This window comes from Helianthus annuus, chromosome 17 (assembly GCF_002127325.2).
Source record: "Helianthus annuus cultivar XRQ/B chromosome 17, HanXRQr2.0-SUNRISE, whole genome shotgun sequence".
Taxonomy (NCBI): domain Eukaryota; kingdom Viridiplantae; phylum Streptophyta; class Magnoliopsida; order Asterales; family Asteraceae; genus Helianthus; species Helianthus annuus.
Genome location: NC_035449.2, coordinates 117,488,325 through 117,560,413, shown reverse-complemented (window position 1 = coordinate 117,560,413; position 72,089 = coordinate 117,488,325). Strand labels below are relative to the sequence as shown.

Below are 72,089 nucleotides of genomic sequence, written 5' to 3'. Positions count from 1 at the left end.
GCTCAATCAAAGACATTCTGATTGTTTCAATAAAGAACAGAAAGAACAGTGGCTGATCGAAAATCACAGCAGAGGCTGTGATGATGTCGGCTATAGAGAGACTAGGGTTTTCCTAGCTCTGATACCATAAAGATTGGTATCAATTGTATATTGATTGTAATTGTAATTGTGTGAATGATACAATGTAGGACAAGATATATATAGATATTCTAGACCTAATCTAATTAAGGTAATACAATTAGCGCCAGCTGTATTAATATTCAGTCTAATAAACCTGATGAGTTAGATAGTGATCGGGATGGTTGACTAAAAAGAAATGCTCCACGGCCTCACTGACGGATTCATCAGCATCCGGTGGCACATTCTTCACAAGAACCTGTAAAAAAAATCAATTTCAATCATCTTTGGTGTTGAAAAACGATGTGCTTTTTGTTTGATGGTTCCGCTTACTGTAAATTGATCGGGCCGGCGTTTTTCTGATTGAAGAAAGTGTAACCTCATATTTGCAACCGTCTCGTATTCCTTCTTTAAAGTGAAGCATGTCCAAAATGTAACAGCGTATGCCATTACCACATGAGCATAAAACCTGCCATCGTAAATATGTTTTGCACGAAATCATTATCCCATACACCCAAGAGAAACAAGAAACTTTTGGATAGGTTTTAGCAGGTCCAAGTTAGGGACTAAATGCATCACAAAGTGCAAACCACAGGGGCCATCCTTGTACTTTTGGCAAAAGTTGGGGACTAAATGCATTATAAAGTACAAACCATAGGGACCATCCGTCTACTTTTGATCAACCACAGGGACCATCCGTGTACTACTCTTAGATATACTTATGACTTATGAGAACCACATAGCACAGATATAATAGGAGTTAGAAAAAGAGTGGGATAAGTGGTTAAATAACCACCACCACCTTAAGCAAAGGATACAAGTGCATTATGTGATTCTCGCAGTTCTGTACTAAAAATTGGTTGTGTATTGAAGGACCCTATATTTATGTATCTATGCATATGCATGTATTAGTTTTCATGCCTGTTGGAGCCTTGTGGAATGTTTGATATAGAAAGCTTATCGATGTCACTGAAAGTTGTACCCGTGCGCTCAAGCCACTTGTTTGTCCAGTTAACCGGCACCAAGATAGCCCATGTAAAAACGAGTATGGGTACAAATATTTTTAACCTGCATAAATTGAAACCATATATGAAAAAAAAATTAAATAATATGATATGTTAACAAAATAAACTATTACTTAGCAGTTAGCAGACAATCGCTTAAAACACATAGTCGTCGAAGGCAGGATGCGCGCAAAGGGTTTTCCGTTTCTAGATAGTTAAAACTTAAAAGACTAACATTATGTTATAAGTTTATACATACCCTAGCAAGTAAATCCGCAAATAGACGGCAGAATCCAATCCAGCATGATCAATGAGTTCAGGCTCGGGCATTTTTAGAGCATCCGGCATCCATTTCAAGAACCGTATATATGATCGATAATCCAAATTGATAAACTTATTTACAAATGCACCAGATGTTGCAGGACTTGCCCTTAAACCCCTAAGATACCATTTCGGGAAATATACTCTGTCATTAAAAGGTTGAAGTCTTAAAATAGCAAAAGCTAGCAAGAAAATGAAAGCTGTGATGATATTAAGGGCTGCGGCAAGCCCGATATCGGACAGTGTAGCCATCTGCCTTCAGATCTTCCTGTTCAACAACATCATAAATCAACAAATTCTTCATTAAACTGTTCATAAATCATATAGAAATAATATAAAAATATTAACTAAATTAAATATCTTTGAAGAATACATGTTAATAACAATCAAAGATGCCATTTAAAAATATGCTGTTCTTCATGTTTAAGAAGAGCATCAATTAACAGATTATTTATTTAAAAAAAATTCTCCGGGCATATGAAGAAGTTTGTAATGCTAGATAAATTGTTCCTAAAAAATATTAATTAATAATCTTTAAACAATGTATGTTAATAAAATCAAGGATTTCAAGAAATTGTGTCAATATTAAAAAAAGGAAACATAATTCTTGAAACTTTGCTGATCATTTCTTATTTCAGATTCTTGAGAACACTAAACCCTTTTCAGTTCAATATGTATGACAATAACAGTTATAATAATAAATATCAACAAAAATCCTACCTTTTTACCCAGTAAACTGCAAACTGATTCAAGATTCCACAGAAAGCAACAATTCTAGAAAAATAATAAAAAATACTAATTAATTGAAAATCTTTAAAGATTATATGGTAATTATAACAAAAAGCAAAAATTCTAGAAAAATAATAAAAATACTAATTTAATTGAAGATCTTTGAAGATTATATGTTATAACAAAAAGCAACAATTCTAAAAATAAAAAAAAAAATACCAAGTAAATTGAAGATCTTTGAAGATTATATGGTAATTATAAAATCAAATATTGCAAGAAATTGTGTCAATATTTAAAAAAAAAAAAAAGGAAACCTAATTCTCTAAACAAACTTTGATCATCATTTCCTATTCCAAATTCTTGAAAACACTAATCCCTTTTCAGTTCACTCTGTATGACTATAACCCCACAAAATGTTATACATATCAAAGAGTCAGTAGAGACAATGGTAAGAAAAAAATATAAAAAAAATAAAACAAAAGACTAATGATGATAAATATTAACAAAAATCCAATCTTTTTCCCAGTAAACAGCAAGATCACCAAAAAGCTGCAACTTTTGAAAAATCACAAAGAATTCAAATAGAAACTAATTAAAAGGGGTCTCCTAATATTGCATCTTATACACATATTCAAACATATTTCAACAACAACTTCAGCATTTTATTTTAATCTAAAACACAAGAGATTTCAAGAAAGCATTTACCCTGGCCTTTTAGATGGATGAACAAAATGTAACTCAAAAATGAAGTTTGATGGATGAAGAAAAAGAAGAATATTGTGAGCAGGGAAACGGCATGAATGCGTGTTTAAAGCAAGCAAAATAAATGAAAATTGGTTATTTATTGACACTCTTATTTTCAACTAAAAAGATTTTTTGGATGGATTGAAAAGGACGAGAAGGAAATGGATGGAGAAAATGGGTATCAGGCTTACGTTTACTTCGTCTATCTACAGTGAAATAAAGACGAATGATGTGATTTGTCCCTTGATATTATTATTCGTATTAAAATCACGATTAAAGAAATAAATATGCTTGTTGTCCTTGTTTCCTTGTTGTTTGGGATAGTATTGTTTCGTAAATTATAGAAAAATTACTATATGTGGATATATTCTTATATAAATAAATTAATAATGATTAATTCAGTTTTCGTTCAAAAATGTTTGTAACTAAAATGTATAAACATGACCTAACTTTTTAAAAATAAAGTGTAAAGAGAAAAATAGACATTCAATATGTAAAATGTATAAACATGACCTAACTTTTATAAAAAAAGTGTAAAGAGAGAAATAGACGTTCAATGAAAATCCTCTGCAAAAAGGAAAAAATACTCCTTTCATGACTTTTCTATCATATGCATAAAAGGTACTCGGGTATTCGAATCGGTTAGTTTTCGTTTTTATTAATTAACTAGCGGTAATACCCGTGTACAAACACGAGTCGTTTTTATAAAAATTCATGTATACCCCATTGGTTTCCATGATCAATTTTGCGTATTCATCAGATTGTTTCTAAGTATTTAAACCTCTGTTGACTTACCAAACATCTGTTCAGGCTTAAACAGATGTTTGGCCTTAAACAAATGTTTGGCCTTCTCTATCAGATGTTTGGACTTAAACAGATGTTTGACCTTAAACAGATGTTTGGCCTTAAACCTCTGTTGACAAACCGGAGGGATTTAAACCTCTGTTGACTTACCAAACATCTGTTCAAGCTTAAACAGATGTTTGGCCTTCTATATCAGTATCTTGTCTCTAACAGGGCTTTGCCTTTTGAACAAACTTTTCTTCTTCTTCTTCAACAGTGCTTTCATGTCTAACAGATGTTTAAACCCGAACAGATGTTTGGCTAAACATCCCCACTTCTCTTATTTCACCTATTTGTATTCTATCTCTTAATTTTAAAAAGTTAACTAAAAACAATAGTAATAAAACATAATATATTCTTAAATCTTCATTATTAACTATTTAATATTTCCTATATTCACCCTTGTAATACACGGATTTCTAACCGGGTTATTTTATATATAAAGATACTAACATTTACATACATCCATTCTACTCAATTTAATCATGTCAGGTTTTCTATATATAAGATACCAATACTAATTTATGCCGAGGGACTTTTTTTGGTGTAAAATGTGAAAATACTTTGGTTTATATGTAGTTTGAACTATAGTTTGTAATTTGTTCTTTTTAACTTTGCAAACTTCATTAAAATCCTACATTGACACATGCATCTGTTGAACTTGGTAAGTGAACCAATCAAGCTTACTTTATTAACTATGATCATATATGTTGGCTCTCTCGCTCATGATCATATCTCGCTCGTCTATCACCACCACTGCCACAAACAATATAATGAACGAATATTGTGTGTATTATAAGAGTAGAAAGTAACATCAAAATGGCTGGATAGTCTCTGCAGATGTATACAATATATAGGTAGTAATTCTGCAAATAGTTTATAGATCTTAACGACAAGCGGTTGGAAACTAAAGTATGTATAATTATCACTTGCATGTATATGGGAAAATAAAATAGCAAGCTCGTTTAAGCAGTCACTTAGCTGGATTTGCAGCATTGTAGCATTCTTAACTGGTGGTTTCCTTTGATACATACGAGTCTCAGTATTCGCAAAAGCTCGAGCCTTCTGCTGTTGTTCCTTAAATTCCTAGATTAAATCGTTAAAGGAGAACACATTAGAAAGCTCACATAAAACAAATATGATGTGTGGCATATATGGGGATGTGGTCATTACCTCATACGAGATCATTGTGAAGGTCGCAGTTGGAGAACCAGCTAGCAAATACTTTATGACTTGAGTAAATACATTTACTTTCTTATGTTCTTTATCTACGCAATCTGGATGAATCTTTAAACTCTTCAAGTTAGTAAACGGAGAAGGTTGACGAGAGACTCTTTCCATATATGAAGAAAGAAGCTACAAAAAAATTATAAAAACGTAAAATCCACAAAATAACTAAATTTGCTTTATTCCAATTTCAAATAGAATTCCATTACTAAATGCAATAAAAATAAAGGACAACAACCATATACCTTAATAAATTTCAAGTTAAGCGTAAGAAATTTGACACTGCAGATCTGTTGAAGCAGAGCGGCAATTCTAGAACCGGTCCACTTTTGTACAGAGTAAATGTGAAAATCCACATTCTCCAAAGAATGCATATCCGTAGAGAACTACAAGAGATAAGAACTACGGAAACACAAGGTAGCAAGGTTGTATCCTTTTCTGTCACACCCCAACCGATGGCGGAATCATCGGGGCGCGGCACTGAGCGAAACAGATTGCCCAGAAGTTTCCATAACAACTATAATTACCAATTATTTAAAGCAACATGTCCCATACCATGTCATAAAAGATAACATAATTATTACAGACAAGATCTAGTCAAATTGTTCTATTCCGATAACTCAGATTTCATAATACATTAAAGTAAAAGTCAATACACATAGTGTAAAGGTGAGCATACAAGTTTAATAGATATAATAGAGTTCGAAATCGTTACGCATAACCAGCACGTACACAGTGTAAAATGAGGCATGTTAGTTATCGACATGAACCTATCGATACCAATGACTGCGGGTTGACTGCCCAAGGCAGCTCGTAATACACACTCACCACTGTGAGCCATGTAACAAATTGTCCTTAACAACCCCTGAGTGAACAGGTGCCGAGTCCAAACAAATAGTACTATCGTTGCTAAGGCAGGTAGACAGCATTCCATGTGTAAACATAACAAACAAGCATTCATTAAGTCACGAATAACATGCGGTAACGGTTAGCATTTAAAGTATTGCGTAGTGTGTTCGATGTGATTTAGAATAAGTAACGTATGTAACACCCAAAAGTGCGTAAAGCAAAAAGGGATCGAGTATACTCACAACGATTGGTGGATTAAAGGGAGTGCTAGAGAGTAAGATTAGCCTGATCAGAACGATAGCATAATGATAAGCAGCGCGTAAAACGAAGCAAAGTGTCAGCTGGTCGGACAGCAATCTGATCGGATGGCAATCTGATCGGGTGGCCGGTCGATCGGGTGACAATCCGCTCGGATGGTCATCCGATCGGGTGACCTTTCGAGTGGATTGTTGCCTTGTTTGAAAAGGATGTGTTTGTGTATGATGGCTTGTCTTTTGAAGTTTTCGTTGTAGCATTTTGAAAACATAGATGTGTCCCTACCTTTCAGGTCGATCGATCGAACGACCGTTCGATCGGACGATAATCCGATTGGTTGGACACTCTAGTGAGAACAAGTTCACAGCAGTTTGTCACTCGATCGGATTGTTGTCCGATCGGGTGGCAATCCGTTTGTATTGAACATGTTGAAAATTGTTTAAGTATGGAAGTCAGCACATCACATGGTCGAGTGGTAATCCGATCGGACGGTATTTCGTTCAATGTTCAACTCCCAAAGTTTGAAAATAAAAGTTGAGTGTGGGTCCCAAGGTGCAACCCGATCGGGTGACAGTCCGGTCGGGTGGCAATCCGATCAGACGACAATCCGTCCCAGATGTCCCAGTTATCTTCTTCCTTGGTCGTTTTGATAGTTTATCATTTTATCGAGATGATTTGATAACGTGCTAAGCAACAGAAACCTCGTCAATACTTGGTAACCTGATCGGACAGGAATCACCAATCCGACCAGTTCGAGACGGTGTTCCATGTTTAACCCGAAATCGCAAATCTCATGGATAGAATCCAGATCTTAAACCAACACAACCACAAGAATGAGTAGAAGGTTAGAACAAGCTCCGATTCTATCGGTTTTGAGTGCATTGAGTGTAAAAGAGTTGAAAGAAAGTTAGAAACCATCTTTCAATCCTTTTTTCACCATGAATATGTTCAGATCTATGAGAGATCTTTGCTTATAGTTATTTGTGTGGAAATCGTTCAGATCTAAGTTGTTTTTGGTGGATTGAAGCCAAAACATGAAGTTCCTAAGAACACCATGATGACATCATCCTAGAACACCTCAAATCTAGTGATTTCACGGTTAAAAGTTAAGATTCAAAAGATAGAAAGGTGTAGGAGTGCGTGTAGATTAAGAAAGTATAAGATGAAGAATCGGGAGAAATCTGAAGAAAAGCGAGCTGGAGCGAGTAGGAGGGAGAGAGGGCTGTCAACATCAAATGATGTTGACATGAGGAGTATTTATAGGCTTTCCATAAAAGGAAAGGGGGGAAAAGGCTGGTCGATCGGGTGGTAACCCAATCGGGTGGCTGCTCGGTCGAGTGGCATCTCGATCGGGTGGCAGCTCGATCGACTGGCAACTCGATTGGAGGGCACGGCGCGATGAGTTTTGCGATTTCGATTCGCGTGCTGAGCGTTGCGATGCGATAGAGTTTCCTATTCAAATTATTTTTAATCCCAACTACTATATCAACATACATTCATCCTTAATTGACTTGCGTTTAGCGTTTGCGATTCGGTTGCGATTGAGTTTCGATTGTGTTTCGATTAATCACCACAACATAAACATAAATAAACATGCACAAGTAACACACAAGGCACACACACATAAAACAATATCCAGAATGCGTAATTTAGGTTGCGAGTGCGATTGCGATAAGCGATAAAACACGCGATAAACATCGAATAAACCTCGATTATTAATAAGATACTCCACATAATACAACTAACGTAAAGCATAAAATAGATTATCAACGAGTCAAAGAAGTCAAAACAGGAATTGAGCAGGGGGAGGCAGATCATAATTAGCAATCTTTTCTCCCTTTGACTTCAATCTTTACTTTGACTTTGACTTTCGAAACACGGGGTGTTACATTTTCAACCTCTTCAGCTTCAAGTTAACTTCTTCGAGCTCGAATTACACAATTCAACACACAATGACGCTTCCGATAACTCAACTTTAAATTTCAGTTTCGAATATTTGCATTTCTGGAACTGCAGTCATACACAGTGTATTCGAAAGCATAACAAAGACAATAAGTACCTATAGATTGCTTTTGAGGCAACTGACTGGAGCTCCTTCGAGTATTATTACAAGCATCTTCCTCACAAGATGCTTCAGATAATTCCAACTCCTCGTCAATGTCAACGTTTGATTTCTCTTACGAAACTGAGCAGTCTGCAAAAGCTAAACTTATAAATTACCATCTGCACTATTATGGCTATCTCTTCGATTTATAACCTCTTTCTGGAAAACTGAACACTCGGATCTCATTGTAACTTCTGACTTTTCGATTGCACTAACAACAACTGAAACTGAAAGTTCATCATCATCATATGAATATCTCAACGCTCCATCGACTTTATGAGTTAACTTCTTCGAGCTCGAATTACACAATTCAACACACGATAACGCTTCCGATAACTCAACTTTAAATTTCAGTTTCGAATATTTGCATTTTTTGGAACTGCAGTCGTACATAGTGTATTCAAAAGCATAACAAAGACAATAAGTACCTGTACATTGCTTTTGAGGCAACTGACTGGAGCTCCCTCGAGTATTATTACAAGCATCTTCCTCACAAGATATCGGGCATACCCATTTATGATTTTACCTGGTTAAAAATCACCCATTGAGAAGCATTTCACATATGATCTAAATACATATTAAACAATTGTATAGGACATTTTTGCTTTTGACCATCCAAACCGACTGCAGTTACCTCCAATGAAATGTCAATGCTACGATGTTCATCTCCGCATGCAACAGCTGTCTGAATCTATCTTCGCTGCTGGGTTGACTTCACTATAACCACTGAAGAACTCTTGGTGGTCAACATCTTGGATGTTAATGAAATGGGTTCACAGAAAGTAAATGAAACCAGATGCTATGCAATTACACGAAGCAACATTAAAATGGCTTACTTGTCCATCTTGCATTCCTCTCTCAGTATCCACAATGATAAATACTGGTAACCCTTGTGAGTAGCTGGTGCACGATCACCGTTTTTCGACCCAACTGTGTGAATCTATCAGGAAAATAATAGGATATTAATGTCAATTAGTTCAACAGTCAAAATATTAATATCAACGATTAAATATTAACAAAAGAATATAAATTCCTACATACACATTTTTATTTATTTTGAACTGCAACATACAGGTATTTCAATTCTTCATTCCAATTGTGACACGCATGTCAATTAGTTCAACAGCACACTCCTTTGACGTATTTGCTATTTCCGAATCAGATTGGGTATTCACAAAGCTAAACAAACCTGCACCAGAAGATCGATCGGTTAGAAGAGTACTGCAAAAAACATTTGTGATAACTGTCTGGAAGCGGTATGGCTGAATAATTCTGTCATTTCCCAAATTGATTCAGTGTATAAAGAAAGTGTTTCGTCGTGTGAATATTTGATAAGGTGTGTATTTACTTCAGACCTGAAAATGAAAAGTTGTCGTCCATAAGTGGGAATGCAACCTAAGTGTTTATGTCACCGAAAAATTGGGTCGTCAAGAAGGACATTTCTGCAAACAAAATGACACATAATTCAGCTTGGAAAGACTTGAATCTGTGTGTGATCTTTACTCAATTTTTAAATCATACATACTGACTTCTTCAATAGTCACTTACAAATGGTGATTCATTCTTAAACATTTCATTATTCAGATCAGTGTTGTAAAGTCAACCGATTCAATTTTACCTAATTGGTAGGCGGTCCAAATGAACCCTAAATCTAACAAAAGCAAAATTCAAACACCTGCTATAAAAATTGGAAAGGAAGCTTGAATAAAATTCGAAATCATCAAACTGTGAACTAAACTAATAATTGCAGTAATAAGAAGGAAGCTTTCACAAAACAAAAGTAGGATAAAGCAACCGGTGGAAGTTGATTGCCGCCGGCAGGAGTGTGAATCGGGGACGTTGGATCTGGGGTTTTGAGGCAGCAAGCGAGCGAGGGGTTTTGAGGCAGCAAGCGAGCGAGGGATTTTGAGGCAGCAAGCGAGTGAGGGTTTGCAGGTTGGGCGGTACTGGTAATAAGGTAATGCAAAGTTAATACTTATATAACTGATACAAAACCAACATATGAACATAGAGATTTGATAACTAAATTAAACGACTCATAATTAAATTAAAAGACAGAACTTGTTAAGGGCTGTAGCCGAAAGCAATATAAGTAAAACCCTAACCTCCATTGATATCCTCAACTCAACCTTCATCTTTCGGTTCACATAATAAACTCACAATCGATCTAGTTTCTACATATTACTGCTCATGAACAAATGTCGCAAATGTCGATGTCTCAATTGTTAGGCTTACTCAGAGTTAATATTTAGCTCGAATCAAACAAAAAATTAGGATTTTTGAGAGTGATGATGATTAATTTGAGAAATGTACCTGGTGACAAAAGCGTAGAGAAGTTTTTAGAGAGAGAAAGTGGTGAATGAATATAAAGAGAGAGTAATTGATTGAAGAAGAGAGTATGTTATATATCTATATTGTTTAAATTTTGAATCTGGAGCCAAAATTTTGAATTTTGAATGTGAGCAGAGGTTTTTTGAATTTTAAATGAAAATCAGTGGTTTTAATTACGAATGAGGGCAGAGCTTTGAAATTAGAGGGTGGGCCAGTGCTTTCAATTACGCATGAGGGCAGAGGTTTGCCCATTTGTTGTGGGCAGACCTTTGAAAAGGTGATTGTGGCCAGTTTTGAAATTTAAAGTCTTTTAATATTAAGATTTATGATGTAAAAATGACATAAGAAAAGCCTTGTTGGACAATCTCTCTAGCTGACACATCAGTTTTTCTTATGTCATTGGGATTTCTCCTTTTATAGAAAGTATAGATTTGGGTATTTTGAGACCAAGTCGGTTAGTTTTCGCTTTTATTAATTAATTTGGGTATTTTGAGATAGATTTGATTTAATTAATTAATTAGTTTTAGTTTTCATTGGTTGGTTGGTGTCTTTTGATTATTTTGAATTGTGCCTAACAGATAACAAATTTTAACACAATATAAAAAAAAACACAATGATACACAAAAAAAGACACAATAACGAAAATAAAGAAAAGATACAATGATCTAAACAAAAATTTTAAAATCTACAAGTTAAAAATAAAGAAGCAAAAACCTAAAATCTAAAATCGTAGAGTTCGACGAGGCGATTTCAATGATACTAGAATGAGTTCAATTAGAGTCCATTTGATACCCTTTCTACAAATTCTTATTTTTAGAAGAGTGTGTATTATACTTTTCCCAAATAATATTAAGTATTTTTATGACTAAAAATGCAAAAACTAATCTCATTATAACCTGTATATATACTAAATCTAATCATTTTTTTTTTATTTTCTCTTAAATCTTACTTCTTGGTATTTTTTTAAAGAAATGATGAAAAGTATAATAATTTGTGTTTCGAAAAGTATATACAAGAGAAACATATATACAAGAGAAACATATATACAAGAGAAACACAAAGGCATGATGAAAAGTTTTGTTAAGCTGTTTGGAAAACATCTTATTAATTTGTTACAGACCAAAAGGTTTTCTACGTCGTATTGTATTTAAGAACATGTTATTGTTCTTTCTAAGTGGCTCAAGATCATCATTGACTTCTATATGATTATACTTGGTATAAGGTCACCAACATTTTCTTTCTAATTAGACTTGGTATGCTTTACAAAGACTTTTTATAATTTGGTAAAGATGACAACTTATAAATACATATAAATGTTTTAATTAAACCTAGAGAAAAATGTTCGGATAGTCTTTGTGCTTTAGTGAAATTTCACCTATCGTCCCCGCCTTTCTAAAATGACAGCCTTCATCCCCAACATTTGTATATTCGTTTATCGGATAGTCCCTAACGTGGATGAGTGTCACTTTTTGAAGTTAGGTGAATATAAAATGTCAAAATTACCCTTCATTATAAAATAAAACATTAATTAATCATTTATAAAAATAAGTGGGGCCACCACTATTTTATTTAAATATAAAAAAGTGGGACCCACCTTCCCCTTCTTCATCTCCTTAACCCCAACTTCTAAAATCACCACCCAGAACCAAACTGTCACACCCTGCTTGAGGCGGAAGCGCGATGTGTGATCACGAATGATTTTCATAGCATTCGATAGTAAACTCTACATGGTTTTAAAAATAAACCAACTATGATAAATGTATATTACTTGAAAAGGAGTTTAGAAAACCAAAGTATTTTTGTTTGCATACACGAATTAACTGCCTCAAGTTTCACAAAATAAATTTAAACAAAATTATAGTAAAAATAAACTAGGCTTTTGCCTATGTTTCATCGCACAAAGGCGACAGATATAAGATAAACCCCTCAAAATGACATCGTTCATGCAATCATTGATCTTGAGTTCCAAACCATGCGACGCCGCTCATTTTTCTGAAATACATGTTAAGTAAAACGTCAACATAATGTCGGTGACTTTACAGGTTTTCCTTGACACAAATGAATCTATAAAAGAAAACATTTCATAAACTTTTGAATAAACCGGTATACATAGTGTCTATGAAATTCGTTGATCAATTAATGTTTTGCAAGGACATTAACGTGTGTGTCAACATAAGCTAGTAACTAAACCTTGACAATGTTCGTTCCACCATACTGAATCACTAAATCCTAGTGACGCGCGACTAGTAGGACACAAAAGCACTCCCACGGGATCTCACGGACCAGGTGGAGCTTGCCGAGACTTGATAGATCTATCCAATTGTTCCGTGGTTCGAGCAGTGATTAATGGATACTATATTGAATAACTACCACTTATGCACACATAATGATCTAGTTGATTTCATTCCCTAACTATCTTACCATTTGAGCAAGATGTATCTCCCCCTAATTTTTTAAACAAAAATATTTAAAAGATGGGTCGTGAAACTCACAACTTGCGTTCAGTGCACTACTAGCGATCAATGTCCAATGTATAGTCTCCGACCTACAAGTGTACTACTCTATAAAGACACCTAGGTTCAATCAAGTCTTTCACCAATTCTTGTTAAGAGTTAATATTGTTTTTCTGTTTCAAAAATCCTTGTTTGTTTCAACATGTTGGTGGGTGATTATCCGAGCGTTCATACATGTATACTATCACATATATACATATATATACTCTTGTTTTGTATTGTATCTAGGGCCTAGCCCCTTGTATGATTTCGTGTCGGTACACACGATGGATTAAATACAAAACGCCAAAATTAGTAATTAAACGCGCCATTCAAAAAAATAAAACGCCATTAAATACAAAACGCCAAAATTAGTGATAAAACGCGTTGGAGATTACAGGAAGAGGAAACAACACAGTAACTGAAATTCAGTTATTAACATTTATTAGAAGAAATTCCCTCCTAAATTACGCGCCAAAAACATCATTATTTAAACGACGTAAAACATCGCTTCCATAATCACTTCAATCTATCATTTCTGCAAAAACATCTTTAACCAAAAACGCCAATTTATCCAAAACGCCAAAAATGGCAACCATCATTTGGTAGAGATACACTCTGGCAATCATGCGATCGTCCTGCGTTTTGACAACAGAAGGAGGGTGTATGTTAGGACGATCAAGGCAATTTTGAAGATGGAAGAAGAGGTACAGAGGGGTATCCTATCTCTTGGCATCGCTCTGGATAATGAATTCCATGAAACACATATGCTTATGAAAGCATTAACAAGGAAATTTGGACCAATCAAAGCATATGTAAAGCCGGACCCTGCCATGACATCATGGCGTTTTGATGATGAAACAGACATGGTGACCGTTATATACGACAGGGGGGAGTAGGAAGACTACTGGCTTGAAAACATCATGACTAAGCAGGGGCTTAGGTTTATGGAAGAATTGCATAACGCCACTTGTTTGAACACAAAAATGGACTAAAAAATGGCGTTAATGCAAGACATGTTCAAATGGAGGCTTTAAAATCTTCAAGAACATGAAGCCGATTAAAGTGGAGGTGATGACATGGATGGAGGTCTAGATGAAGACTCCGAGGAAGAAGATGACGCAAGTGATGGATACTTCTCGGATAAAGTACCTTCTGACGAAGAGTTTTAATTTTTTTGTTAGTTTTCTTCTGTGTAATCTTCGTTTTTTAAGATAATTAAATGATATATTTCTCTATTTATTTGAAAACGCCAAAAAAATTACTACAAAAAGTTATTGCATACAAAACGCCAAAAATAACAAAAAATATTTTTCCTGCTTAATATCTTCTCCGTTATTGTATTTTGTCATCTTGGTCTGCATAACGCCATTTAAGAAAAACGCCAAAATTGGAAGATGGGACGTCTATCACCCTAGAAACTGATAAAGCTGAACAAAACAGTAAATACACACAGTAATTGAAAAGACGGTTACTTTATTACTATCATTTATTATAATATAAAATCCCGCCTAAACTACGCGCCAAAAAACTCTAATAAGAGAGGGGTCTATACACTATGAATTAATCACACCCAGAAAAACAAACTCCATGTTCTCTAGAAACCACTCACTTTAAAACGCCAAAAAAGTTAGTTAAAATAACCACAGATGGCAAAGCTTTCACTGAATGGATTCTTCTCTGAGGGGGTTATCTCTATAATCTTTTGCTGAATGAGATGGACAAATATTCAAGAAAAAGAGACTGATGACAGTGATATGTCATCATGTGAGCTTTGTTCTTGATGAATATATGCATGGCATGAAGGGATCAACACAAGTGTAAAATGCTATTTTGGACTCCATTATTATAAATAGCATTCAAGCAAGAGTTGATCTTTAATGGCATGCCACCAAACAAGAATATCATACCAAAACACAGGATGCCACTAACAAGCTTCGTCTAAAAAAGACAGGGTTTATGTTGGAAAGTTGGCATCTAGCTAAGGTATTTAAAGGTTGAAAATGCCAAAAACAAATTCAAGAAGAAGAGGCTGATGACAGTGAAGATTCGGATGAGAAATTAGTGTCACACCCCAACCGATGGCGGAATCATCGGGGCGCGGCACTGAGCGAAACAGATTGTTCAGAAGTTTCCACAACAACTATCATACAATTCAGTTATATAACACGTCCCATACCGTGTCCCAAATAATAACAAGTTATCATAGAAATCAACTAAACAATATGGGAACTGTTCCGACAACTCAAATTCTTAATTATTACAGACCGAAATAAGTATTGTTTTAAGACTTCTAGACGGCTAACTATAGATCTTACTGACTACAGGTGCCAGTACAAGATCTACAGATAATTATGACCCTGGAGCAGGTATGTGGACACTGTCCTAAGGTCACTGGCTCCTAGAAGCTTATTATTGCCTCGCTTCCCTAGCACGCTAGTAGCTTAAACACCTGTCACATACGTTAAAATAAAAGTCAATACATATAATGTAAAGGTGAGTACACAAGTTTGATATAGCATATAGAGTTCGAAAGTTTACGCATAACCAAGCACGTACACAAGGGCAAACGATGCATGTAAATTATCAACATGGGACCATCGATACCAACGACTTCAAGTTGACTGTCCGAGACAGTTCGCAATACATGATTACCACCGTAATCCATGCAAGTAATTGTCCTTAGCAACCCCCGTGAGAACGGGTGCTGAGTCCAAACTATAGTACTACGTTGCTAAAGCAGGTAGATAGCACTCCACGTGTAAACATAATAAACAGCAATCATTTAGACAAGTAATACATGCAAGTAGGTTAGCGTTCAAATAGTTTGTGTTATTTGTGAATTTGATAGATTACGTATGTAACACCCAAAAGTGCTGAAAGCAAAAAGGGATCGAGTATACTCACAGTGATTGGTTGTGGATTGAAAGGAGCACTGAGAATAGGTTAGCCTGGATAGTTCGATAGCAATACGATGAGTAATGCGGAAAAGTGAACAGTGGAAACTGGATCGGATAGACCAATCGATCGGACAGCTGTTCGATCGAGTGGGCTGTTCGATTGGTTTGAAAGTCCGTTCGAACATCCATTCGATCGGCCGGCTGGCTCGATCGGCTGGTTCCTTCAAGTGGATTGTTCCTTCCTTTGATGTGAAGGATGTGTTTGTGTATGATGGTTTGTACTACCTTTCAGGTTGGCCGGTCGAACAGCTGTTCGATCGGTTAGCCCAACCGATCGGCTAGCACTTCATTGTTTTCAAATATGTCACTCGATCGGTTGGCATGCTCGATCGGGTGACATTCCAATGTTTCGAAAAGTCTAAGTGTTTTGAAGTATAGTATCTCATGATTCGAGCAGTAATGATTACAATCGAGTGGCGTAGTCGATCGAACAGTACCTCGTCAATACTACACTTTATGAGTTTGTGGGACTAAGTGCTAGTCGATCGGTTAGCCTAGTCGATCGGCTGGCATAGTCGTTCGGTTGGGCTGTTCGATCGAACAGCCTAGCCGTTCGGCCAGCTTCTCGATTCGGTTAACCTTTCACTAAACACTTGGTTATTCCCGTTAATTGTTGATGATTTGGAGATAGTTTGACTACGAGTTGAACCACAAAGCTGAAGTCCTACTTAGTCTACTGACTCGAGCAGGAATCACCCAAACTCGGTCAGAGACGGTTTGGAACCCAAGTTTAACGTTTAACCCGAAATCGGTATATCTCTCGGTAGAACCCGAATCTTGAACCATGTGTTTGTTTAGGATGGTTTATAAATCGGTTCAAGTCTCGTTTTCACCTTTTTGAGTGTAAAAGAGTTGAAAGATAGATGAAAACCCATCTTCCAATCCTTTTCCACCGTGAAATGTTAAGATCCTTGGAAGATTTTAGGTTATTTATGTGGAAATCGGTTAGATCTAAGTTATTCATGGTGGAATGATGCCAAAACTTAGTGTTCTTGAAGAACACATGATGACATCACCCAAGAACACCTAGATCTTGGTGATTTCATGGATGAAATTCAAGTTTTGAAAGATAGAAAGATGGAGAATCGATTTATGAACAAAAACGTACAAGGATTAGAGCGAAATACTTACCGGTTTGAGAGAAATCTGAGATTTAGTGAGAAGAAGAGGCTGGTCGGTCAGAGCTTTTCCAAAAGTGGAAAGTTTGACAAGGACAGCCCTATTTATAGGCTTCCAAAAGAGGAAAGGGTCAGCTGATCGAACAGCATCCCTGATCGAGCAGCTGTCCGATCGAACAGCTTGTTCGATCGGCTAGCCTGTTCGATCAGGTTGCCCTGTTCGATCGGCTAGCCTGTTCGATCAGGTTGCCCTGTTCGAACGGCTTGCCTAGTTTTGAGTGTTTCGCGACGATTTGTGATATTTCGAGTTCGATGAACGAGGATTTGAGAATGATAGAATTCCTAATCAAATTACTTTTAGTCTCAACTACTATATCTAATATACAAGCATCCTCACAACCATTTCGGGTTCGATTTCCATTGAGTTTGATTCACCTTTGAGTCTTGATTGATTTGATTGATTCACCACACACTTTAACATAAAAGTAAACATGCACAAGTAACACTTAAGGCACACACACACGTATAAAAGTACTAAAATCCCCACACTTGAGTTTGATGGTTGATTTGATTAGCTTGATTATTGATTGACTAGCTTTATTGCATTGTTACTTCCTATCATTCACAGTCGGTCGTTGATTCACAGTTCGATTATCGGCCGATTAGTTTGATTATACAACACTTACTCCAAATAATATGAAAATCAAAATGAAACTAAAATGAAATTAATCTTTATTGATCTTTAATTCCAATAACAGTCAACACTTGACTTTGACTTTGACTTTTGGAAAACACGGGGTGTTACAATTAGATTACCATTTTTAATTTTTTTTTTCATTTTACATTGTTTTGTTATCAAATTATCTTTTGTTTGTTATCTAATTCTCTACAAATAAAATACAGTATTATATAAAATGCCAAAAACTACAAACACCAAAACGCTAGTAGTATGAAAACTGTGAGAACGGGTGCTAGCGAAGCACCTTGTCAATGTATTAAACGCCAAAAAATTAACTAAATGCCATAAAAACATTTGGTCTTATTGTAATCTTATGAAAATATTAATGACTCGTAGTGAATTATTATACAACGCCATAAAACGTCAAAAAAATTGACCAGAGAAACGCTATAACGCCAAAAAAATATCTGTGTGACACAAAAACAATTAATTCAACACCAATTAGCTAATGAATACGATTAACGCCAAAATAATCTTATACGCTAAAAATGAAGCAGCATAAATTGAGAAAATAAAAGAAGATTGAAAAGACAAAAAAAACCCCTCACGCCCTGATCATATCATGCGCCACGTGTTGGGCCAGGATGCGTTCTCACCGTTCTCACACTTTTGGCGTTTTCTCCTGATCCCGTACCTATATATATGGATTGGGTAAAATGAGAACTATGGTTAGTTGTGAGAACTAAATGAACTAATCCCATCCTTTGATTAAGATGAGATGTATGGTTAGGATTTGATTTATATTATGACATGTGGGGATCATACCTTTTTAATAAAAAAACATTTAAAGTACGTAAAAGAGCAAATATGACATTTTTACTCACCATACTTTTTGTAATAATTATGTTCGTGAGATTGTCCTATCTAAACAAATGAAACCCACAAAATTATTTTTTCACAAACAAATATCAGTCAAAACTACATATTTACATAACTTGTAAAAATATTTTCATACATGTACATATATTTTTTAAAATGCAAAATTGCATTTTATACAACAAAAAAGTCCCCAAATTTCCACTCGCCAACAGATCTACAAATTTATATTGACGTAAAATCACCCAAACATGCCTCGAAAAAAATAAATGCACCCAACTCGCCTTCATTTGTTGTTCGTTATCCTCGTTTTTAACAGAAAAGCCCCCAGACCTGCGAAAATCAAAGAAAAAAATAGAGCGATTACATTTCACAAACGTGAAAACGCTTTTTTAACGTATGTAAAACAAAGCGTTCACATACTCCACTGTATGCAAAAAAAATTTACATTCGTCACCCGTTCGTAAAAATTTTTTACAAACGCATGTAAAATAGACATTTGTTTCAAACGTGTGTAAAAAATATTTACGTGTGACATTTAGAGGAGCTCGGGTGTGCGATAAGGGGCGTAACAAACATTTTTCTACCGGATGTAAAAAATACGTTATAACTTTCTACACCGTGCGCAATTTTTTTTTAACATTCGACCACGAACGTAAAAACATTTTTTAAACGTATGTAAGAACTACAAATTTAAAACGTGAATTTTCAAACATTTTTATAATTTTTTTGGGTGCCGCCAACACGTAAATCTTTTGTTTTACCCACACCCCCGGTTGTAAATTATTTTTATACCCCTGTTGTAAATTTTTTTACGCCCCTGTTAAAACATTTTAAACTTTTTTACACCCCGGTTGTAAACTTTTTTACGCCCCCGGTTGTAAACCTTTTTTACGCCCCAGTTGTAAAACAACGAAACTCTAAAAAATTAAAAATATATCAAACCATATTCATAACTTGAACTGATTTGACATATTTATGATATAAAACATAATCAAAACCAGCTCAATTTTGCATAAACAAAGAATATTACGTAAATAGTTTTTTACAAGCGGTGTCAAGTGTCAAACAAAAAATTTTCGAACAGTGTCGAATGTCAAACTCACACGTAAATAGTTTTTTTACGAGCGGTGCCAAGTGTCAAACATTTTTTTATCATGTTATTCGAGGTCGAATGTCTTTTTACATGTGGTGTCAATGTTTTTTACTTACGGGGTCGAATGCTGAGATTGTTGAAGAGGGGTTTGGAGATTTATTCGAAGAGGCAAATGTGGAAGAGTTGACTGTGGTGGCGGAAGCTCTAAGTGAAAATCTGGAAATGGATAAAATCAACGAAGCTGAGGAAAACAAGAGAAGAGAGAATGAACAAGAGGAAAGCATAAAGAAAGAAGAAAAGAAATATGAAATGAAAGATGAAAGTGATCGGTTTGATTCAAGATCACAACTGAAGAAATGCAACGTTTTGCTGATGAAGTGATGGCAAAAATTAAAGCAGGAAAAGCAGAAAGCTCGGATCAAACTTTCATAGCTAACATCGAGGTAGAATCTAAACCTGCTGATAAAAGATGTGCTGGATGCGTAGATTTTGTTGCTAAGTGTGACAGATATGCACTCCATAACAGTAATTTGATAACTGATCTCCGCTTCGAGCTGCCGTGCTCAAGTCTTGTGGATACAACAGCAATTGCGGGATTACGGTTTGAATTATATACAAACTCCCATCATGGTAGATAATAATTTAGCTATTTCAATAACAAATAACCTAGTACACCCTTCACGCACAAAACATATAGATGTTAGGCATCATTTTATTCGTGATTGTGCCGAAAAAGGTTTAATTGATGTAGTTAGAGTTGACACCTTAGACAACTATGCCGACCTGTTTGACATTCGATCGGACGAGGTTTGAGAACTTAGTCCGAATGACCGGGATGATAAACCATGAATAGGATGGTTGCATATGCCCTCATGGAAACTTTATTTTTCGTTTCTTTGTACAATTTACTGCTTTTCGTAAAACCCAAAAATCCAAAAAGATTTTACTTAGTTGTAGGATATTTTTATAAAAATCCAAAAACATTAGAAAATGAAAAATTGAGGACGCGTTGATTGTGAGAAGAAATGATAGTACATCGACAGGCATATCTTTTATAGGGCATCTTACAAACTTAAAATCTAAACTGTTGACAGCTTCATTATATGTTGTAACGATAGCTTTTATGCGTTAATAAGAACCTATTTTGGTATATAAAGATAACGAGCTGCATAACTTATGTGTAACATCTCTCGAATATATGGTCTTGGTACCGTAATTTCGTTTGAGAGATTACCGAAATTCTGAGATACTAGGTCTTTATATCTAATTATTATCTGGGGTATTATACTTGGTCTTCTGATTTTGCGTCGGCAATGGCCTAGACCTCGTATAATACTTTGCTAAGCGCTTCGTTTGTGCGCAAACCATCCAGGTGGATTTCTTTTCTGCCTAACCATCATCACTGGATGATCTGTTTTAAAAGCTTGTCACCACCGGGTGAACAACTGAAAATATATGTTACCACCAGGTACATAAAACTGAAAAATGCCAAAGTGCAGCAAAAGATACCAAACCGTTGGTACACCACCTAAAGTCGAGCCTTCATCTCTCTGTCGGTGCGGTGGCACTAACCTGAGCTCTCAAGGTTTCACAATTTTAGCCGGATACAGATAATATTTAGATATATTCACATGTAAGATGTAATTTTTGATAGTCTTGATACGGGAGTATATTCTGAGGTGGGGAACACAATTATATGAGTTAATAAGACACTTAAAAGCATATCTCGAAAACAGTGTTCGAACACGTGCGTTAAGTGGACAAGTATATCGTTAAACATCTTGAACTATCATTACCATTCTATGTGCTTAAACTCATTAAATGGATACTAAATGTGATAAATTATGACAGATAAGCCGATATGATCTTCTTGTCCGCATTTTCACTAAAATGATGATGCTTGTGAATATTGTCTTTGCATTTCCATTTCGAATATTGAAAATTATAAAGAGATTTTAAGTGTGTTTTAATATAAAGTTTGAAAAACACAAAAAGATTTTATTTCTCATTTCCATGAGTGGGCTTTATATCTTTAACGATACTCAAAAGGGGTTTTACAATTTTGAAAACAAGTTAAAAACAATCCGGTGAGGTAATTTAAAATAAGTCTTTTTGATAAAAGTTTGGTCCTGCTAAGTTGGTCTAAGTGTGTTGTCTGTGTGGAAACCGTGTTCCAAGTCGGTAGAAGTATTTTAAGTATTTGTTACTTAAAATTTTTGAGCTTTAAAATCTCGACTTTGTTGGTTTTTAAAATTATTTTGGGCCTTAAAAAACTTTAATGTGTTTAAACGACGACGCCGAATTTGACGAAGAAACGTACGTCGTACGAGAGGAGGAACGTCCCTCGGGCTAGGACAAATCAAAAAAGGAAGCGGCTACAAAGAAAAAAATGAAAAGGGGGGCGATTCGAAGATGGAGGCGTTTATGGCCTAATTCAAAGCGTACACGGAGGTCACGACCCAAAAGGCAAAGACGAAGGAACGCGTGATGGAAGAAAAGGTTCGGGTGAATAATGAAAAAAACTAACTAAAAGAATGGGACATAATGGCGGCCGACGTTGAAAATTATCCCGAAGAAAAACGAGCTACTTTAAAAAAATGCAAGAAAGAATCATGAAAAAGTATGAAAGTTCTTAGGATTTTTATTTTTTTCGTTTATTTTTTTAAAACTTATGTAATGTTTGGTTTTTTAATATTAATGAATTTATTTTTATATCTTATTTAATAAATGTTAAAAAAGTAGATGAAGTTAAAAAATAAAGAGTTAAATGCCATTTTAGTCCCTGTGGTTTGGGCTATTTTGTCAGTTTAGTCCAAAGGTTTCATTTTTAACCTGTGGGTCCAAAAAGGTTTCACAGTTGCCCTTTTATTCCACTGGGTTAATTTCATCCATTTTTTATATTAACCAGAAGGCCAATCCGGTCATTTTATATAGCTGAATTGCCCTTTTAGTTAACAGAATTACATACAAAATGACCAAATTGGCCTTCTCGTTAACAGAAAAAATGGATGAAGTTAACCAAGTGGACTAAAATGGCAACTATGAAACCTTTTTTGACCCACATGTTAAAAATGAAACCTTTGGACTAAATTGGCAAAATGACCCAAACCACAAGGACTAAAATGGCATTTAACTCTTATTAAATAAATAAAGTTGGTGGGGTAGGCTCATTCTTCATTTCCAGTGTTTCTACCTTAAAGAGGCATCCTCCAAAAACTATGACGTGACGCCTACATGACGAATCATCCTCCAAGGAATGACCCTCTACCATACCGCATAGCCATAAATTTCAGTAACAAAACATGATTTGGCGTGATCTTGGCTACGTGGAATCATCGATGGAGGTTGGTGATTGCTGAAAGTAAGAGACAAAAATGTTGAATTAATAAATTTGTTTTTAAAAATGTCAACGTTTTAAAAATATATATTTTTTTATTATTTCCCCAAACAAAGGTAAATATATGAGTTAAATGCTTGGTTGGTCCCTGTGGTTTGCAAAAATTGCAGACTTGTTCCTAGTGGTTTACTAATTACATGCGTGGTACCAAAACTTGTCAAAAATGAACTCGGTTGGTCCCCAGCCCTAACATCAGTTAAATATCTCTGTTAAAACACCCCATGTGCTTGGCACATGAGGGTAATTTGGTCATTTCAGCATTGGGCCCACCTTCCTACTCATCTTTTTCACTCAAACCTACCTGCATTCACCATCCATCATCCATCACTGCCACCTCACACCTCACTTCTTCTCCTTCCACTCAAACCACCACCATCATTACCAGGCGAGGATGATGATGAATCAGAGAAGATGATAGATGAAGGTCACGGCGGCGACGAAGGTGATGTATTCTCCAGCGAGGATCATTCTCCGGCGAGGATGATGATGATTTTCGAGGATCATGGTGACTGATGTCGATGATGATGAAGACACAGTGATGATGCTCGACTGTACCGACGACGGCCGACAAAGCCATCCACATCGTTTTTGACTGATGTCGATGTCGATGATGATGAAGTCACTTTAACAAAAATCACACAACGTTGTCGGAATCTAGGCAGACTACTTTTAATTTGTTTGTTGTGTGTGTGAAATTGGGGTTTTATAAGCCTTTTAGGAATTAAATAAACACTTTTTTTACTTGAATAAAGTAAACACTTGCTGATTAACGAGATCCAAGCTTTGAGCGAGGGAATTTGAAGCTGAATCAATGCTAATTTGGTTGTTAATGTGGGCTGGTAATGATGGTGGTGGTTTGAGTGGAAGGAGAAGAATTGAGGTGGGAGGTGGTGGTGGGGATGATGGATGGTGAATGCAGGTGGGTTTGAGTGAAGAAGATGAGCAGGATAGTGGGCCTAATGCTGAAATGATCAAATTACCCTCATATGCCAAGCACATGGGGTGTTTTAACAGAGATATTTAACTGATGTTAGGGCTGGGGACCAACCGAGTTCATTTTTGACAAGTTTTGGTACCACGCGTGTAATTAGTAAACCACTAGAACCAAGTCTGTAATTTTTGCAAACCACAGGGACTAACCAGTACATTTAACTCTAAATATATTGAACTAGGTTAGTTCCCCGTGTGTTACACGGGTTGAACAATTTAAACTATATAATAAATATTTCTTGTAAATGCAAATCAAAGACGGAGACATTTATATATATTTAATAAATAATGAAACTAATAATAATAGTAAAAAAATCTCATACATGTGTACACAGTCGTCTGTAAGAATTCATTTACCCTGTTTGAGCTCGAAAAAATATGTTCTTTCGTAATGTTTTAATATTATAATTTAATTTTAAAATAAAATGGGTATTGGGCTCAGTAAGAGCATGTTTGGTTATGCTTTTTGAAACAACTTATAGACTTATTGGGGTTTTGGAAAAATCAGTATGGAGTGACTTATTGACTTATTGGTTTTTTCCTCTCACATACACTCATATTGTCAAACATCATTTTGTAGATTATGACTTTTCAAAAAGCCAATAAGTCAATAAATTTTTTCAGAAAGCTTAGCCAAACATGCCCTAAAGCTAATGCCAATGGGTATTAGGCTCACTAAGAGCATGTTTGGTATGCTATTTTAAAAAAATTAACATAATATCGGGTTTTTTTTTTATAAAAACACGTGTCCCTCGAAATCACATACCCTGTGCGGTGGTCCTTCCCGCACACCCTTATCACCGCCCATGCATGTGTATACTCATTTAAGTAATCGAGATACATTTGATGATATCCTATATTTTTTTTTGTATTCAATTAACATTTTTCTATTTAGTATTATTTGCAATTATTAACATTTTTCTAAATGTATATATAGAGTATGGATGTTACTGAATTTTTGAAGAATAATTTTTAATTTTGATATATATATATATTCAAACTTATAATTATATAATGTAGTCATGAATTTTAATAAAATCCAAAAAAGCGTGAATCCCTTTTCAAATTTCAAAGGGTTATAATTATCAGATAAACATTTTTCTATTTAATATTATCTACAAATTAGAAGATAAATTATTAGAAAATAAATATGAAAGAAAGGCGGGAAAACCCAAAAATAGGTACATCCAATGAATGACACGTGTCACACATTGGTTTACTTTATTATATGTATAGATTTTATGTGCCAGAATTTTTTTTGTTCATGTTAAATAATAAATAATTATTATCAACTTTTATAATACATAATTAACGTAATAAGGCATAAAGTAAAGAAAAAAATGGACTCATGGCATATTATATTATTTCCATAATAGTTTTCCAAAAGCAAAAAGATATATGTCGGTGGTATAATCTTGACTATATATTTGCTTTCAAATAATATGCTTTTCTTAAGCAAAATGTTTTCCACATTTTGGTTTAAGTACGTTACAATTAAACGATTGCTAATATAGAATGTTTATTTATTAAAATAATAACTATATTAAATTATATATTTAACTCTAAGGGTATGTTTGGCATGGAGCTTTTAGAAGTTTCAAGCTTTAAGGTTTTAAGAAAAAGCTCCTACTCAATAAAAAACCTTGTTTGATTGAAGAGGCTTGAAGCTTTTAGGTTAAAAGCTTGAAGCTTTTGGTTGAACGCTCCTACTAGTAGCGTTTAGAAGGAGCTACAAGCTTTTAGGGAATAAATGACTATTTTAACCTCTAAATATAATTAACTTTTTAATACACTAACTTTTAAATTTTTTAGTTATGACTATTTTAGTCAGTTTATACATTTTATTAAAAGCTCCAGCTACTCTACCTAACACAAAATATATCTAAAAATCTACAGCTACTAGCTATCAGCTACAGCTTACAGCTAACAGCTTCTAACCATCAGCTAGCAGCTTCCAGCCACCAGCTACTTTTGCCAAACATACCCTAAAGCTGGAACAAACAGTCATTTATATAAAAAAAATTTAACTTTTTTACTTTTATAGAATAAATATTGAGTGATTTTGGCTTTTAAATCTCATTGATAACACGAAATTGGCCATATAAGATAAATACAAAACGTGGATCTTTTTTTGAAACGTAAACTTCATTAAACAACACCGAACCCGAAAACCGGGACGGCAAAAACAAAACAAAACGACTACATATTCACAAATTTACACCAATCCTTCCAATCTAACTTGCCATTCTTGGCCCTATGTTTGAACCAAAAGAAACTGACCACCCTAACTTCGCTAAAGAGCTCGTCAACACTACTCCTCTTACCATTGAATCTCTGATTATTTCTGGCTTTCCACAGAACCCAACAAGCCGAGATCACAATGCCATGTAAAACCTTTCTTTCCGCGGACGACCTGACACCCAACTTGTGGATTTCGATCAAGTCTCTAAAAGAAAAGACGAAAAAATTCGAGATCCGGCACCAAAAGCTGATCTTTTCCCATAAACCCAAAGCCAGCGGACACGCGGCAAAACGGTGATCAACAGAGTCGAGACCAGCATTACAAAAACTACACAAGTCGTCTATCACCACCACACCCCTCTTTGAAAGCGCTTCGACCGTCGGGATCTTATCCATATCCGCACGCCACGCAAGGATGTTACATTTTTGGGGAACCCCACTTACACCAATCCATGACGTAATTAATTGATACCAGCTATTTTCATGTCATTAAAAGTCGACTAATATCGTATAAATTACATTTTTATAAATATTGCAATTAAATGTATTTCACCTTTAAAGTTTTTATAAGGAAACTTAAAATTTATGAATAAAATTAGATTCGTTAAATAAGTGTATAAGAGACATAGTAAACCTTGAACAATGGGGTGGTGGTCAATTGACAAAGGCAAAACTTTTAAAAAATCTAGGTTAGAAAGAAGAAAATCTTGGATTCAAGTCCCACAAACTACAGAGGATTGAAGAAATTATCTGTTAAAAAAAAAAAGACACAGTCAACCTTGCCGTTTAGCTATATTCTCTAGTTTTTATGTCATTAAAAAATTTAATGATTGTAATGTTGGATTGTGAGTTAATATTAAAAGAATTAGGTATCGTAGCTGGCGTATATTTTTCTTTTTATATGTATATGTGATGATCGTGGCTACATTTGTGCACAAGATCGGTAGATGCTTACGTATATTATCATGTATAATAATAATAATCATAAGGGTTAAGTTTGTAGATGCCATTTGTGCATCTCAATCTATCATTATTTCAATTGGATTAGGACCTCTTGATCCAAATTTCTAGTCACTAGTGGAGGTACCCTATTAAGTTAGGGATATCTAATTTTTTTTATTATGTAATCATACAATAATAATAAAAATTCTAATAAAAAATAATAAATAAAATAAAACAAATATATAATAGATTTGTCCTCTAATTGTTTTAATAGCTTGAAATCGTTTCATTACAACGTTGTCTTTTACTTTATCAAAAGTTTCTTTTTCGACCACACGAGCCATAACATTGTTCAAATATTCCGGGTCAATTCGAGATTGTTTTTTAGATTGTGATTTCATCTTCACTTCAAGGAATCAACATTCAACTTCAAAGAATTCAAGTACATAGTTTAACAAGAAAACTATAACTTTTTGTAAAATTTAACTTATCTAAACACAAAACCCTAACCAATCTACAAACAACAATACTACATAAATAATAACAACAAACAAAAAATCAAAAGACAAGAAATACTCATCAAACACGCAGGTCAACCGCCGGTCAATGGAGCAGCAGTAGGGACGCTGGGACGATCGCAGTTCACTGTGACGTTTTGTTTCCAACTTTGCCGCTCATACACAAAATGATATTTTATTGTTTTGGGGCTTGGGCTAAGTTTATCAATTGGGACTCTTTCAATTATATTATTCTTAATTTGAGTTAACTCTGTTATTTTGGGCTTAATTATTATAATAGTTTGTGTTGTAAAACGTTTTGGCTTATAAAAATTTTGAATTTTAATAAATTTAAGTATCCTATTTTTTAGGGTTATTACTGTATTTGTTCAAGTGTATTCTTTATATAAAACAAAAAAAAAATATTAAAAACTTTACACTACGAAAACAGGATTGAACCGTAAACTCTGCTACACCTCCTTACAATATACCTCCGCCCATGTGGATGGTTATGCTCCAACATTAAAAATCTCATCTCATTTGGATTTTTAATATTTTATATTAAATATTGAGTAAACAGCCATTTTGGTCCATGTGGTTTGGACAGTTTTGCCATTTTAGTCCAAATCTCAAACTTTTTAAATCTGGGTCCCTGTGGTTTGCATTTTGTTGCCATTATAGTCCAAAAAATGAAATCAGGTAGATTCCCCAAACTAAACCCTGATTTTTGTCCTTTTCCCCAGGGGTATTTTAGTCATTATAGTTTTATTATAACTCATTATTAATTAAAAATAAAAAAAACTAAATAAATCAGTTGTCATCTTTCCCAAATGAACATAAACACTAATTCCACAAATGTAGAGGTCTCCACCACCGCCACCTCCCCCTCCCTTCTTACCACCGCCACCATTACCTCCTCACCACAGCCGCCACCACACTTTTGGGTGTGGTTTCAGGAGTCAAGATGTTGAAGCTCGGAACATGAAATTGGGTTGCTGATGTTTGCTTGGGAGGTTGAAGATGATTATGTAATTTAGGAACTGATAGGCGTATTTATATTTAGGGGGTTTTTTAATTAAGAAATTGGTTTAATGAAAATTAAATGGACAAAACTACCCCTGCAGATAAAGACAAAAAAGTGATGTTGGAACAGTAAAAAATGAGAGTTTTTGAGTTTTGTACTAAAATGGCAACAAAATGCAAACCACAAGGACCCAGATTTAAAAAGTTTGAGATTTGGACTAAAATGGCAAAACTGCTTAAACCACAGAGACCAAAATGGCAGTTTACTCTGAAAAAAATATAAGACTTGGTTTGATGTAATAAATAGGCTACAAGTTATATTAACCTTTTGGAAATCAAAGTTTCCTTCATGGACAGTTAGGGGTTGTTTGGCAACATCTGAATGGTTAAGTGCTGAACCAATAAGAGGTATGAACTATTAAGTGTTGAATCAGTAAGAGGTCTGAACCATTAAGAGCCTGTATAATGCTTAACCTTTCAGAGGCAAATGTCTGACCAATATAGATTAGAGGTCTTAACCATTCAGACTCTGTATAAATCTTAACCATTCAGAGGCAAATGTCTGAACCATTCAAACATCTGCTCGTGAAACAAACAGTCTGAACCCATTAAGTACTAAACTAGTATGAGGTCTGAACCATTAGACATAACATACATTCTTTTATTAGGTCATTGCCTTGTCTTCTGAGTTATAATCCTAAATTTTAACCTTACATGACTACCTTTTCAGTTAAGTATGAAATGGGATGATATATTCCCAGGCCTTTTCCTTATCATTCATCATTCGCTTTTTTATCATTAACTTACATTTATTCGGTATTATATTTGAATTCCTTAATATTTTTTGGATGTTTGTATTAGTATAACCGGAAATCATGCATATATTATAGGAGTTGATTATGTACAAATTAATGTGATTAATTCCTTCCTTGTATATTGTATATGGTATCCCTATTTATGGGGATCTTGTTAATGAGATGAGATACGAATTATCATTGAACCATAATAAGTTTTACGGTATCAGAGCTAAGCTCTGAAAAACCCTAGCCGTCGCATTCATTTTTATCCGGTCAACCTTCTGTTTCGACAGCCATGACCGGCAACCAACCTCCTCCTCCACCCCCTACCCCCGATAAACCACAGCCCCTACATCCGGCCTACACTATAACAAATATCCAGTACTTGATGGCACGACAGTCTCTTATGCCTCGTGGGTCAAGTTATTCAAACTTCATGCCAAGGCATACAAAGTTCTGGATCATATTGATGGTTCGGATCCTCCCGCGAAAACCGATGATAACCATGACACCTGGTTCGAGATTGATGCGCTTGTCCTTCAATGGATATATGCGACTGTCTCGGATAAACTAGTTGTTCGCATTCTCGACAATGATGGTACCGCTCGTTTGGCGTGGGTGAAGCTTGAAAATCAGTTTCTTAATAACAAGGGGTCGCGTGCCACCACTCTCGAACACGAGTTCACTACTTTGACCCTCGGGTCATGTTCTTCCTTGGAAGAATACTGTCAAAAATTGAAAGAAATCGCGGACCAGTTGGGTGATGTTGGTTTCCCAGTTAGTGAGGCACGGTTGGTGATGCAATTGGTCTGTGGTCTTCCCACTGAATACGACGTCACCGCGGCCATCATCAACCAAACAAACCCCACATGGGATGATGCGTGTACTAGTTTGCAGAAAGAGCAACAAAGGCAACAGGCCCGCCTAAACCAAAGCCAATCCGTCCTTGTTTCCCAGAACCCATCATCCGCCCAAACTGTAACCAACCAACCAAATCCACCCAATAACCCTCCCACGGACAATAACCGCTACCCGGCTCAACCTTATGACAACACCCGTTACCGTGGTCGTGGCTGAGGCTATCGTGGCCGAGGACGCAGTCGCTCATCCCGTAACCCATCTCAACAATACTGGTACAACACCCAACCCAACCCCTACGGCTCCCCCTATCCGAATCAGCCTGCCTACAACCAGCCCACTACCCCGGCCCATTACAACACCTGGACCCCCCCCCTCCGACTCCTTACCCATCCCAAGCTTGGGCTCCTACTCAACCTCCTAACCCATTACAACAACGATACAACCAAGCCCATTTAGCCTACCAGCAAGCCCAATATCCTGCCTCAGCCCAACCGCAACCAAACCCCTTCCCTTCGGCTCAACAGCCCGCCACCTTTCCCGACCAAAATGCCCTTAACGTACTCAGCCCAACCGACCTAGGCACTGCTCTTTCACTAATGCAGGTACAAGAATTTCCGGATCAGACTTGGAACATGGATACAGGGGCATCTTCTCACATCACGGATCCGGCAATACCACTCATACCGTTTCAACCAAAACCTACCATTTAAATAATGTCCTTCACTCACCCACAGTCATAAAAGACCTTTTATCTGTTCGTAAATTTACCCGTGATAATCAGGTTAGCATTGAATTTGATCCTTTTGGCTTTTATTTGAAGGATCTCAAGACGGGCACCTTCCTTTCACGCCATGATAGCACGGGGGACCTTTATCCATTTACACCACATTCCTTTGCTCTTGTCGCTGCTTCTCAAGAAGCTCCTTGGCATAATCGGCTAGGTCATCCAGGAGCCACTATTTTAAATTTTCTTTCAAACAATAAGTTTATTTCTTGTAATAAGACTCATGGTTCTTTTGTTTGCTCTTCGTGTCAAATTGCCAACAGTCAACGTTTGCCTTTTAATAATTCTGTTTCTGTTACGTTTGCTCCATTTGATATAATACACTGTGACCTGTGGACTTCCCCTGTCTATAGCAAATCTGGTTATAAATATTACATGGTTCTCATAGATAATTTCACACAGTATGTTTGGGTTTACCCTCTCAAGTTTAAATCCGAAACATTAAGTTCATTTGAAGGGATATCTATATAATCCGATCGATTGCGTAAAGCCCGCGGTAGTAGCGGATTTGCCTCTTCCTCAGAGAAAGACGATCAAAAAATTCCCAACCATGGTCCTTGCGGACGTTTTCGGGATGCCGCTAATAACCAACGAATGGCAAGTGCTTTTCCTTGTGTGGATCCTATTTCAATGGGAACTTGATGGAATGGCCTTTTTCTTTATTATTTATCGTAAATGAGTGAAGCATTACACATAGTATGATTGATATTCAAATATTTCTTCTTAGAGCGTATTGATTTGACCCCATAAGCGGGATTTGCGATCCCAGGTAAGATCGGTCCAGGAAACACATCCACACACAATTTAATTGCCTAATTAAAACGTTTCAATGTGACCTGGGTGGAGAGTTTGACAATCATCAGTTCAAGAATTTCGCCTCCGACACAGGCATGGTTCTTCATTTCTCATGCCCTCAAACGTCACCACAAAACGACAAAGCCGAAAGGATGCTACGCCGTCCCAACAACATCATTCGGGCTCTCCTTGTCCACGCCCACTTACCACCCATTTTTTGGGTGGAAGCCCTTCATCTTTCCGCTTACCTCCACAACATTCTACCCACCGCCAAACTTAATCACCTTACACCCGCTTATGCCCTCTACCAACTTCATCCCACCTATGACCACTTACGCGTCTTTGGGTGCACTTGCTACCCAAATGCGTCCGCCACTCAACCACACAAACTTCTTCCCTGTTCCACCAAATGCATCTTTCTAGGTTACCCTTCAAATTTTCGGGGTTACCGATGCCTTGACCCACAAACCGGTCGAGTCCATATCTCCCGGCACGTAGTTTTCGACGAAGCTGACTTCCCCTACTCGTCCACCTCCCAACAGCCCTCTTATGACTTCCTGGAAACCGACAACTACCCTTTCGGCCCACTAGACACTACCTCTCACGGCCCAATCTAATCCACTCCCACCCCACCCCCTTCGGCCCAAACAAACCACAACCCGACACCACCCCACTCACCTCCAACACAATCGTCCCACTCACCCTTGTCCTCGGCCGCTACCACACCTACACCTTCTCCTAACTCATCACCACCCCCCACCAATAACCAACATCCCATGGTCACCTGTGCTAAGTCCGGCATCTCCAAACCAAACCCAAAATTTAATCTTAATACCTCCACCCCCACACACATCTCACCCATTCCCACATCCTACGCCAAAGCCTATTCGGATCCAAATTGGCACAAGGCAATGACCAATGAATTTAGTGCTTTGCAGGAAAACAAGACTTGTGAATTGGTACCGAAACCGGTCGGGCCATCTATTATTCGTTGCATGTGGTTGTTCAGGCATAAGTTCAAGTCTGATGGGTCTTTGGAAAGATATAAGGTCCGTTTAGTGGTGAACGGAAAATCTCAGACAGTGGGGATCGATTGTCATGACACTTTCAGTCCGGTTGTTAAACCGACCTCTATACGCACGGTTTTAAGTCTTGCAGTTTCTCGAAACTGGCCTATTCATCAATTGGATGTCAAGAATGCATTCCTTCATGGAAACTTGGAGGAAACCGTCTACATGCATCAACCTCCGGGTTTTGTGGACAAACAATTTCCTGATTTTGTCTGTCGCTTGCGTAAATCTTTATACGGCCTCAAGCAGGCCCCTCGGGCATGGTACAACAGATTCTCCACTTTTCTTCTAACTCGTGGTTTTCGGAGCAGCACATGTGACTCATCACTATTTATTTATCGAAGAGGGACTAGCATTGCCTACCTTCTTCTCTACGTGGATGACATTGTATTAACAGCATCAGATTCCACACTACCTTCTTCCTCGGCATTACTGCAATCAGGGACTCATCGGGTTTATTTTTATCACAATCCCAATACACGCGTGACATTCTACACTGTGCAAATATGACTGGATGTAAACCGTGTGCTACCCCATGCGACACTAACTCCAAACTTTCAGCCACTGATGGAGATCTAATAGAGGATGCCACCTTATACCGAAGCCTCGCCGGTGCTCTACAATACCTAACATTTACCAGACCAGACATAACGTATGTTGTTCAGCAAGTCTGCCTGTTTATGCATGCACCAAGGGAACCACATTTGGCGTTTCTCAAACGCATTCGGTATCTTCAGGGTACAATTACTCATGGGTTACGACTTTCAGCCTCATCCTCTACGGCATTGACTGCTTATTCAGACGCCGACTGGGGCGGCTGCCCTGACTCTCGTCGCTCCACTTCAGGGTATTGTGTTTTTTTGGGCAACAACCTAATCTCATGGTCATCCAAACGACAACCCACTATATCCAGATCAAGTGCCGAGGCCGAGTACCGTGGGGTTGCAAATGCCGTTGCCGAAGCAAGTTGGCTACGCAACCTTCTTTTAGAGCTTCACGTTCCCATCATCAAAGCCACTGTCGTGTATTGTGACAATGTCTCTGCCATCTATTTATCCGAAAACCCGGTCCAACATCAACGAACAAAACATGTGGAGTTAGACATTCATTTTTTTCCGGGAAAAAGTACAAATCGGCCACGTAAAAGTCCTTCACGTGCCATCCTCATCTCAATACACAGACATTTTTACTAAAGGTCTTCCGAGAACGTTGTTTGAAGATTTCAGATCCAGTTTGAGTGTCCGTTCCTACGACGCTCCAACTGCGGGGGACTATTAGTATAACCGGAAATCATGCATATATTATAGGAGTTGATTATGTACAAATTAATGTGATTAATTCCTTCCTTGTATATTGTATATGGTATCCCTATTTAAGGGGATCTTGTTAATGAGATGAGATACGAATTATCATTGAACCATAATAAGTTTTAGTTTGGATATTTGAATTATAAAGTTTTTTGTTTACATCCTTCGATGTTTTTCTGCGTTTGGCAATGAAAATAGGAAATATATCACACACATCAAAATTTGGTTACATGTTTTGTCAAATATTTCTTTCGGACATTTTAACGAACATTTGGTGTGCAAAGAGTTTAACTATGAATTATTAGACATTATCATGAAACATAAACAATCCATAAAGCTTAATTAACTTGCAAATTTAATAATTATCATGAAACATAAACAATTATATATCACAAAGGTATTTAATGAATTCAAAGTAGGCATCATAATTGACAATGAATAACAATTAAAGGAATTCAAACATAGAAAAAAAAACAATGTAATGGAATTCATACCTTCAATTTGGTTGAATGGATTGAAATTAAGGACCCCGTTGCTTAATTCCTAAATTTCATACACGAGACATCCTAGTTTAATGATTCATTATTGGTCGTTCATGTGGTTTCTTTGTATAGTGGCTTCAACAGCTTCAACTCATAGGTTTTGAACATAAGACACATATAGGGTCGGATATTATACTTGGGACCGAGATACCCGATATGATAAATAACCGAAACTGACCCTATATTTAAGGTATGTAAACCGGGTAAGATATTACGGCCGAGTCGGTTCTCGGGTCGGGTAACACTCAGGTCGGGTCGGGTCATAACAACTACTCACCCCTACCCTCGAAGTCTCAGGCCCTGTGCGGTGGTCCTCCCCACACACCCTCATCACCGCCACTGTTTAGAGATCTTAATTTCTTACTTCACCAAGCTTCTTAATTGCGAGATATTTCCCGGGTTGGAAAGTTGCTTCGAATAAGTAGTATGTCATAAATGATCCATTGGGAATAACCCAATGGTGTTGACGAGTTAGATAGTGTAGGATAAGTGGAGGTAATGAGTTCAATCCTAATGGTATGTGATGCAAGTTTAGCCATTAAAAAAAGTATGTCATAAACGTACGAATAAGTAGTATGTCATAAACGTACACTATCTGGACAGGGGCGGTTCTTAATAGGGTTGTGGCACAGCCACGGCCCAGGCAAGTTTTTCGGCCGTAGTGCTAATTTTCCACATTTCGATCGAATTTTTTTATATATACTATGTTTGGCCCGGGCTTGCCCGAGCTTCTTTTAGTGCCCGTGTCTTTCGGCCCTGGCACGTTCAACGAGCAAGATCCGAGATCCGCCACTGTATCTGGAAGAAATGCATGCTTCTACTAGCCTTCATATACCCACCCTGTGCACATTTTGCTTTTGATCTTATTTAAACAAATATTTGACCATTTAGATTCCTACTTAGGTCTTTGAAAACTTACATATTTTTTTGGCATCAACAAAAACCTTTTCAATGTCCTTAATAGATACCTTCAACAACATGTCTATTCAGGTATACTAATACTTGAACTTTAATGTCAACAATTACAACATTCCGGTGGCTCATAATTTGGTTTGGAGGAAGTGGTGGGTCGCCAGAGGTGTAAAGGAGTTAATTTGTGTTCGCTCAACGCATAGCAAGCTCTGTTTTTTAAATTTTAAGCTCGACTCATAAAATATTTGAATTAAGTTATTAATATAAATGTTTATGTAATTTATATGTTTATAAATTTATTTAAATTTTATATATAACATGATTCACATGTATAATATATTATGTGGTTTTTATGAAAAGTTGAAAACTATGTGTAATAATTAATATCTATTATATTAAATAATATTATTACATTTATTTAAATAATATGCTCGTTAAAAATGTGAGACTAATTAAGCTTGGTAAAAGAAGCTCATGCCCGTACTTGTTTTAACAAGTGAGCTGTAATTTAGACTCCAAATCCATCCCAGCTTGGTAAAAGAAGCTCATGATTGTCCAAGTATGTAGGTTGAAGGTGCGGGTATTAAACGTTACTTGCTGATTTTCCGAACGCAGGTTTCTAACCCTAGACAAGTCTGTAGGAATGATGCAAAGCCTACCGGTAAGAAACAAAAAAAAAAAAAATCTAATACCCAAGGGGAAAATGTAACCAGGTATTGGGTTCAAAAAGTTGCAGAAATCCAAATAGTCTGATAACAAGATCATACCAAAACACTCTGGTCCAATATGTTGACTAAATACGTTGTTTCTGAAATAATTAGAAAGAGTAATGGTTCATGGATGTACCTACACTTGAACTCCAAGCTCCAACAACAAGGTATGGTTAGAGATGTTAGCGACCGGGCCCGTAAACTGAATGGGACCTGAAAAAAATATGATTCATGAAATATAATAAAATTCAGGCTTTACATACTGTTTCATCACGTGTATTTGATTCTCGATCCACAAACACACGCTCATATGAGGGGAAGTATGTACCCGGACTAATATATCGGTTTTGGAGGGCCCACTCCTCTCGCTTCGATGCAAATTTCTTGAACGGTGCACCTTGAATTATTAGTATTTAGGGTTAGTAATTTATGGCAGATGAATGAATCCGAGGACGGGAAAGTAAAGCAAATTAAGAAACTCACCATCAAGCTCAACCATTGCCTTCTTTATCACAGGCTTGAATTTACCTGCAAAAATATGTGAATATCAAAACCTTATTACAAATATTTATTTATATGGAACGTCGGGACTCGGTATGCAGTTAAAACCCGTATAAGCTACAATATTTAAACGAAAAATTAAGGAGGGTGTTGGCTTACCATGTCTCCTCTCTACATCCATCAAAGACGTCAATGGAGTTCCTCCAACCGTCCATTCTGCAACCGGCGCGGCCAAACTCCCGACCTTCACATGTTATAACAAAAAAAAAAAAAAAAAAACTAATGTTTTATATCAAGTAGAGGTGGCAGTTTTACACTCATTTACTTATGAACGAGTTGATCCAAGCTATATATTTTACATCTAACGGGTCAAACAGGTAAGCGTAAAAGGGCATTGTTAGATGAGTAGAGACTAGATTCACCCTCCCTCACCCATTATATTATATATACTATATATATGGTATTTTGTCCCATCAACCACCTTTGGCCCCTCAACTTTGGCATTAACCAACTCTAGCCCCTCAACTTTAATAATGACATGTTTAGCCCCAAACTTTAGTAACAACATGTTTAGCCCTTTAACTAAAACAACTTTAGCCCCTCAACTTTAATAATAGCATGTTTAGCCCCTTAACCACATCAAACAACTTTAGCCCCTTAATAATAAACAACTATACTATTGTCCCTCAGCTTTAATAAATGACATGTTTAGCCCCTCAACTTTAATAATGACATGTTTAGCCCCTTAACTAACACAACTTTAGCCCCTCAACTTTAATAATGACATGTACACCTACTATTACCTACATTGGCAAGCATAAAAAAAAACATTTGCAGACACTGACCGATGATATTAATCCAGTTTTTCCACTCTGAAGTAGAGCCCCAGCACCATAACCCAACGCGTAGCAGTATGAAGAATCAAAGTTTGAGGGCAGACCACATCTTCCTTCATATCTGAGTATCAACATCCAGAATTATACTATCATCATATTTTTATATACATTAAAAAAATCAACTCAAAAACAAAACCCAGTACCCGAAAAAGTGGGATTGCCCTTTAAAATGCTGTGTATATTGACCTACTTGCTTCCTTTGCTCTAATTCAACTTCAACCATTTGAATAAGCATTTTCTCGGTTTCTATTTTGGCAACCTAAAGGTAAATTACATGTTCATATCAGAATCCCAAAATAATAAAACTAGTTAATCACAGTGATAAATATTAAATACCTGGACGTTTCCATGGGGATCTCTTTCAAGCAACAATTGATCTTGAATTGCTGAAGGAAGCAACTCAAAAAGCTGCAAAGACTGAGGAACAAGTTTCTGTTTCCAAAGTCCACTCTCGTCTACGGTTTCGTGAGCCAGAATTTCATTTAGTTCAGCAATAAGTTGTTGCACCTACATATAGTCCCAACTAGTGATTTTCCGGACAAACTAATGACATGACATTAAGGGCGTTAATAGGGTAGTGTTCGCGGGTTGGCAGGCCGAAACCCGACACAAGCCAGAAATCATGTAGAATGCATACACGACACAAGTTTTCACAGGTTGACATAAACAAGGCCTGTTTAACCTGTAATTTGCATTTTATTTTATTCTATTTTATTTTATTTTATTTTATTTTATTTTGCCTATGAATGCTCTATATACAAATTTACAACAAAATGTACAAATGTATAATACATTATGTTTAAACTATAAACTTGATTCTCGTTTCTCTTTTATCTTTTAGATTTTGGCATAAAATACTTAATCAGTTTAAGTTACTACACAAAACATATTTGTAATTAAATTAAAGAATAAACTAATCAACCCAAACACAACCCGTTTGGCCAAACGTGTTCGGGGGTTTTAACCGAAAATGACCCGAACCTTTTAGACTAAATCTAAACCTGTGAATTTTGTGTTAGGTTCTGTCGTGTTGGAAATTCACAGCCCTAAATATAACTATACACACATAGAAATAATTCCATTACAAGTAGGCATTAATGCCTTACCTCAGGAATGAAATCAATAAGTCCTTCAGGTATCAATATCACACCATAGTTATAACCAAGATCTGCTCGTTTACAAATTACATCTGCTATGTAATTTGTAACCTTTTTCAGTGTCAGCTTCTGAGCGGCAACCTACAGTAAGTTGAGATGACGAAAAAAAATTAGAGGTGACATAATAGGCAGCCATACATAAATAACAGGACAAGCGTGTTCAGTCCTGGCCATGTTATTCTGCTAGTTTTTTTTTTCATCTTCTTATGAGTTTCACAATAACCGATACACTAAATGTAAATTTTAAATCCATTATTTGTCATTAAAATAATAAATTGTAGCATTTAAAGTATTGAGTTGATTACAAAGGCGATGAAACGGATCATAAATTTTAAATGCTATCAAGTTACCACAATACCACCTCTCTCGTATAGTTTGTACCGAAATTTTAAAAGTTTTTATGATTCTTGTCATCGCGTTAATACTGTAACTCGGTAATCATTTATAAAACTCAAAGATAAAAAAAGGTGTTGGCGGCTAAAAATAACTCATTTGACCCGCAAGTTCTGAAGTGTTCTTTAGTCTTTTAGCCAGTTTGGACCCGTTTGCATATGTCGCTTCACCCAAAAAGATTTACAAAAAATCCCAAATTGACCGAATTTTTGTCCAACTTCTAGCAAAATTATCAGGGAAACCGTATGAATATGGTGCTACTGCACACGTGTCAGCTACCTCCTCTCCGATAAGAGTGATGTTTGGATGAGTTTGTAAAGCACACTCCAAAGTAATGTGGGAAGCAGCTCGCCCCATCAGCCTTACAACTGCATAAAAACTTTTCATCACCAACCATGCATGCTTTAAAGCTAGAATTGTACACATAGCATATTTTAATATAAAGCAGTATGCATTGGCCAGAAGAACATCTATTATTGTGTTCTTTAGTCAAAGGTTGACTAAAGTCAGGCAAACTATCATGTAACCGATGATGCTTGTAAGTTTAGTAAAGATCTTGGTTTATACATGTGCGCATCACGAGCGCATAATGCGCAAATCAGGTATTTTTAGCAAAGATCTTGGTTTTAAAAAGCACGCGTCACATGATAGTGTGATACAGTGATGAGATCGTATGGGACGATGCGATTTCATGATGCGCATATCACAAGATGTGGTCTGATGCAGCGTCTTATGCAGTTGACCAGTATTTGAACAAATTGGTTCATGATTGCAATCTAAAATTTTCAATTCTGATTGTACAATCTGACCATTGATTGAGCAACAGGTTTACATATTTGAACAAATTTGACCATTCATTGAACAAATATAACTGTAGATGATGAGAATATCTTACATTTTATTGTTTAAAGGTGAACAAGTTAATATTTTACCTGTAAATAACTTTTTAGTATTATTTTAGTGTTTACATATTTGAACAAATTTGACCATTGCACATCATGCATCGGCTTTCGGGACCAAAATGCATTGGATCGCCACACGACGTTAAAGCCAAGGTAAAGATAAAGGCCAATAAGCTTACAGTGATAATATTTTCCTGTTGAACGAGCATCTATCATAACATTTCCAATCTGTTCAGCATAGATCTGAAAAATTCGAATAGAAGGAACAATATTTATCATTTGTGAAAGCAAACAAAACATAAAGACCTCACTTCAAACACAGTTTGATCTCCAAAGTTCTATTTAGATTTTTTTCTAGAGTGAGATAGAGAAGCAAATGCTGTTTGGTTAATTCACATTTCTAACCATATGGTAATTGGTAAAATAGAAAAGCGCTGAAATTAAATGATGATTAAGAGACTTAAGGACATAACAGAAATTACCTTACACGCAGTGTCAAAACCAAAACTTGTAGGAACCTCTTTACATTTCAAGTCCCCGTCAATGGTCTTTGGGCATCCAATAACTCGAGTCTTCAAGTTCTTACTCCTGTGAGATGGAGTGATTAACAAAGACAACAAAACCATAACTTTCATATAACAGTACACCACTACATGCATCAAACTGCAAGCACTAAAAATACATTATCGTAAATAAGTCACCTAAAATATTCAGCAAGAAGGCAAGCATTTGTGTTTGAATCATCTCCACCAATAACAACAAGACCATCGAGATCAAGCTTGGCTGCTGTGTCTTCAGCTTGCTTAAACTGGAGAGATCCAGTGCATACACGACGTTGATCAGTATGTTTGCTTATTAATATTAACTATAAGTTCTTCATAAATCATAATCAGCAACAAGGTAACTGGGCGGTAAAATAAAATGAAAACCTGTTCTGGAGTCTCAATCTTGTCCCGCCCACTACAGATCATATCAAATCCTCCCTGATGCAGTGATCTAAGAGAGTTAGCAACTTGTAGAAATATTTAATACTATTAACTGCATAATAAGCATCTGAAAATATGATTTTTGATCCATTCAAATGCGAAATTAAATACTTCTGCACTCAGATAAGTCATTACATACATTTTCTCTGTAACATATGTATTATGTAAAGAAGCTAAAAATGCATGTGAACCAATATTGAATTAGCAACCTTTAGCTGTCAATGCAGTGAGACAACGGTTGAAAAATATTTAACCTATTTTGTATCAGTAACTACTAATGAACGGATAGACTATGCAAGGGTTATATATCTACTGTATTGCTGTTAGATGGCCAATTAGCCAGCAACCAGTTGACCAATAAATGAACCACGGCTAGCTTTTATTGTGAATTAGAGTAGGGCTGGGCTGCAAACGAACCGAATGTTCCATGAACAGTTTATGAACCGTTCGGCAGGAAGGTCGTTTGTGTTCGTTCGTTTAATAAATGAATGAACACGTACAAGACATTTCGTTCGTTTAGCTAAATGAGTGAACATGAACAGAGGGCACATTCGTTTATTTATGTTCGATAGTTTATTAGTGTATTTAATTTTTATATTTTATTTAATTACTTCAAAATTCTGACAAATAAAATATTTAATAAGTATCAGGGTATTGTATATTATGTTCATGAATGCTTTTTTGTGTTTGTTTATTTTCATTTATGTTCATTAACATTAGTTTGTGCTCATTTGTGTTTATGAACGTTCGTTTGCATTCGTTACTTTAAATTAACAAACGAACACGTTCATTTCCTTTTGCGAACGAACACGAACATAAAATCCTGTTCGGTAAGTCTTCATGAACAGTTCGTAAACAAATAAACACAAACAAGGTCTTGTTCGTGTTCATTCGGTTCGTTTACAAACCCTAAATTAGAGTACACACATATATCTAAAAATTGTATGTAACTAACTTTGTTGTGAAAAAGGAAACAATAATATGAACTTTGTATGAATGATGAAAAAGTTATTGTACTTCGCTCATTTTTCTAAATTTACTTTCCTTGTCTGATATTTAATATTTTCTAGTTCCTCAGGTATCGTAGATGTCATAATACAAGATTTTCAACTGTAAGAAAAGACAACATTTAACTCCACATGATTATCAGATAATGTGGATTCATCCGCTACGTTGCCAATGCAAGGCCTTAAAATTTGTGCAGAAGTAAAAGCTTATGTATACTGAACAATATTTGTACCTGATTTCTGTATGGATAAATATACTCTGGGGTTAAAACCACGTATTTTCCCTTCATGATCCCAGCCGGTCCACCCTTGAACCCATATAATGTACTTCCTTTGCATCGCTCCTGCAAGTAATCTACAATGGGTAGAGAAAACAAGTTGAGCACTTATTAAATTCAGATAACATATATATCTCTTAAAAATCAATGATGGAATACTAACCAAACATCCCAGATATAACATTGTGTCCTCCTGGAGCTTGTCCTCCTGACAAAACCACACCTATCTTCAACGCTGATCCGGGATCATTTGATTCGCTCGGCTGCAATGATGCTGATGGTTGTCCAAATAGGGATGGAAAAAGTTTTGCAATCTCATCTACACAAGTATAATCCAACAAAATGTTAACTAAAAATACTTCTTACAGAAGTTCTATATTCCAATCGGACTCGAAATTCACTAGAATCTCATATTCAGTTTCGAATTTCAAATCGTATTAGCAACCAATTCGAATATTCAAATTCAAATTAAAGATAGTTTTAATTTCATTAAAAATATGTAACTTTATAAACATGAAATTCTAAATCAATCTTATTAGGCTTCTAGTAAAAGCCCATCATCTTTTTCATATATGAATTTACGAACCTGGATGTTGCTACTAAATTTGAACTTTTCAATCATTTGACTAATCTATATTTCAAATGTTGCAGTTTGGATTTTAGTCATTTAACGTTTTATTAGTTTCAAATTCTTGTTTAAACAAGTTTTTAAAAGTCAAGAGGATACTGTAAGTTCACTACATTTTTTATAGTAACTCGTATCGAAATAACTCGAGTTCGAACCGAAATCAAATACTCGAATTTGACACGTTTTTTCGAATCGTTATCTAAACAAACTTCAAAAATCAGATGTACGATTCAAATAACTCGACAAACCAGAACTTCAAGTAGATCAAAGTTCTAGCCTCTAAATTTGCAAACCTATTTTCTCCTCATTCCAGATATTTACAAAAAGGAAAAACAAAAACAAACATAATTTGTGTCCCCTTATGCGAACTGATAGTGTAAAAAAAGAACGACCAAACGCAATTGAAGAACATCAAAAAATTCGGTGATTGAAAGTTGAAACAAAAAACACTAAAATTCCAAATATCATTCTTCTACGATCTCGTAGAACTAATTATCCTTCTACATGAAATAGAGGATCTAAACCTAACTACAAACTATATAGCAACTACCTTGAGTCTGAACAACAATAACACAACGTAATTCATCACACAAATCCAATAAAACTCTAAATATCTCCATCACTAACCAAGTATATAAACATCACCTTAAAACCGTCTTCACTTCCGCAGATCTAACATTATCATTCTATTTGATACAAACAAAAAAAACTAAATATAAATCTAACTACAAACTGCATAAATTCAATTAAAATATCCTAAACAGCAACCATCTAAACAACAACAATAACACACTACAATCCGTCATACAAATTCAACAAAACTCCACATATCTCCATCACTAATAACAGTCTTCAATCCCGTAGATCTAGCATCATCCATTTACATAACAAATCTAAATGTAACTACATATCACATAAATTTAAATAATAAAATAACTTAGGGGGTATTTGGGATTGCTTATTATGGTGACTATTGACTTTGTGAGGGGAAATTTCAATAAGTCACTCTGACTTATTAACTAACTTTTCCAAAAAGTTACCAAGTTGTTTTGAAAAGCTAAGCCAAACATGGCCTTAAACCACAACTATCTAAACAGCAACAATAACACAATATAATCCATCACTAATCGTGCATATACAAATCGTATACAAAAACCAGAACAACTATAGCAAATTATACCTGGATTTCCGGCAGCGGAGCTAGGAGGACCATCGACGACTTTGAACGGCGTTTGGAAAACGGACGGCAGAGCAAGCGGATGACCGAGACGGCTGTTCTGCACTTCGCTGTAGACTGAAGACACGCGGCTGATAGCCGGAGACTTTCTGACTGCTAGATCTCCGCCGTTGGATACCAGAGAAGGTGGTGCCATTGTGGATGAAGAGGATCGGAAGGAGATGAAAGCGGAAAAGTGGTTGTTTTGAGTGAGTGAGTGATATGAGTTGGAGTTGGTTGGAAAAGGGGGAAAATGTGTTTTGGAGTCTCCGTCAACAACGAAAATCTTGGGAGAATGGGAGGGTATCGTTTGGAATATTCTAGAGCTTGAAGGGTATGGTGTTTTTTCTTTTCTGTAACGGCCAACTAATAACATTGAAGCCCTATCCGACTAAGCTTATTGGCGAAAGGTCATCCATGTCCTACATACGCAGAGAGAGCCCGGCTATCTGGGTAAGTTTATTGGCGAAAGGTCATTCATGCCCTACGTACGCAGACAGCGCTGGTAACCAAGCCCGCCCATCAATTCAGAGAAAACCCTCCGTCGGTAACCAAGCCTGCCCATCAATTCAGAGGAAACCCTCCGTCCGAATGCCCACTGTGGTAAAACCTCTGGCCCACCTAAAATAAATTGCAAGAAAATTGCACCAAGTGAGACTCTAACTCATGACTTCCACATTAAAAGGTCATGAGATTACCTCCTCTTAAACCAATTGATCTAGGACTCATTAGCAAAGGGTATAGTGTTTTAAATGTGTTTTGAAGTCTCCGTCAACATTATATATAATAACACAGTAGGTCTTTCAGAACACCACAAACATTGTCGCTTTTCTGGCCGCTCTCTCCTTCAAAACCCTCTCTTAAGACACACACAGCAAGCCTTTCAGAACACCACCAACATTGTCGTTTTTCCTGTGAAAACCTATCACCCTATCTACACTGGGGGTGGTGGCGAGCTGGTGTTGGTGGCATTCATCACGAGAAAGACAAAGTACATAAGCGGGAGATGATGTTTTGTGGTGGTGAGCAACCAGCGACGATATGGGTATAAGAAGAAAGCTCGAGCATAAGAAAGGGTTTTGGACAAAGAGAGGTGGTGGCTCTAGGGTTCCGGTTGTTGGACCTAGCAACGACCACAACCGACGGTCCCGCGAGCCCAGTGGTGGTAGCGATTTGGGTTGATGTACAACGGTGGAAGTGTTCGGGTTTTGACAGAGGAGTGACGGAGTGACGACTGTCGTTTGTTGGCTTCGTATTCCGGCGAGGTGTTTTCCGATCTAGATCCCGACAATATTCCGGTAAGCGTCGATTCGATTGCATGTCCCATAATTATTTAAATCGATCTCTATTCTAGTGGTTGAAGTTGTTTAGGGTTACTCTAGAACTCCGACCAAAATCCGGTGAACAACGACGGTGGTTGTAACGATTAGTGCCGAAGATGACACAAACATAATCCGACGAGTATCATTGACGAGGTAAACTTTTAAAACCCTTACTTTTAGCAAACGTAGATGTTAACATTTGTGCCGGAATTGGTAAACAATGATGACTGTTACCAGTGGTATTTTGAGATGTTTAGATAGGGCACTATGATGTTAGGCCAAATATACTTTTTATAATGATAAAACTTCTATACATTTCTATGAAACAGAAGTTTTCAAATATTTTTCTTGTCGATTTTATGTATTATTCCTAATGCTTTAATTTTAAATTTGATGCATTTTTGTGTTAATCTGATCTAATTAGATGTATTTTCATTGCAAGTTTTGTGCTACTTTGATCTAAATTTGAATTAACTTCAGAAAACAACATGTATTAGAGTATACTTTCTTGTAGATAATAATCAACACAATTCAATTCCTTAGTAGCAAAGAGCATTCATCAATTAGCATGTGTACTAAAAAATTACTTTATGCAGGTTATATATGACAAAGTTAGTGGAAGAAGCAAAGGTTTTGGCTTTGTTACAATGTCATCAGTCGAGTAAGTTGTTCATAAATTCAACCGATATGTAAGTTCGAATAAAGTTCAATTAGGATATAAAAAGTTGAAAGCTTTATCACTTTTAGGATTGTTTAATGCATGCCAAGCGAACTTTATTTAGATTTTGTATTTGAGTTTTGAACCTCTGGAAACTTGCAGGAGCTTGATGGGAGAGCACTAAGGGTGAACGTAGGTCCTCCACCGCCAAGGATTTAATGCGGTGTGCATTTGGTGTAGTGGTTTTCTGTCTTATTCAAGAGTTCTTACACACAGGTTCGATCCTTGGTTCCAATTTTTCCCCACCCTTTTTCCTTTGGTAGTGCTCTCCCTAAGTCTTCGACCTCTCTTTCTTCTATGGATTTCTCTCGCCAGCCAGTCGAGATTCGGCCAGTGATACTCCCCTTAGGGTAACAACAACTTACATCAGATCCTATTATAATCGCTTCACATTATTCCGTTGTTAATTGTGTTTATCGGCTTTTGTTAGATCTGCGTCTAATAGTTTATGTGATCTTTTCAACACCAATTGATTTCAGAGAAAGATTGCAACTTTTTGTTCTTCTATTCAAAGTATATCCCTTTAATCTATGTTAATTGATCATGTTAGATCAAGGTGTGTTATCATAAATGTGTAATCAGAATTTAAGTTGTTAGTGGATTGTTTATGGAGGGTAGAAATGTCACACCACCAAAATACCACCCATGGAGACCCCACTAGACGTGTGACAAACCAATAACGAGCCACTAATCATGTTGAACTCATAACAAGTTTAAAAATGAAATTGCCAATTATTAATGGCCGGCCCCAACACACAATTCACTTGGGCTCTACCAGGCCCAACATAGGTCCGGTGTACAAAGGTGTGGTAATTGGGCTTCGGGTGCGCGCGTATATATATAAGAACTCACATAGGCCGGCCCAATCTATAAACCTTGATTGGGCTCGAACAGTTCAGCCTAGGATAACTCGTGTGTGTGTGGGTCGAAGAGATTTATAACGAGCGTGGCCCAATTATATTCTAGGTGTGTGTGCGGCCGAAACACACAAACAACTATTCTCGTTTTTAGAACTAACAAGTTTGTAATAACAGAGGAATGATGGGACAACAGGATCGCGAGACTAAAAGATACTAACCTCAAAAGTTCGGGTTGTCACATCATCCCCAACTTGAAAGAAATTTCGTCCCAAAATTTGACAAGTAAGTACAGAGGAGTGAAGTGAGAAATTAAGATTGCTGTAGATTTTCCCCGGGTGCCACATCATCCCCAACTTGAAAAGGAATTTCGTCCCGAAATTCACCAGTAGTACCAGAATTAGATTGGTCATCAGGAAAAAGTTAAGGATACTTGAGCTTCATCTGATCCTCGCGCTCCCACGTGAACTCCGGTCCACGTCTTGAGTTCCAACGGACCCTCACAATTGGGATACGACTATGTTTACGCACCTTGACCTCCCGGTCCAAGATCTCTATAGGTTCCTCGACAACTGTAACTTGTCGTCAATCTTGAGCTCTTGAAACGACACAATTGGTGTTTCATCAGACAAACACTTCTTCAATTGTGAAATGTGAAAAACATCGTGAACATTACCTAACTTAGCAGGTAACTTAAGCTTATAAGACACTTTACCGATCAGTTCCAGGATTTTAAATGGCCCAACGTAACATGGATTAAGCTTGCCGCGCTTCCCGAAGCGTACAACACCCTTCCAAGGCGAAACCTTCAACATCACACGATCACCTACAGCGAACTCCAACGGTTTCCTACGCTTGTCAGCGTAGCTTTTCTGACGATCACGCGCTGCCGCCATACGGTTCCTGATCTGAACAATCTTGTTTTGAAGTTTCCAGTACAAGCTCAGGATCCGTGATCTGGCTGTTGCCCACCTCAGCCCAACAGAGAGGAGAACGACATTTCTGCCCGTACAATGCTTCGAACGGAGCTGCCTGAATACTAGTGTGGTAGCTGTTGTTGTACGAAAACTCTATCAACGGTAGATGTTTCTCCCAGCCTTTGCCAAAATCGATCACACATGCACGCAACATGTCTTCAAGTGTCTGGATGGTTCGCTCACTCTGACCATCCGTCTGTGGGTGATAAGCAGTACTCATATCGAGATGTGAACCGAACGACTTATGCATCGACTGCCATAAATCAGAAATGAAACGAGGGTCTCGATCTGAGATAATGGAAGTTGGCACCCCGTGCCTTGAAACCACTTCCTTAAGATAAACCGCTGCGAGCTGTGAGAACTTATCCGTGTCCTTGATCGCAAGGAAGTGCGCAGATTTCGTGAGACGATCGACGATCACCCAAATGGCATCGTTCCCGTTTTGAGTTCTTGGTAAACCAGTGACGAAATCCATGGCAATCCGTTCCCATTTCCACATGGGTATCTCTGGTTGTTGAAGCAAGCCTGAGGGTTTCTGATACTCTACCTTGACTTTCGCACAAGTTAAATGTTACTCACGTACGTCGCGATGTTAGCTTTCATCTTTGGCCACCAATACATAACTCTGAGTTCCTGATACATTTTGTCTGAGCCCGGGTGAACAGAATACCGAGACTTGTGCGCTTCGTCCATCACAAGTTCTTGAAGATTGCCATACAGAGGAACCTACACTCGCTCCATAAAATAATAAAGGCCGTCAGATCTCTCCACAAGTCGTTTTTCCATGCCCCGCAAGTATTCGGCCTTGATGTTCTCTTTCTTCAATGCCTCGATCTGAGCGGAACGAATCTGATCAGGTAAACCAGAGTGAATAGTGAGTTGTAGAGCGTGCACACGTTTAGCTTTCGTTTCCTTCCGGCTAAGTGCATCAGCTACAACGTTAGCTTTAGCCGGGTGATACTTTTCGTAGTCGTTCAACAGTTCCACCCAGCGACGCTGTCGCATATTCAATTCCTTCTGGTCGAAAATATGCTGAAGGCTCCTTTGGTCGGTGTAGATGGTGCATTTGGTACCGTACAGGTAATGCCTCCAAATTTTCAACGCGAAAACCACGGCCCCCAACTCCAAGTCGTGAGTCGTGTCTCCCCACGGCGAAGAACTGGGTCGGATAAAACCTCTATCCAACAGTTCTTGGGGTTGATTCGATAGCTCTTGCAACTCTACTGGTGCAAGACAATAAGGAGCACGAGCAATCGGGCTGCTCCCGGCATAAGGTCAATCTGAAATTCCACCTGACGATGTGGGGGTAAACCAGGTAACTCTTCAGGAAACACGTCAGGAAACTCACGTACAACTGGGAGATCCTCGATCTTCCTTTCTTCATGTTGCGAATCGGTGACAAGAGCTAGAATAGCAGGGTAGCCTTTTCGTAGACACCTGTGGGCTTTCATTGCTGAGATGATGCCGACCATGGCACCACTACGATGACCTTGAACCGAAAAGGATTTCCCACTAGGGAGAGGGATACGCACGATTTTCTCTTTATAGAGGATTCCTGCTTGATGCTTAGACAGCCAATCCATGCCAACGACCACATCAAAACTTCCAAGAGTAACGGGGAGTAGGTCAATCTCGAACACTTGACCCATGAGATCAAGTTTACTACCAAAAAGGACATGAGAAGCTTCAATCGGTTTACCATCGGCTAATTCTACCACATGCCTATCTACAAGAGGTGTGGGACTCAACCCTAACCGACGACTAAATCCCAAAGACACATAACTCCAATTGGCGCCAAAGTGGAATAAAACAGAAGCAAAAAGATTGTTCACATAAAACGTACCGGTCACAACGTTGCCATCATTGCGTGCTTCCCCAGCACCAATAGTAAATACTCTTCCACGTGCCCCGTCCCCACCATTGTTCCCATTGTTGTTATTCCCAGTATTCTTGTTGTTGCCAGTATTCTGATTAAGCTGAGGGCAATCCCGCTTAAAATGGCCCTCATCACCACACTGAAAACAACCCTTACGATTTCCCTGATTCTGTTGAGGCAGCTGCCTCTCCTGTTGCTGCGGTTGCTGCGGCGGCTTTGGGAGCCAGACCCTACAATCTTTAGCCATATGACCCACCTTGTTGCACATGTGACATACCCGAGTGCACGACCCGTGATGGTGGAACATACACTTATTACACTTTGGTAGCTTTCCCGCGTAGGAACCCTGATTTGAATTGTTGCTCTGATTCTGATTCACAGAAGACGACTGGCTAAAACTGCGGTTGATACTGTTGTCTGCCCTTTTCTGCGATTGACTGGCACTGGTTACTTTGTCAGCATTGTTCCATTTTCGCTTGTTATCACTAGCAGGTGTGGTAGCGGTAGCAGCAGGGGTAGTAGCAGAAACACGAGGCGGTAGCGATCCACGCTCGATCTCTTGGTCGGTAATCTTGTGTGCTAAACGGATGATCTGAGGTAGATTGTTAAGGTTTGCAGCAGTGACATACCCCTTTACGGCTGGTGCTAGGCCCTTTAGATGCAACTCAATTCTTCGAGGTGGGGGTCGAGATAAGTTTGGGCACAAAGTTGCTAGCTCATGAGACCTCTTCGTGAATGCTTCAATCTCGGACCCCTCCATCTTCAGGTTGTAGTATTCGTTCTCCAGTTTCTGAATCTCATCCCGAGGACAGTACTCCTCTCGCATCAACTCCTTGAAATCATCCCAAGTAGTTGCGTTAGCCATCTTAATACCCAACATCTGGACTTGGGCATTCCACCAAGTCAAGGCACCATCCTCGAGCGTGCTTGAAACATACTTCACTCGGTCCCCCACGGGACAGTTACAAATAGCAAACACAGATTCGGCCTTCTCAAACCAACGCAAGAGTCCCACAGCTCCTTCGATCCCACTGAATGTCTGTGGCTTTCAATCCATGAATGTCTTAAACGTGCAAACAGGTGGATTGTTTTGATTCGCAGGTTGACCAGCCTGGTAAGCCGCTAGGGCTTCAGCCACACGTGTGTTGATCAAGTTAGTTAATTCGGCCTGAGTCATAGCGATGTTGCCGCGTCCATGGCCTCGTCCGCTCATGATTCTATAGAAGAAAAGGGAAAAGGTTACGAGTCGAAATAAGGTAGGAGTCAAACCTCCTAATGACTTCTACAGACAACTGAGTTCACAACAGACAACAGAGCGGAACCCCTTTCACACTTGTTAAGCCTCACTAGGACTCACATGCACCCCACATTATTTTTATGTGTGCACCCATAATAATAAGGAAATTTGCATGCTTATCTCAGTGCCTCTTAACTCGCGCTAAAAGTTTCCCCACATCCAAATAGCAAACGAAGGGTATTACAGGATTAAGAATCACAATGGGCGAAGGGTGGTGTCACACCAACAGATCACATAACAGGGGTTGGTAACATAAGGACTCATACTGTAGTGCCAAGTGTGCATTCACATGTAATGTCATACATAAGTGTATACTAGATATACTATGCAATAGTAAACGAGAAACGAACCTTGCAGTCTGGAGCTGAGTGTCATGGTCGATTTCGGATCTGTTCGGTTATAGTCTGGTTTTATAAAAACGTTTTAAAACCAAGTTCACTATAACCAGTGGCTCTGATACCAAACTGTCACACCCTCAAAATACCACCCATGGAGACTCCACTAGACGTGTGACAAACCAATAACGAGCCACTAATCATGTTGAACTCATAACAAGTTTAAAAATGAAATTGCCAATTATTAATGAAAAGTACCATCAATAAGTTTAAATGAAAACCAACATGTTCAACGGAAGCAATAAAAGAAATCATAGTTTAACTGTTTCAAAACCAACGTGTCATATCAATAATTCCAACACATGTATCCCTCCAGTTCGACCCATGACCACTCCAGCTACTTCAGACAGCAAGTTCCAATCCAAGACATCTAACGACCTGCGAGCATGCAACAAATGTATCAGACAACGCTGGTGAGTTCATAGTTTTACGAAAACGTTGATTGCCAAGTGTTTAGTTTAGTCCACTGAATATAATGACAAGACGGCTCCTGATTATTTTGCCCTTTCTCCAATGCTCCTATCAAAGCATTGGTCATGAATAGGTCATTAGTTCACACCCGTCCTCTCAGGTACGGGGTGAGGGTGCCAAACCTAAGTAGCGCTACCAACTAATACCTTGTTACCTCTCAGGTAACCAAACAACACGGAGCGACTTTAAAGGTGATAGGACGAGTATATTATCCAACATTACAGATTTACCATAAGACGTATTCCTCTCAGGAATAACCAATTGATTAACCAAAACCCATCCCTCTCAGGGATGCCCAATGACTGTCCCAACCACTGGGACGCACGCTCAAGAGGAATGAACTTACCTTTGGTTTGCTCGGTAAGATTAGTTACTTAGTTATCAATTGATCAAGCATGTCCGGAGGTTCTATCGAACAGACAAATGCTTCGAGGGGGGGGGGGGCTACTGCCGCACATACTTGGGAGGGGTAGGGTTTTGTTAGGTTTGATTTATCCAGTTACGTAACTTACATGTGTGTGTATATATTCTAAAGTCAATGGCCGGCCCCAACACACAATTCACTTGGGATTTACTAGGCCTAACATAGGTCCGGTGTACAAAGGTGTGGTATTTGGGCTTCGGGTGTGCGCGTATATATATAAGAACTCACATAGGCCGGCCCAATCTATAAACCTTGATTGGGCTCGAACAGTTCAGCCTAGGATAACTTTTGTGTGTGTGGGCCGAAGAGATTTATAACGAGCGTGGCCCAATTATATTCTAGGTGTGTGTGTGGCCGAAACACACAAACAACTATTCTCGTTTTTATAACTAACAAGTTTGTATTAACAGAGGAATGATGGGAAAACAGGATTGCGAGACTAAAAGATACTAACCTTAAAAGTTCGGGTTGTCACATCATCCCCAACTTGAAAGAAATTTCGTCCCGAAATTTGACAAGTAAGCACAGAGGAGTGAAGTGAGAAATCAAGATTGCTGTAGATTTTCCCCGGGTGCCACATCATCCCCAACTTGAAAAGGAATTTCGTCCCGAAATTCACCAGTAGTACCAGAATTAGATTGGTCACCAGGAAAAAGTTGAGGATACTTGAGCTTCATCTGATCCCACGCTCCCACATGAACTCCGGTCCACGTCTTGAGTTCCCACGGACCCTCACAATTAGGATACGACTATGTTTACGCACCTTGACCTCCCGGTCCATGATCTCTATAGGTTCCTCGACAAACTGTAACTTGTCGCCAATCTTGAGCTCTTGAAACGGCACAATTAGTGTTTCATCAGACAAACACTTCTTCAATTGCGAAACGTGAAAAACATCGTGAACATTACCCAACTCAACAGGTAACTCAAGCTTATAAGACACTTTACCGATCCATTCCAGGATTTTAAATGGTCTAACGTAACGTGGATTAAGCTTGCCGCGCTTCCCGAAGCATACAACACCCTTCCACGGCGAAACCTTCAACATCACACGATCACCTACAGCGAACTCCAACGATTTCCTACGCTTGTCAGCATGGCTTTTCTGACGATCACGCGCTGCCGCCATACGGTTCCTGATCTGAACAATCTTGTTTTGAAGTTTCCAGTACAAGCTCAGGACCCGTGATCTGGCTGTCGCCCACCTCAGCCCAATAGAGAGGAGAACAGCATTTCCGCTCATACAATGCTTCAAACGGAGCTGCCTGAATACTAGTGTGGTAGCTGTTGTTGTACAAAAACTCTATCAACGGTAGATGTTTCTCCCAGCCTTTGCCAAAATCGATCACACATGCACGCAGCATGTCTTCAAGTGTCTGGATGGTTCGCTCACTCTGACCATCCGTCTGTGGGTGATAAGCAGTACTCATATCGAGACGCGAACCGAACGACTTATGCATCGACTGCCATAAATCAGAAATGAAACGAGGGTCTCGATCTGAGATAATGGAAGTTGGCACCCCTTCCTTGAAACCACTTCCTTAAGATAAACCGCTGCGAGCTGTGAGAACTTATCCGTGTCCTTGATCGCAAGGAAGTGCGCAGATTTCGTGAGACGATCGACGATCACCCAAATGGCATCGTTCCCGTTTTGAGTTCTTGGTAAACTAGTGACGAAATCCATAGCAATCTGTTCCCATTTCCACATGGGTATCTCTGGTTGTTGAAGCAAGCCTGAGGGTTTCTGATACTCTACCTTGACTTTCGCACAAGTTAAACATTACTCACGTATGTCGCGATGTTAGCTTTCATCTTTGGCCACCAATACATAACTCTGAGTTCCTGATACATTTTGTCTGAGCCCGGGTGAACAGAATACCGAGACTTGTGCGCTTCGTCCATCACAAGTTCTCAAAGATTTCCATACAGAGGAACCAACAGTCGCTCCATAAAACAATAAAGGCCGTCAGCTCTCTCCACAAGTCGGTTTTCCATGCCCCGCAAGTATTCGGACTTGATGTTCTCTTTTTTCAATGCCTCGATCTGAGCGGAACGAATCTGATCAGGTAAACCAGAGTGAATAGTGAGTTGTAGAGCGTGCACACGTTTAGCTTTCGTTTCCTTCCAGCTAAGTGCATCAGCTACAACGTTAGCTTTACCCGGGTGATACTTGATGGCACATTCGTAGTCGTTCAACAGTTCCACCCAGCGACGCTGTCGCATATTCAATTCCTTCTGGTCGAAAATATGCTGAAGGCTCCTGTGGTCAGTGTAGATGGTGCATTTGGTACCGTACAGGTGATGCCTCCAAATTTTCAACGCGAAAACCATGGCCCCCAAATCCAAGTCGTGAGTCATGTCTCCCCACGGCGAAGAACTGGGTCGGATAAAACCTCTATCCAACAGTTCTTGGGGTTGATTCGATAGCTTCTGCAACTCTCCTAGTGCAAGACGATAAGGAGCACGAGCAATCGGGGCTGCTCCCGGCATAAGGTCAATCTGAAATGCCACCTGACGATGTGGGGGTAAACCAGGTAACACTTCAGGAAACACGTCAGGAAACTCACGTACAACTGGGAGATCCTCGATCTTCCTTTCTTCAGGTTGCGAATCGGTGACAAGAGCTAGAATAGCAGGGTAGCCTTTTCGTAGACACCCCTGGGCTTTCATTGCTGAGATGATGACGACCATGGCACCACTACGATGACCTTGAACCGATAAGGATTCCCCACTGGGGAGAGGGATACGCACGATTTTCTCTTTATAGAGGATTCCCGCTTGATGCTTAGACAGCCAATCCATGCCAACGACCACATCAAAACTTCCAAGAGTAACGGGGAGTAGGTCAATGTCAAACACTTGACCCATGAGATCAAGTTTACTACCAAAAAGGACATGAGAAGCTTCAATCGGTTTACCATCGGCTAATTCTACCACATGCTTATCTACAAGAGGTGTGGGACTCAACCCTAACCGACGACTAAATCCCAAAGACACATAACTCCAATCGGCGCCAAAGTCGAATAAAACAGAAGCAAAAAGATCGTTCACATAAAACGTACTGGTTACAACGTTGCCATCATTGCGAGCTTCCCCAGCACCAATAGTAAATACTCTTCCACGTGCCCCGTCCCCACCATTGTTCCCATTGTTGTTATTCCCAGTATTGTTGTTGTTGCCAGCATTCTGATTAAGCTGAGGGGCAATCCCGCTTAAAATGGCCCTCGTCACCACACTGAAAACAGCCCTTACGATTTCCCTGATTCTGTTGAGGCTGCTGCCTCTCCTGTTGTTGTGGTTGCTGCGGCGGCTTTGGGAGCCAGACCCTACAATCTTTAGCCATATGACCCACCTTGTTGCACCTGTGACATACCCGAGTGCACGGCCCGCGATGGTGGAACATACACTTATTACACTTTGGTAGCTTTCCCGCGTAGGAACCCTGATTTGAATTGTTGCTCTGATTCTGATTCACAGAAGACGACTGGGTAAAACTGCGGTTGATAATGTTGTCTGCCCTTTTCTGCGATTGACTGGCACTGGTTACTTTGTCAGCATCGTTCCATTTTCGCTTGTTATCACTAGCAGGTGTGGTAGCGGTAGCAGCAGGGGTAGTAGCAGAAACACGAGGCGGTAGCGATCCACGCTCGACCTCTTGGTCGGTAATCTTGTGTGCTAAACGGATGATCTGAGGTAGATTGTTAAGGTTTGCAGCAGTGACATACCCCTTTACGGCTGGTGCTAGGCCCTTGAGATACAACTCAATTCTTCGAGGTGGGGGTCGAGATAAGTTTGGGCACAAAGTTGCTAGCTCATGAGACCTCTTCGTGAATGCTTCAATCTCGGACCCCTCCATCTTCAGGTTGTAGTATTCGTTCTCCAGTTTCTGAATCTCATCCCGAGGACAATACTCCTCTAGCATCAACTCCTTGAAATCATCCCAAGTAGTTGTGTTAGCCATCTCAATACCCAACATCTGGACTTGGGCATTCCACCAAGTCAAGGCACCATCCTCGAGCGTGCCTGAAACATACTTCACTCAGTCCCCCACGGGACAGTTACACATAGCAAACACAGATTCGGCCTTCTCAAACCAACGCAAGAGTCCCACAGTTCCTTCAATCCCACTGAATGTCTGTGGCTTACAATCCATGAATATCTTAAACGTGCAAACATGTGGATTGTTTTGATTCACAGGTTGACCAGCCTGGTAAGCCGCTAAGGCTTTAGCCACACGAGTGTTGATCAAGTTAGTTAATTCGGCCTGAGTCATAGCGATGTTGCCGCGCCCATGGCCTCGTCCGCTCATGATTCTATAGAAGAAAAGGGAAAAGGTTACGAGTCGAAATAAGGTAGGAGTCAAACCTCCTAATGACTTCTACAGACAACTGAGTTCACAACAGACAACAGAGCGGAACCCCTTTCACACTTGTTAAGCCTCACTGGGACTCACATGCACCCCACATTATTATTATGTGTGCACCCATAATAATAAGGCAATTTGCATGCTTATCTCAGTGCCTCTTAACTCGCGCTAAAAGGTTCCCCACATCCAAATAGCAAACGAAGGGTATTACAGGATTAAGAATCACAATGGGCGAAGGGTGGTGTCACACCAACAGATCACATAACAGGGGTTGGTAACATAAGGACTCATACTGCAGTGCCAAGTGGGCATTTACGTGTAATGTCATACATAAGTGTATACTAGATATACTATGCAATAGTAAACGAGAAACGAACCTTGCAGTCTGGAGCTGAGTGTCATGGTCGTTTTCGGATCTGTTCGGTTATAGTCTGGTTTTATAAAAATGTTTTAAAACCAAGTTCACTATAACCAGGGGCTCTGATACCAAACTGTCACACCCCCAAAATACCACCCATGGAGACTCCACTAGACGTGTGACAAACCAATAACGAGCCACTAATCATGTTGAACTCATAACAGGTTTAAAAATGAAATTGCCAGTTATTAATGAAAAGTACCATCAATAAGTTTAAATGAAAACCAACATGTTCAGCGGAAGCAATAAAAGAATCATAGTTTAACTGTTTCAAAACCAACGTGTCATATCAATAATTCCAACACATGTATCCCTCCAGTTCGACCCATGACCACTCCAGCTACTTCAGACAGCAAGCTCCAATCCAAGACATCTAACGACCTGCGAGCATGCAACAAGTGTATCAGAAAATGCTGGTGAGTTCATAGTTTTACGAATACGTTGATTACCAAGTGTTTAGTTTAGTCCATTGAATATAATGTTGATAATACCCCGAATACAAGACGGCTCCTGATTATTTTACCCTTTCTCCAATGCTCCTATCAAAGCATTGGTCATGACTAGGTCATTAGTTCACACCCGTCCTCTCAGGTACGGGGTGAGGGTGCCAAACCTAAGTAGCGCTACCAACTAATACCTTGTTACCTCTCAGGTAACCAAACAACACGGAGGGACTTTAAAGGTGATAGGACGAGTATATTATCCAACATTCTAGATTTACCACAAGACGTATCCCTCTCAGGAATACCCAATTGATTTACCCAAACCCATCCCTCTCAGGGATGCCCAATGACTGTCCCAACCACCGGGACGCATGCTCAAGAGGAATGAATTCACCTTTGGTTTGCTCGGTAAGATTAGTTACTTTATTATCAATTGATCAAGCACGTCCGGAGGTTCTATCGAACGGATAAATGCTTCGGGGGGGGGGGGGGTCTACTGCCGCACACACTTGGGAGGGGTAGGGTTTTGTTACGTTTTATTTATCCAGTTACGTAACTTACATGTGTGTGTATATATTCTAAAGTCAATGGCCGGCCCCAACACACAATTCACTTGGGCTCTACCAGGCCTAACATAGGTCCGGTGTACAAAGGTGTGGTATTTGGGCTTCGGGTGTGCGCGTATATATATAAGAACTCACATAGGCCGGCCCAATCTATAAACCTTGATTGGGCTCGAACAGTTTAGCCTAGGATAACCCGTGTGTGTGGGGGCCGAAGAGATGTATAACGAGCATGGCCCAATTATGTTCTAGGTGTGTGTGCGGCCCAAACACACAAACAACTATTCTCGTTTTTATAGCTAACAAGTTTGTAATAACAGAGGAATGATGGGAAAACAGGATCGCGAGACTAAAAGATACTAATCTCAAAAGTTTGGGTTGTCACAAGAAAAGGTTGGCGGGTGAGGTTTAGATTTAGGGTTTTGGTTATGTACCTGGCATGACAAAGAAACAACATTGTAGAGTTCTTGTAACTATCGATGGTGTTTTGTGGTGGTCAGTTCGCTTTCAGGTTCAAATCCTCGACTACACTTTCTAATCGCTTGAATTAGACCGCGCGACTTTTAAATGCTTGGTTCATATCCTCATGGAGCTCGCGAAGAATGGTATGACTGATGAATCTAAGTTTGTTTTTTCTTTAATTTTACGTGTCTCCATTGTTACGCCTTGATTTCGTAGCGTTTGTTGTTGTTTTTTGTTATCCAGACAGTGAATTTTGTTGAACAATACTTATAGTTTGTCGCACATCAAGGTGCGTCTCCAGCGGCTGAGCTAAGTAACGACAACTTAGTGTGGGCGACCTGACCCAAAAGTGGGTTTGTATCATTTTCTATTTTTTTAATAAAGCTTATGTTCTAATAAATTTAAATATAGTTATAATACAATGTGAGGTATATACTTTTATTTTTGTTTTACATGTGAATGATTAACATGTTTGAAAAGCTGGTGGTGTAAAATGGAAGCCTTTGTGTGTTGTTGTAAGTACTATGTGGCACTTTGTTCAACATGTTTAGTTTCTAAAAACTTAACAATTCACATTGAATTTTAGGGTAAAGTTATAATAATAATAATTATCTCGGTTACTTTATATTTGTCCATATTTACGTGTGTTTTATATGTGACAACTCGTATTTCCAAACCAATCCTTGCACTTTGATGTAACGTATGTGTACGATATGTGACTTTTATGAAAGTGAATTTTATGTGAATGTTATGTTATTATGTGCTATATGTGTTACATGTATGTATGTTAAGCACACAACCCGAACCGCACAACACCTACACACTCGATCACACAAGGCCTTTGGGCCGTGCCATTGTGCTCGGATTAGGGGCAACCCACTTAAGGGTCGGCCCACCCCTCTTAGTCGTGTAAACCCCATGTTGGGGATGGGGATTCTCATTTGTCACAAAAACACAATACACACAACAACCTTAGCTCCCTTTTCTCTCCTTCGAAGCCGACGGCACCAAGCTTACTCGTTGGATCAATTCTTGTTCACCCTCTTTCATATCGATTAGTGTTTTGATATTGATATCTTGTTGAATGATGTTTTGATTGTATATGATTGAGTAAATCCGTTTAGGGTTCATGTTAGTAAAATCGATGATAATAAGATACATGGTTGTTGATGATGTTTAATGATAATGTTCTTGTTAATCGGTTACATGATTATGAAATCGGAATTGTATGATGATGTTAATCCGTTGTTATGTTCTGTCTCGGATTGTTAACTTATTGATGTTCATTAATCGGCTCCATGTTTGTTAAAATCGGATATGTTTAAGTGTTTGGATAAGTTGTTCTTGATTATGAGTTATTAAGATTCATACGAAAAAGATGTTAAAAACCTTGTTTTGATCGATCATGATGAAGATAGAAACTGTTGGTATTGTTGATTGATAATCATTATTATGGAAACTATCGAATGGGTCAAAAGGAATTAATTGGAAATGTGTAACTGATTGCTTGATTTGCGAAAGTTGTTAGCCAGTCGCACAAGACATCTTGGTCGCACAAGATGTCCAAATCGCACAAATGGATCAATCACAAATCTGATCCGAGCGCACAAGAGGATCAGACCGCACAAGAGGTCCCCAGTCGCACAAGGACCTCTGAATCGCACAAGATGTTTGTTCGCTTGTTTTTGGGCCGTATGTTATTATTGGGCTGTAGGCATGGGCTGGGTATTAGAGTTGATCGCACAACCTAAGTTGGACCGCACAATGTTACTTAAATGAGAAGTAATTGGGCCGGGTATTATTGTTGGGCTGAATTAATCAGATCGCACAAGCCGAGCCGGATCGCACAAGGCCCTTATGTGCTATCGGTTTGGGCCGAGAATTGTTATTGGATTTGTTTAGGTTATTGGGCCCAATTGTTTAATCGCACAATGTATGATTTTATTATACTAATTGACTGATGCCGTGCAATAAGTGTTGCCATGACCTATACGTGCTTTTAACATGTTAACTTATGTGATTCATACGTGCAATACTTGAACACCAAACCTGACTTGTATGGTAACCCTGTTAGGACGTGGTTGACCACCTTTAGTTCAAGAAACCCTTTTTGTGTGTATCTGCCGAGCAACCCAAGGTGAGTTCACACTCTTACCAAGGCATGGGATTCCCGGGGTGTTGGGAATGGGATTGATAAGGATAAAGTTGAATAGATTCATACTGACACTATGTCTAGACTACCATATTACTATCCTCGGATGTGAAGGATACTTATACATGTTACCATCCTCGGTTGTGAAGGATACACATACATATTACTATCCTCGGTTGTGAAGGATACTTATACTGATCACTATCCTCGGTTGTGAAGGATACTTATACTGATCACTATCCTCGGTTGTGAAGGATACTTATACTCATTACTATCCTCGGATGTGAAGGATACTCACGTAAAACCTGCGTGAACTTATACCTACTACTGTTCTCGGATTGTGAAGAACACTTATGGTTATGAATAGTCTAGTCAATAGAACGTACTAACGGCCCAGTAGAGCCACCTGATACTCATGAACTTACTATTACGCAATTACTTTCTGTGAACTCGCTCAACTAGTTGTTGACTCTCTGCTGCATGCCTTGCAGGACCTTAGGTACTAACGGAGCTTGCACAAGGAGGAGCAGGTCGTTGTGGGCAAATGGATCGTGATTACCTATTAAACACTTATGACGTTTCAAACATTAACATTTATGTTGGGTTTCACTTTAATGCTTCCGCTATACTTAATTATGTTGGTTTGATAAACACCTTTCGTATTGATGGATAATTATTACTATTTATTACGTGTTCAATATGATTGGTGGCTTGATCCTGGTCATGTCACGCCTCCAAGCGGTGGTACTCCGCGTGTGGGATTTTGGGGGTGTGACAGATTGGTATCAGAGCCATTGGTTATAGAGAACTCGGTTTTAATAAGGGAAAAACGTTTTCATTAAAACTAGACTATAACCAGTATAGTGCTCTCAACGATCCACAACGACGCTTTGCTCCACGTGCAAGACTCGACATCCTAGGTAATAAGGTTTATGTTTATTACCTGCTTGCTAGAACTATATAGAACTTTGCTCGTAGTACACTTAGATACACATGACTTTATTACATGAGAATACCTACGTGCTTACGCTTTTCTGTCATCGCCCTACTCGCGAACCATTCTCACTTACGCTACTTTTACAATGAAGATCATGTCTGGACGAATCAACATGACTCAAGCCCAGCTAGAGACTCAAGCCCAGCTAGAGGCTCTCGTTCAAGCTCAAGCAGGTAGTATACCCTGCAGTATAGACTCATACTAGGATCCTTCGATCCTGCATTAACTCTCGTATTTAATCTCGTCCTATTCGTACACAATAGGTCAACACGCGCAGCAACCTGTCTGCACTTTCAAGAACTTCATGGACTGTCGTCCAAGTACTTTCAGCGGCACAGAGGGGGCAGTTGGACTCCTCCACTGGTTTGAGAAGCTCGAGTAAATTTTCGAGATGTGTGAATGCCCTGAGGCTCGCAGGGTGAAATACGCCACTGGCACGCTAGAAGGAATAGCCCTAACTTGGTGGAACGCCCAAGTCCAGATCTTAGGGTTGGCAGCTGCTAACGCCACACCCTGGAATGATTTCAAGGAACTGATCAAGAGGGAGTATTGTACTCGGGAAGACATCCATAAGCTGGAGGATGAGCTTTACCATCTGAAGATGACTGGATCAGAGATTGAAGCTTACACCAAAAGGTCAAACGAACTGGCCGTGCTGTGTCCAACTATGGTGGACCCTCCAATTAAGCGCATTGAGTTGTATCTCAAAGGGTTGGCGCCAGAGATCCAGAGCCACGTTACTTCGGCTAATCTTGATAACATCCAGGATATTCAACGCCTCGCTCACCGCATCACAGACCAGGCAGTGGATCAGAACAAACTGCCTAAACGTATCAGCGCTACTGCTACCGTTACTACTTCAGCTACTCCTACTACTCCCAGTGACAGCAAGAGAAAATGGGATGGGGATTCCAGCAAGGGATCAGCTTCAGTTCAGTCTCAGGCCCAGCAGCGAAAGACTGACAGTTATCAGAGTCCCAGCCAGCACTCTTCAGGTAGTCACAGGCAGGGCGGATATCGAGGGAACCTCCCAAAGTGCAACAACTGCGGTAGACACCACGGTGGCCAGTGTAACAAGGGTCGCTGTCAAAGATGCCTCAAGATGGGTCATGAGGCTAAGGATTGTAGAAGCCCTCGTCCTGCGAACCAGAACCAGCAGCAGCCACAAGCACAGCAGAATCAGCAACAGGGCAACAAGGGATGCTTTCATTGTGGTGCAGAAGGTCACTTCAAAAGGCACTGCCCTCAGTTAAACAGGAACCAGAACAACAACAACAATAACAACAATCAGGGCAATGGCAACAACAACAACGGGGGAAACCACAACGGCAACGAGGCAAGGGGTCGTGCATTTGTGTTAGGGCAGGGTGACGCCAGGAATGATCCCAACGTCGTTATGGGTAAGTTTCTTCTCGACAACATTTACGTTACTGCTTTGTTTGGTTCGGGTGCGGATACAAGTTACATGTCTTTGAAAATGAGTAAATTGTTAAAACGTACATCAACTCCCCTAAACACCAAACACGTCGTAGAACTAGCTAATGGTAAGAGTTTAGAAGCCACGCAGATAGTCAGGGGTTGTAGTATTGTCTTAGCCGGTCAAACTTTCTCCATCGACCTCATTCCCATAGTCTTGGGAAGCTTCGATATCGTTATTGGAATGGATTGGTTGTCCCAACATCAGGCAGAGATCTTATGCAGTGAGAAGATCGTTCGTATTCCACGTTCTGGTCAAGAACCTCTCGAAGTTCAAGGCGACAAGAGTGGTGCTGTGGTTGGCATCATCTCTTTCTTGAAGGCTCAGAAGTGTCTGCGAAAGGGTCGCACCGCAATCTTGGCACTCGTTTCAGATGCATCAGTGAAGGAAAAGAAACTGGAGGATATTCCAGTAGTACGCGACTACCCTCAGGTGTTTCCTGAAGACTTACCTGGCTTACCGCCTCACCGTCAGGTCGAATTTCAAATCGAGCTCGCCCCAGGAGCAGCACCCATAGCTTGCGCACCATATCGTCTAGCTCCATCAGAATTGGAGGAACTGTCAAAGCAGCTACAAGAGCTCTTGGAAAAGGGCTTCATTCGTCCAAGCTCTTCGCCTTGGGGAGCTCCAGTACTTTTTGTGAAAAAGAAGGACGGTACGTTCAGAATGTGCATCGACTACCGCGAACTGAACAAGGTAACGGTGAAGAACCGTTATCCTCTTCCATGCATAGACGACTTATTCGACCAGTTGCAAGGGTCGTGTTACTACTCCAAGATAGACTTGAGGTCTGGTTATCATCAACTGAGAGTCCGGGATGAGGACGTCTCCAAAACCGCATTCAGAACTCGCTACGGCCACTACGAGTTTCTTGTCATGCCGTTCGGGTTAACGAACGCGCCTGCCGTATTTATGGACCTTATGAACAGGGTGTGCAAACCCTATCTTGACAAGTTCGTCATTGTCTTCATCGACGACATTCTGATCTACTCCAAGAGTCAGGAGGAACACGAGCAACATCTACGCCTTATTTTGGAACTCCTACGGAAGGAACAACTGTACGCTAAGTTTTCGAAATGCGACTTCTGGCTTCGTGAAGTCCACTTCTTAGGCCACGTAGTGAACAAGGATGGAATCCATGTCGATCCATCCAAGGTAGACTCGATCAGAAACTGGCCTGCACCACGTACGCCAACGGAAATACGCCAATTCTTGGGTTTGGCGGGGTACTACAGACGCTTTATTAAAGACTTTTCAAAGATTGCTCAGCCGCTTACACTACTGACACAGAAGGGTGTCACCTATCGCTGGGGAGAGCCCCAGGAGACTGCTTTCCAGCACCTAAAGGATAGACTTTGCAGTGCACCTATCCTCTCTTTGCCAGAGGGCACAGACGACTTCGTGGTTTATTGTGATGCATCCATTCAGGGTCTTGGATGTGTGTTAATGCAGCGCGACAAGGTCATTGCTTACGCCTCGCGCCAACTTAAGATTCATGAACGGAACTACACGACGCACGATTTAGAGCTGGGAGCTGTTGTTTTCGCGCTTAAGATATGGCGACACTACCTGTACGGTACCAGGTGCACGATTTACACCGATCACAGGAGTCTCGAGCATATTCTTAAGCAGAAGGATTTGAACATGCGTCAACGGCGATGGGTCGAGTTACTGAACGATTACGAATGCGCTATCAAGTACCATCCAGGCAAAGCCAATGTTGTGGCTGACGCCCTCAGTCGGAAAGACACTTTACCTCGGCGCGTGCGAGCGCTACAGCTTACGATTCAGTCTAGCCTCCCTGCACAGATACGAGATGCTCAGGTAGAAGCATTGAGGCCCGAAAATGTCAAAGCTGAAGCCCTACGCGGCTCAAGGCAACGATTAGAACAGAAGGCAGACGGCGCCTACTATGTAACGGGGCGTTTTTGGGTCCCACTTTACGGCGGTCTACGCGAACTTGTAATGGATGAAGCTCACAAGTCTCGCTACTCGGTACATCCAGGGTCGGATAAGATGTACCACGACATCAGAACTACTTATTGGTGGCCTAGCATGAAGGCCCACATTGCCACTTATGTCAGCAAGTGCTTGACCTGTGCGAGGGTCAAGGTTGAATATCAGAAACCAGCGGGCCTACTTCAGCAGCCTAAGATACCTCAATGGAAATGGGAAGAAATTTCCATGGATTTCGTTACAGGCCTACCTAGATCCCAGCGGGGAAACGATACCATATGGGTGATCGTGGATCGACTCACCAAGTCTGCACACTTCCTAGCTATAAAGGAAACGGATAAGTTCTCCACTCTCGCAGACATCTATCTCAAAGAAGTTGTCTCGAGGCACGGGGTGCCCACCTCCATCATTTCGGATCGAGATGCACGATTCACGTCAGAGCTATGGCAAGCGATGCACAAATCTTTCGGCTCACGGTTAGACATGAGCACAGCATATCACCCTCAGACGGATGGGCAGTCTGAGCGAACGATTCAAACACTTGAAGACATGCTTAGGGCATGCGTTATTGATTTCGGCAACGGCTGGGAAAAGCATCTCCCTTTGGTGGAGTTCTCGTATAATAACAGTTATCACACCAGCATACAAGCCGCTCCATTCGAGGCATTGTACGGACGTAAATGCCGGTCACCTCTCTGTTGGGCAGAGCTGGGAGATAGTCAGATTACGGGTCCGGAGATCGTAGTGGACGCCACAGAAAAGATTGCACAAATACGACAACGCATGGCGGCAGCACGCGACCGTCAGAAAGCCTACGCGGACAAGCGTAGAAAGCCATTGGAATTTCAGGTCGGGGACCGGGTTTTATTAAAAGTCTCACCCTGGAAGGGTGTGGTTCGTTTTGGCAAACGGGGCAAACTGAATCCGCGGTACGTCGGACCGTTCGAAATCATAGAAAAGATTGGCAAAGTAGCCTACAAGCTAAACCTACCAGCTGAACTCGGGGCAGTTCACAATGTATTTCACGTGTCGAATCTGAAGAAGTGCCTATCAGATGAGACCCTTATCATTCCTTTCAAAGAACTCACTATCGACGAGCGGTTGCAGTTCGTCGAAGAACCAGTTGAAATCACGGACCGGGATGTGAAGGTCCTCAAAAACAAGAGAATCCCTCTTGTTCGAGTTCGTTGGAACTCCAGACGTGGCCCAGAGTACACCTGGGAACGCGAAGACAGGATGACAGAAAAGTACCCCCAGTTATTCAGAACCAATGCAACCACTACTGAGGCTGAAGCTACTACTGCGGAATTTCGGGACGAAATTCCAGATCAACGGGGGGAGGATGTGACACCCCAGGAAAACCAGTGAACGATATACCTCACCTAGCTTCCTCAGTGAGTGCATACCAAATTTCGGGACGAAATTTCTTTTTAGTAGGGGATAATGTGACAACTCGTATTTCCAAACCAATCCTTGCACTTTGATGTAACGTATATGTACGATATGTGACTTTTATGAAAGTGAATTTTATGTGAATGTTATGTTATTATGTGCTATATGTGTTACATGTATGTATGTTAAGCACACAACCCGAACCGCACAACACCTACACACTCGAACACACAAGGCCTTTGGGCCGTGCCATTGTGCTCGGATTAGGGGCAGCCCACTTAAGGGTCGGCCCACCCCTCTTAGTCGTGTAAACCCCATGTTGGGGATGGGGATTCTCATTTGTCACAAAAACACAATACACACAACAACCTTAGCTCCCTTTTCTCTCCTTCGAAGCCGACGGCACCAAGCTTACTCGTTGGATCAATTCTTGTTCACCCTCTTTCATATCGGTTAGTGTTTTGATATTGATATCTTGTTGAATGATGTTTTGATTGTATATGATTGAGTAAATCCGTTTAGGGTTCATGTTAGTAAAATCGATGATAATAAGATACATGGTTGTTGATGATGTTTAATGATAATGTTCTTGTTAATCGGTTACATGATTATGAAATCGGAATTGTATGATGATGTTAATCCGTTGTTATGTTCTGTCTCGGATTGTTAACTTATTGATGTTCATTAATCGGCTCCATGTTTGTTAAAATCGGATATGTTTAAGTGTTTGGATAAGTTGTTCTTGATTATGAGTTATTAAGATTCATACGAAAAAGATGTTAAAAACCTTGTTTTGATCGATCATGATGAAGATAGAAACTGTTGGTATTGTTGATTGATAATCATTATTATGGAAACTATCGAATGGGTCAAAAGGAATTAATTGGAAATGTGTAACTGATTACTTGATTTGCGAAAGTTGTTAGCCAGTCGCACAAGACATCTTGGTCGCACAAGATGTCCAAATCGCACAAATGGATCAATCACAAATCTGATCCGAGCGCACAAGAGGATCAGACCGCACAAGAGGTCCCCAGTCGCACAAGGACCTCTGAATCGCACAAGATGTTTGTTCGCTTGTTTTTGGGCCGTATGTTATTATTGGGCTGTAGGCATGGGCTGGGTATTAGAGTTGATCGCACAACCCAAGTTGGACCGCACAATGTTACTTAAATGAGAAGTAATTGGGCCGGGTATTATTGTTGGGCTGAATTAATCAGATCGCACAAGCCGAGCCGGATCGCACAAGGCCCTTATGTGCTATCGGTTTGGGCCGAGAATTGTTATTGGATTTGTTTAGGTTATTGGGCCCAATTGTTTAATCGCACAATGTATGATTTTATTATACTAATTGACTGATGCCGTGCAATAAGTGTTGCCATGACCTATACGTGCTTTTAACATGTTAACTTATGTGATTCATACGTGCAATACTTGAACACCAAACCTGACTTGTATGGTAACCCTGTTAGGACGTGGTTGACCACCTTTAGTTCAAGAAACCCTTTTTGTGTGTATCTGCCGAGCAACCCAAGGTGAGTTCACACTCTTACCAAGGCATGGGATTCCCGGGGTGTTGGGAATGGGATTGATAAGGATAAAGTTGAATAGATTCATACTGACACTATGTCTAGACTACCATATTACTATCCTCGGATGTGAAGGATACTTATACATGTTACCATCCTCGGTTGTGAAGGATACACATACATATTACTATCCTCGGTTGTGAAGGATACTTATACTGATCACTATCCTCGGTTGTGAAGGATACTTATACTGATCACTATCCTCAGTTGTGAAGGATACTTATACTCATTACTATCCTCGGATGTGAAGGATACTCACGTAAAACCTGCGTGAACTTATACCTACTACTGTTCTCGGATTGTGAAGAACACTTATGGTTATGAATAGTCTAGTCAATAGAACGTACTAACGGCCCAGTAGAGCCACCTGATACTCATGAACTTACTATTACGCAATTACTTTCTGTGAACTCGCTCAACTAGTTGTTGACTCTCTGCTGCATGCCTTGCAGGACCTTAGGTACTAACGGAGCTTGCACAAGGAGGAGCAGGTCGTTGTGGGCAAATGGATCGTGATTACCTATTAAACACTTATGACGTTTCAAACATTAACATTTATGTTGGGTTTCACTTTAATGCTTCCGCTATACTTAATTATGTTGGTTTGATAAACACCTTTCGTATTGATGGATAATTATTACTATTTATTACGTGTTCAATATGATTGGTGGCTTGATCCTGGTCATGTCACGCCTCCAAGCGGTGGTACTCCGCGTGTGGGATTTTGGGGGTGTGACATTATATATATTTGTTATACAATTTGGGCGGTTTGATAAAGGTATCGTGTTGGTGGAGCCTACATGTCGGAAGAGTTGTTGTTCAGCATTGCACCACATACTAACATGTTTAAAAGTGCAATAAAATCATTTTAGATAAAATGATTTTATTAATATGTATATTTTTATCAAGTTTAGTATATAACCTTAGATATCTAATACAATTTTATAATGAAACAAGTTTAGTATATATAGTTTATTTAATAATTTTATATTTGTCACTTATTTTGTTTCAGTGAATATACAAAATAATGTAATTACTTTAATTATTATTTAACTTTTTTTGTTGAACATTGTTTCAGTAAATCAAACTCTACCAGTGGGGCCGCAGACGAAGTTCGTGCAATGTCTGGATGGTGAGCTGCAGAAGAGGAATGAGGTGGTGCATTGTGTTACACTTGGTGAAATTGATGTTATCAATAGAAGGAAAGAAATATAGAGAAAAGAATGAGAAGCCGGGAAAATCAAGTGGAAAAGAGATGGTTGTTAGTGGCGGCAGACGTGGGCGGAGGCCATTTTAACGGAATGTGTTGCTTCTCTTTTGAACAAGAAGATGTGGGGGAATGAGAATATTGCTTTAGAGTTGAATACGTTTATCTTAAAAAATGGATTAACCATATGTTTATTTATCAATAATTCACTACACTTATACTTTTTGAAATCCACAAGTTATGAAGATACCATTTTCACCCATAAATTTACCAAGTGCTTTCTTATCAAAATTATCACAACAACCCATAATGATCCACATAACACTCATCATACTTGATTTTCATACAAAATCACCTACTTTAATTTACCCACTTTACCATATTAGACATGTTAAGACATCTAACAACCAAAATCATCTTAACATACATAATCAAGCATATACATGCACTTAACATGATCAAAACAGCAACAGTCAAGATTCGCCACAAAACATAATAATCTTAGTGTTTTATACAAGTTTTCAAGAACATAATATCATCATACACATCTATATATCCCATGACCGAACATACACATTTATACACCCATATTTTAATGAAAAATAAATACTTACAACATCCATTAAGTCACATGATTATCACCCAACAACATGCAACACACAAACGCTTTTGACATACTTAAACATGTATCACAAACACACACATATAAACATACACGCTTCACAATACACATATCTGTTAAGCCTAAAAGTGTGAGACTGATGTATTGAATATACATAGCGAGCTATGGTTACGAGTTGGGCTTTATCAGGTTAGTTTATATTAGGATTTCGACCTTGAAAGGTGAATTGGGCCATGCCTAAGGCCATGTGGGCTAGGTATGCCCTTGTGGGGCACGGGGCCACCTAGAGTACATAAACATGTTTTGTTTTATTTCTAGGTAAGCCTATCACTTACAACTCATAGAGAAATCACAGGAAGCAGGTTAGGGTTTATGTACTAGACATGTAAATCAATACAAGTGTGCATTGAAACTGTTAGATCGTGTTGTTCTTCTTGTTTATTCTTGAATCACCTATTGATTGAATTCTGCACAATCAATAGGTTTGTTTGATATCATTGATAGATCCAGTTTTTGGGACTAACATCATCCATCTTCCAAAATCTTCCATTTTAACACTAGATTAGTTTGTTTTGACAAAACACCATCAACTCTCATTTGGTGAACCATCTTGCACAATATAGACATATTTACAAGATAAACAAACATGAGACTAGGTTTTTATCACTAGATAAGCTAAGGAAGATTTCATAAGCATGAAGATTGAGTTTGCTTAGGTTTTGAGGTATAGCTCTAAGCCTTCAATATACCTCAAAACTTGGATGATCTTAACTTAGATTTAGTGTTTTGTTGTTTGAAAATGGATGGATGAACTTGGGTGTTCTTGGCTGAAAATTATGAGGGAAAGAGATTTTTCTTGTGCTTTCAAATGTGTAAATGAAGAATGAAGCATACATGTAGTTTAAATCAAGTTCTTCCAAACAACTAATCATCATCTTACCATTTCCAAGATAAGTATGCATGTATGGAAGGTCAAAGAAACAACTTGGAATGGTGTGGGGTGCCTTAGGAAGGCTTTGGCCAAAAATACCATGCCTTGAGGGGGGAGGGGGACCAAGGTGTTTAAAGTATTACTATTATATTAAATCCTAACTCCTAAAGTCCCAATCTAGTGAGGTTTGATATGAATTGGTGATTTATATCGAGTTTTCATCCAGTTACACTAATTACGGCATATTTAACACTAGATAAATGTTAATCACATAATTACACATTGTTTGGTGGAAGAATGACAAATGTAGATGTTAATTTGTGTCAAAACTAACAAATACGCGAGAAAACTAGAAAAGACGATATTAATATATCCATATTATATTTTGATCTATTATTCACATCAAAGCACATATTATATTAACATAAGTATCTATCTATTGAAATAATTTTAGTTATAAACAGTGTACCGGATAATCACCAACATTCATTTCATAAAATTTTACCATTATGTGATAAGGTGATATCTAATGGTTACCAAAGGCAAGCCCATGCATTTACTCGAACTTTGTTAGGTTTCATAGACTTAGTTAGCAATAAT

The 72,089-nt window shown here is 38.8% G+C and overlaps 2 protein-coding genes and 1 long non-coding RNA gene across 6 annotated transcripts in view; all 3 read right to left on the bottom strand.

The window, feature by feature from the left end:
* LOC110926103 (calcium permeable stress-gated cation channel 1) overlaps window positions 1-3,026 on the bottom strand; it is a 12,924-nt gene extending 9,898 nt beyond the window's left edge. Inside the window, exons 1-6 of one of the 3 annotated variants that reach the window (XM_022169849.2) lie at window positions 2,877-3,018; window positions 2,163-2,216; window positions 1,381-1,710; window positions 1,039-1,185; window positions 451-586; window positions 275-376 (exon numbers count right to left, since the gene is read on the bottom strand). In XM_022169849.2, the coding sequence (XP_022025541.1) occupies window positions 275-376; window positions 451-586; window positions 1,039-1,185; window positions 1,381-1,694 (699 nt within the window). In that variant the 5' untranslated portion in view covers window positions 1,695-1,710; window positions 2,163-2,216; window positions 2,877-3,018. Of the gene's footprint in view, window positions 1-274; window positions 377-450; window positions 587-1,038; window positions 1,186-1,380; window positions 1,711-2,162; window positions 2,217-2,876 lie in introns of those variants that run through there. The other 2 variants (XM_022169848.2, XM_035986854.1) reach the window with 2 other exon arrangements.
* Window positions 3,027-8,868: 5,842 nt separating this feature from the next.
* Window positions 8,869-10,729, bottom strand: LOC110925662. Of its 2 annotated transcripts, none has more exons than XR_002584648.2 (3): window positions 10,507-10,729; window positions 9,266-10,139; window positions 8,869-9,133 (listed from the first exon to the last, which is right to left on the bottom strand). It is a non-coding gene; the product is annotated as an uncharacterized LOC110925662 (long non-coding RNA). The 2 variants fall into 2 exon arrangements; XR_002584647.2 differs by lacking the exon at window positions 10,507-10,729 and adding an exon at window positions 10,299-10,500 and having other exon boundaries at window positions 8,870-9,133.
* A 25,841-nt stretch (window positions 10,730-36,570) lies between these two features.
* On the bottom strand, window positions 36,571-44,961 carry LOC110925931 (pyrophosphate--fructose 6-phosphate 1-phosphotransferase subunit beta). The gene is made up of 16 exons (XM_022169725.2): window positions 44,542-44,961; window positions 42,897-43,052; window positions 42,689-42,810; window positions 41,392-41,445; window positions 41,164-41,270; window positions 40,945-41,050; window positions 40,642-40,705; window positions 39,840-39,928; window positions 39,117-39,248; window positions 38,347-38,517; window positions 38,154-38,269; window positions 37,960-38,071; window positions 37,274-37,358; window positions 37,097-37,141; window positions 36,942-37,010; window positions 36,571-36,826 (listed from the first exon to the last, which is right to left on the bottom strand). The coding sequence occupies exons 1-16, from the start codon at window positions 44,951-44,953 to the stop codon at window positions 36,750-36,752; spliced, it is 1,917 nt and encodes a 638-aa protein (XP_022025417.2). The 5' UTR covers window positions 44,954-44,961; the 3' UTR covers window positions 36,571-36,749.
* Between the last annotated feature and the right edge of the window lie 27,128 nt (window positions 44,962-72,089).

Coding starts and splice junctions, on each gene's coding strand:
- LOC110925931 (XM_022169725.2), bottom strand. CDS start 44,953: ATGTTATTAGTTGGCCGTTACAGAAAAGAAAAAACACCATACCCTTCA. Junction 41,051..41,163: donor CTTCTTGCTGAATATTTTAG/GTGACTTATTTA, acceptor TCCATCTCACAG/GAGTAAGAACTTGAAGACTC. Junction 37,011..37,096: donor GGCAATGGTTGAGCTTGATG/GTGAGTTTCTTA, acceptor TAATAATTCAAG/GTGCACCGTTCAAGAAATTT.